Raw genomic sequence first — 52,002 nt, 5'->3', positions numbered from 1 at the left:
ACTGCATGTGACGCGTTTTGCATGCGGTTTTCGCGCGATTTGTTGCTAGGGGGAGTACATGTGTGTGTGTGAGTGTGCGTATGTGTGCTCATATGCTGTGCCAGGTACCGGTGCGTGTGTGGGTGTGTGTGGGAGTGTGTGTGGGAGTGTGGGTAGTTGGGTGGATGTTGGAGGTGTCGCAAATTAGTTAAAAAGCCAAGCCACACAATCAAAGATCAAAACTTTCTGATAGGCAAATGGTTTCTTGACTGTCGTACGACGTGTGTGTGTGTGTGTGAGTGTGTGTTGTTATTGTTTGACTTTAAGACCCGTTACTTGTTGTTGTTCCCATTGTTGTCAGAGAGTTTAATGGCAGCCTGTCTGTCAGTCGGCGTTTGATTTGCCCGACATTGATAAGCAACTCTTAAGTCGCTTAACAAAAACAGCAAAAGGAAGAAAAGAAGATGCATAAAAAAAATATAAATTGATAGGCTTATGTATGTGTATGTATGTGTGTGTGAGTGTTGGCAATAAAGCGTAGAGTGGGGGATGCTGTAATGACGGACTAAGGGTGTATTTTGATACTCATCCAATGAGTTAAACTGTGAGCTTAAGACAAACACAAAGCTAACAAAAGAGTTTGCTGCCGAATGAGCAAGGGAATTGGGAATTCAGAAACATTCTAAAGATGCTATAAAGAAGAGCGGGGAAAGCAGAAAAAGTGAGAGAGTTAAGCAAAAAAATAAAAAAGAGTATGGTAATGTTAAGCTATTTGTATGTATGTGTGGCTTATTTGAATCACAGCTATAGACATAAAAAAATATAGACAAAGGGTGAATTCTTAAATAGTTAAGATACAAATATATTGAATGTAGAATAGCTAATTTAGACACCGAAGACATTTATGTATTTTGAATTTGACATTCGTACAGTTCAAAAATATTATAAGATTATTCCTTAATTTTAGAAAAATACTTTTTTAAATTTATGAAAGAAATTTTTAGTTTTTAAACTTTAGTGACCTAAGGAATAACGTATTATATTATTTTTATTTTTTAGTTAACACAATGAAGTATTTTAAACTAATCGAATAATTATTAGAATAGAAAGATTTACTTCAAATTTGAATGTAAACAAGCCAAAGTTATTGAAAGCCATAAATGACTAAACTCAAATATTAAAGAATGGATTGAATTAAGTGTTTAAATATGTACCTTAATAATACTAATTAGTATTAGTGTAAAATAAAAAAATTGTGAATATATCTTGACATCATCAGCTTCTTTTTTCCACCCAATTGGATACTATTGCGTTATCAGCTTATCAGCTGCATCTATGTACCTGCGGTGGCTGCAATCAACTTTAACGTCTCCCACAAACAACAACAGCAATTACAATATGGCGCCGCCTTCCTCCCTCTCATCGTCTCTCACTCACACTCTCCCCTGCCCCTCCTCCCCCCCTCCTGCCCACGCCCCTAGCACTCGCCCAGCTCCATTGAAATGTCAAAAACTTTGATATATTGTCAACTATGTTTGCCCGACTCTTAAGCACCACTGCGGTCTGATCCACCTTCCGTCCGGTCCTGTGCTGTCCTGTCCACCTTGGAGCGAGTCGGCCAGACGTCGTCGCAACTTTGTCTTGCGCATGCCAACAATAATTTTTGATTAAAGATGAATTTTTAATTTAATGTATCTCACAGATACGCGGATACGCAGATAGAAACGCAGCCAGCGAAACGTAAAAAAAGGCAGCGGTCGCTCCTCGCCAAAAACATCAGGGAAACGAGGGAAAAAATGCACGAAAAATGTTTTTTAATCTCAACGGCAAACGGAAGCGGAAATCAAACGACCAGAACAGCGACTGCAGCGGCGACTGAGGCAGCGACTGCGACTGCGACAGCGACTGCGACTGCGACTGCAGCAGCGGCGACCAAAGTATCAAACAAAATTTTTAATGTCTTCGCCAGGAGCAAAGGGAAGGGGATGGGGATGGGAATGGGGAACCTGTGCCTTGTGCCTTATGCCTAGTCGTCTTGTTAAAAAGTCCGCGAAATTTTCAAACCCACCCAGCGTCCTTCGCTCCCTGGTCCACTCCCACTTCCACCCCCGCATCTCACCCTCCTTACCGGTCAGATGCGGCCTTTGATTTTTTCCGAAGTTTTTTAACATTTTTTGCTGCCAGATATTTTGGTGTTTTTTTTTTTTATTTTGCTTGCTTTTCGTTTGGCTCATTAGGAATTTTTCTTTGGGAGTTTTTGTTGGGAAAGCGATAAAAATTTGAAAGGCGGCAGCAGCGACCGCGACACCACCACCCCCAATTATTGACCCACCCACAAAGCACTCTCACAACGTACCGTCCATTGCCCAACGCATTGCCAAATGGTGTTTAATGATTTATGAATAATCGCCATTTTGCATTTGAGTGATGAGTGGAAGGGGAAAATTTCAGGGGTGGGGGAGTCGGTAAGTCAGTCAGTCAACGGCACCCAAAGTCCATTTACACGTTTCGTTTGGTTTGAGCTGTGTTTTTTTTTATCTGAGGGGATTCGTCTACAGATTGGATTTTCAACTCAGGGTTTGGGTCTTGTGCTTGGGTTTAGGTCTGTGTCTTGTCTGTCTTATCAATGGTCGCTCGGCTGGCTCTACAAATTTACTTTGATAATTTTTACAACTTTTTTTTTGGTGTTTTCCTCATCGAAACGTTGTTGTTTTTATGCTTTTTCACTTACGCGTTAAATTTTTTGACAAACAACACGCGCCGAGCATTGTGGAGAGGGGTGGTCCGAGAGGGGAAGGTAGCAGCGGGGGGCAGGGGAGTTTAGGTAGGCGTTTGCCATTTGACAGCTTTGACAGTTGCGCAACAGGAGCGTTAGTATGGATGAAAATAAGGGTCAGAGTCAGTAATTAATGGCAGTCATATAGTGTTATTGGATCACAACTGTATAATGATCTATATAGATAAAGGTTCGTATAAAGATACAGGTTATAGAAACACAAATATTGCCAAATTGACTTGCTTTTATCGTATATATGCTGTTAATGATGCTTTGGATAAACGCTGATTAAATTGATTTATATTATTTTATTTTGCATTTAACTCAAATTGTAGCTTAAGTGTAATTAAAAAAATTCTGACTTTTGTTTTGAAATTAGCATAATAAATATCGAAATTAAGGACTTTCAACTATTATTTTTCTAATATTTATTTATTATTTTTTTGAGATTTGATATTTGTAAACTAATGATTCTTCCTGCAACTCAGTACGAGTACGAGTTTTGTAAGTAAAACATCAATTTAATGCTCGTACTCACAGCTAAGACAACATTCAGTCAGAAAGGCAACTCTCATATGATTAACTCGAAAATCTTGGCATATAACTTGTTTCCCAACTAAGCTCATCTTTCAGTTTTTGCTTGAGATTTAACTTCGACTTCCTCCATTGCCACATTACCCCTCCTCCGTCACTTTGCCAACAATTTCAACTTAATTAAATGCGTCTTTAATACTTTTTGGCGTTCCTAGACAGACAGAGGGACAGAAAGACGAAAAGACGGAAAGACAGGGGAACAGAGGAATTGGAGGCAAAAAGCCTGATTGACAGAGAGACCGACAAAGTCCTGCCTTCCATAGGGGAAGATGGAACGACAGTTGGCCAGGCACACGTTGTCACACATTTACATACAGTTATGCTCATATTTGTTTGGCTATGAAAAAACAGAAGACTGCAAAGTTTACACGCACATACGAGACTTGAGGAGCCCTCGAGGATGGGATCTGGAGTCTCGATGTGTACCAGAGCAAACAGCAAAGCCCAAAAATAAAGTTGATTAAAATTTGAAAGATTTTTGACAGTTATGCCAGAGGCCCGAAAAGTTGCGCGATTTCCACGCAACGAGCCAATATTGACAGTCAAGCTTTGACTTGAGGCGTCAAGGGGAAAGAGGTGGGGGTGAGGCAGGGGGTGTGCTGGAAAGTGAATTGAACTAGAGATTGGATGTATCCATAGAGACATACACAATACATGCACCTGGCGTATACTCGGAGATAAATTAAGTGATGAATAACAAGTGAAGTCTGAATATCTACACGAATATTAAAATAAATGAATGCCGTTAAGTATCGATGTGAAAATTTATGAAATACAAAAAGTGTAATAAAATTGATTAAGTGAAATTATTATATAATTTAAAAGCTGAAAACAAAGTGAACACGTATATTCAGATGCCTAAAGAGGAGGATGAAAATAATACAAAAACTGTTTTCAAGTATTGTATTATAGATATTTTCTTGATCAATAAAGTTACTTATCATGGAATACCTGTAATCGACAAATTTCCCATATATTATTAATTTAATTCATAGTTTAATTTACTATATACAATTACATTATTGTAGTTATTACTAAAGTGGCTGTAAGCTAATAATTCTTCATTAATATTAATAATGCGACTATGAAGGATAAACAGTTGCAAGATTATTAACAAATAACATAAATAATTTGCAATTAATACACATAAATAAATAATGTGAGCTGCACATTAATCGAAAAACGCAAATGATAATTTAAATTGCAAGCAGCTCTTGTGAATATTAAAGGTACATTCTATCAGAGTTTGTGTCCTGCAGGACATTCAGTCACCGGACATTGGCAGGCAATAAAAACAATGCAGCACAACTAACAGCAGCTCGATATAAAATGGAATTTTATAGGGCCACAGAAGCTGACTGATATGGCAGTTGGGACAGTGGAGGTTAACCGGATGAAGGAGCAGCCGGAGCAGCCGGAGCAGACCAAAAGAGAGGACACATTGGAACTAATAAGCCAAAAGGCGGCGATGTTCGATTTAATGAGAAGCCGTCGCAACTTTCCGCAACGTTGAACGCGTTAAACTAATCAACGCACGGTCTCCAATTGCAGCAACCCCGTCTTCCCCCGTCTTCCCCTGTCTCCCCTTGGCCGCCACTTGCCACGTTACACATTCGACAGCTGCCTGGCCTGGTCTGGCTACCTTGCCCCCCTCCCTTCCCTTCTCGTTACTCCCTCCCCTCCGTCAACAGTTGTTTGTTTGTCTGCTCAATTGCTTGTTAACATTTTGCGCAATTTGGCGAACGACGGCAACGAGAATTGGGCGATGTTTGGGGGATGAGGGCGTGGCAGGGAAGCTTAAACTACCTGCAAACATGGAAAAAAGCAAAAACCAATTGAGCGTGTGTGTGTGTGTGTGTGTGTGTGTGTCCTGTAGAAACTCATAAAATTTTATAGTTTAGTTTGGTCTCCAGCGGATGGACATGGGGAAAGAGTGGGGAAGGCGGGGTAGACTTCTCTGAAATTTGGTGATAGGGAAAAGGGGGGGGGTGGGCTTTAACCGTGTGTTATGGCTGTGAACTAATCGCCGCATCGTTTTCGTTTCGACTGCGCCAGTTAATGAAATGGTCAGTCCGGCATGTTGTTGTCCTTCGGCATCTTGTTGGGGCTATTCAAGGGGAAGTGGGGCACCGAGGGTGGAGAGGGCAATTAAAAGCAAACGCGTATCGTGCCAAGAATGTCCCTCTCTCTCTCTCGGGCTTGACAGACACACACACACACACACACACACAATTGAAATAAAGACGTCTGCGTTCCTTTCCTTCGTTTAGATCATTAAAAGCGCCCCCTGTTGGCCCCGGTTGCAATTACTTGGTCCAATTTTGGATTCAGTTTGATTCAATCTTATAAAATTGCATAAAATTGACTTGAATAGACAAAACATCAACTATCTATCTATTTTATTTCATTCTTGATTGTTCACGTTTAGCTTAGCAGGTTGGGTATCGAACCCAGTTTTTCAAACTCCATAAATTCTATTTGTGGCAGGTAATATGTTTATAATTTTCATATTAAGGATTTTATAAGTTTAAAATATCATGGAAGTATTAATAAATGTACTCAATTCCTTCCTGATTCTATACATTACGAAGTAAACTTCCTTTCTTATCCTATACTCTCCAAAGTGCAGTTAAATCCTTTTGCAACACTTCCCAAGTGAATTCTTTATCAGCCTGAATGGTCCCCCTAATTGAACCCCGGTCAATCACATATTGCATTACACACAATCAAATCCAATCAAATCAAATCAAATGAAATCAAATCAAATCAAATGAAACCACACAAATCAGGCCAAATCGCTGTCACAATTTGCCTTTTAGCAACATCTAGCAATATCTATCTACATATGAGAATATATGCCAGAGTCATATGATATGCAAGGAGGGCAGCAACCCTATAACATAACTCACGCTTATGATTTTTAAGGCCACATCAAAAAGCATGCCGAACCCTTCGGATCGCCGAGACACAACTATAACCAATAAACATTGTAGCAAAATTGCTTGTTTTTGCAGCTAATAAAATCATAAAAGGAAAGAGGAAAAAGAGAAAAGAGAAAGAACTGCGTAAATAGCTGGGCATAAGTAGGCAGTGGGAGAAGGGGAATCGGGTTGGGTCAGGGGAGGGTTAAAATAAAATGACAAGTGACTTTTTTATCACTGGGCCGAACAGGACGCAAACGATATAGTCATGACCATGGATGTATGGATGAATAACTGTAGCTCAAGATGATGCTCAAGCTGGAGCTAAAGTTAAAGACGGAGCTGAAGCCAAGGGAGGGAGAGTATGTGGATAAATGGACCCCACCACAATGCATGCAAATTGTAACAAGGATAATGGCAAACTCGCAAAAGACCACCGCAAACAAGACGACTACAAGTATCACGCATCAACCCCAAGTAAGCCCAACAATCCAGCTGAAAAACGAGGGATGAGCTGGGCCCAGGGGGGGGTAAGCGGGAGCTGACGCACACGCTTAAGTGCCACTTGACAAATTGGTCAAGTGATTTGGCAAAAAAGCAAAGAATGAGAGCATGGGCAGCAATAGAAAAGCCATAGACAAAGCCCATAAGAAGTGAAAGATATTGAAAGTGAAGAAGAATGCCATAAAAAAAGACTGGTAATTTCTGAACTATCTTCTTGAAAAACTGAATATTACGATAGCTGAATTATTGTAACAAATTCATCATATAAGATCGTTTAAGGAATCACAAAGTAAAATACACGTAGATGCTTTCAAATTTTAGCAATTAAATAGATTTTCTATAGCTTCTATTGTAATTAATAACTTTGTTAATTTGTTGATAATAGATTTGTACAACAGACATTTTCCTAATCAAACGAAGATGACATTTCTTAACTATTATCAAAAATAGTATAATAATTGATAACCCGAATTTAAGCCACTCCTAATCCATTTTTTGTGTGTCCTTTTCCCATGTTGAAAAAATCCCAAAAATACCGAAAGTTTTATCGAAGATTTTATCACAAGAGCAAACCCATGAGTTATCGCTATCGATAACATTTAATTGCTCATCCTGCACATCATTTGACAACTCTTTTTTGTATCAGAGTATTCTTAAATAAATTGCAAATATGCTAAGCTCGTCAAATCGAGCGATTGACAAATTGCTTGTCTACGTGTGAGTTCCCTTAGTTCGATAAGGACACGAGTTGACTGACAACTTTATGAAATGCCCAAAAGTATTATCGGAGGGGTTGAAGTTGCACTTTTCTCTTTTTTGCCATAATCTCCGGGGTTCTCCTGCTATTTTCTTTTATTATCGCTGGCAGGATATTGGCAAAATGTATTGCTTGTAATTGTCTGTTTGATGGACCAAACAATTTTGATTGAATTCAATTACGTCGCTTGAGCCTTTCAGCGAATCCTTTTTTGGGACACAGAAGGACGCAGGAAGCGGTGGTTGTTCGCGGGTTTTTCTATCCTGCGGATTGTTGTTGGTTTTAGTGATTTGCAATAATTTTCGAGCGCTATAGACTTGGCTCATATGTGAAAAATGCCGTTGTCATGGTTTGTTGATTTGTGCGGATGTCCTGGACGAACCAAATACCTCCCCGTCCCCCTCTCAGCCAGGCGTGTGTGCTCTTTGGGGTTAACCGGACGCGCCCTTAAGTATGCCCATATAAAGAGATAGAGGAGAGGGAGTGTGGGGGGAAGAGAAAGAGTGAGCAGTCGAAAGGGTTTCAGTTTCAGTTTCGATTTCACTTCGTTTAGACTCGTATTTTCTTTGCATTGGCCTTGTTTTTGTTTGGTTTTCTCGCTGCTTTTTTCACAGCCCAAGTAGATTAAGTGATTTTCAAGTCATGTCCTTTTTTTGTTAGCTCTGGTAGCGTCTTTTTCTTCCCCTCTTTTCTGCCTTCTCCTTCTCCAGCAAGTGATGGACTGCTGCCAAGTGAAAGTCATGTCATATGTGGGTGGCTTTCTGTTTGTGTTTGGATCTCTCCATCTCCATCTCCATCTCCATTCAGGGTTTGGGTTCTGTTTATATTACAAGGGTTATTGAGCAAATCACCACGACAAAGCAGCGCACACATAAAACGAGCTATGAAATCCAGTTTGTTAGCATAATTTGTTTGATTTTTATTAGATAGACAATATGCCGGACCCCAACACACACACACACACACACACACACACACACACACACACACACACACACACACACACACACACACACACACACACACACACACACACACACACACACCAATATATATACACAGCTAACACGTTTCTATTTTTCTTTCTTTATTCCAACTCGTTTTTTTTTCTGCCTCGTCATATTAGTTTAGACCTTTGACTAACCCGACACGTTTTCGTTATTAATTTTTATTACGAGTCCAAATAAATTGCATTACCTTTCGCACACATTTTGTAAATTGAATTTACTCCCCAAAAAAGACAACTGAAACTGACCACAACAAGAAAAAAAACCCTTTTGCAGGCGGAAGTGCTGTTCCCCAATGAACTCAGCTACCCTGTAGCGGATCCTTCCATCCCCCTATTCTAACTTTTGTGTGGCTCTCAATAAAACAGTTTCTGCGAGTTACGAGCTCGTATGCAAATCAGACTATCTAAGAAGCACCTAGGGATATCTTTATGAGCACAGTTAGTCATTTAACATTGACATCTTATGGCATCCAATTCCATATCCATTCCTGCCAAAAGTTACACACAAATATTACAGGGCACATAAATTTCGACGAGTGCCATTAATTTCTCGACATTTTCGGATGCCAAAAAAATAAAGAAATACCCGAAGTATACATTGTTCAAAAAGAGCACAGGGGAAACCCCGAACCACACACCCTGTAGCAATGATTTACTTGAGCAAAGCTTCTTCCCTTCCCTACTCCTCCTCTTCTCACTTGTACATTTTTAATATCAAACAATTTGTAATAAATAAAAACATTTCTTATGAATGCCATAGACATAAATGTCAGACAGTACACGCACATAAAGCGACAGATCTCCAGCCCCACAGATAAATAAAATGCTGAAAAGTCTTCGATAAGTCTGGCCCATAGATTATCCGAAGATATGAGGTGCATGATAACACATAGAGTGGGGAATGAGCAGCATATTAATAATAGATTATAACAACTTTCATTAATAGAAGTAAACTTGGCAATGTTTTTTTGGTGACTAAAATGAACTTGAAAGTATGCTCTATTGATATTATTTGACAACTCGATTTTCGCGGAAGCGATAACATATCAAATACCAAGGCTGCAAACCGGTTCTGAACCGAACCTTGTAAAACCGGTTCGGTCGGGTTCTTAATCAGCATGATCCGAATCATGAGCCGAACCCTTCTAATTATTTACTTTGCGATTCGGAACCTAAACCGAACCGTTATCTAAAATAAAAGGTTCGGTTCGAAAAGAAAATAATTACGTAAATTGAATGGTTTTCTAATATTACGCAATTATTTGATACTTCGGATTAAAATATGTCATATTTAAATCTTCAAATTAATTAAAATTATCATCAAAATTTGATTTCTTAAAAAAAAAAAAAATTAATTAGTTTAAAATGTAGAGAAAAATGTATTAACAATAAAAATATTTTTTTGCATGAAATTGAACCAAGGTTCGAACCCAAACCTTGGGTTCAGGGGGTATATAAACCAATTCGCGAACCGAACCGTTGTCTTGCTTTATGGTTCGAACCGCCGAACCGAACCTTTAACAAAATTTTTTTGTCAAATACACGAAAATACAAATGCATATTAAGAGTACATATGTGTATCCATTAGATTCTTAGGAATTCTCTATCTATTTGGCACAGCTCGCTGGTACAGTTGTGCTTGGCTATGAGAGAGAAAAACACTGTCGTGTCGTACATATTGTTATTTTAATTTTGAAAATTGCAACAACAATAAAGACGCAACGCTAACAATAACAAATATGCACACACAGACATGCATATGCAAGATGTGACAGGCTTAACAGCAACAAAGAGAGTGAGCGAGAGGGAGAGAGAGAGAGAGAGAGAGAGAGAGAGAGGGAGAGAGAGAGCGGTCGTTGCATTTGTCTACATGACAAGTAGGCAATATTTGCATACTCAATTGCATTGTAAATTTTTCTATGCCAGGTAACAGCAACAACAACAACACGATGATGATAAAGATGAAGAAGAAGAAGAAGAAGAAAAAGAAAAAGGACGACTCGGCACGCATACAAATACATACGAGTGAAAAAGTCGCGCCTAAGTGTATGCAATGCAAAAATAAAAAAAAGATGCAGATGACAGAAAAATTGTTAGAAAAATGCTGAACAAAGCAATCAGAGCAGGTGTAAGCATGTGTGTGTGTGTGTGCGAGTGTATGTGTGCGAGTGTATGTGTGTGAGAGTGTGACGATGACGACGTACAGTTTTCATTTGAATGACAAAAAGTCAGGTGGGCACTCGAGTCCTTTGCGCCCGTGCAACGAGCACATTGTGTGGGCGTGGCTTTTGTGTTGCGCCCAACTTGACTGACTGACTGACTGTATATAAATATACAATATGCGGGCACATACACACACACACACACACACAGAAACACACACACACACAGACACACACACACACACAGATGTCGAGTGCCCCAAAACACTTAACATATTCTAATTATTCATGCTTATTTTATATTGTTTTGTCAGTGCAGCAGAACACTCTCTACGCTTCTCCTCCTCAGCGCCTCTTCTTCTGTCTTCCCAATCTCACCTGCTGCCCCTAGCATCCACTAAACCTAGGAAGGGGGGCAAGTGGGGAGGGGGGGGGTAAGGTGGCAAGTACTAGCTTGATATTGTTATTTGTTGTGAGTTTTGTCTTATTAAAAATTACAAATAGTCAACGCTTAATTATATGCATATGTGTAAGTGTGTGTGAGTGTGTGTGTGAGTGTGTGATGTCTTAACTATAGCCTACTTTTGGGGCGCTACCAATAAATCTGTAGCTGAGCTGCGTTGACAGAAGGCAGCGAAGGATGCGCTTCACTTGCAGCTGCAGACACACATACAAACATAAATGTACACACGCACACACACACACACACACACACACATGAGATATGCATCTTAAGCACACATGCTACATTGATGTGCAAGCATGCAAATGTGTGTGTGTGAGGAGGACAAGCAAAAAAATAGACAAGCAAAAAATAAACTGAAACTGAAGCATTTTGCACCAATTTTTGTGACGATGTCAACAACAACAACAACAACGACAACAACAACAGCAACAAACAAGCAAAGCAAAGCAAAACGCAACACACAGTTGTACACAGCAGCGCCATCTAGCGGCTGTGGCCATGCCACTCCCTCTACCCTCTTCTGCCTCCCCATTTGTCCCCCTCTTCTATTGCAAAAACTAATGTTGATGACAATGTTATGGGCGTCATGACAGCCATAAGCGCACTTGACAGCACACGGTCTAATGCGCGGGGAGGGCTAAGGATGCAGGGGGGGTAGGTAGGGGTAGTTGGGGGGTAGTTGGGCCCAGGTGTGGCGGAAGGGGCAGGGAAAGAGTGGGCTGACACCTGCACAAACGTTGTTGCAACCTACAAAATTATTATTATTATTAAAAGAAATGCAACAACAACCATAGTAACAACAAAAGGAAAGCCAAAAAAATTGTAAAGCGCAATAGGCAATTAAGATGCAGAACAAAATGAAAGGAAAATGGATAAAAATACATAAAAAAAGACATAAGTGAAGCTTTGTAGAATAGTGCTTGATAGTTATTTAAGGAATACCTTAGGAGTAAATGGAGATCAAAAATAGTACTCTCATTATACTATGTAACAACCAAAATTATCGGGTTGCAAGCCAACATTTTTTTATACCAATATTTTTATTGAAAATTGAAAAATTAATGTTAACTGCCAAAAAATGGATTCTTATCATAATACAAGAAAAGATTTTGAACCACTTGTAAGCCAGTTGTTTATTTTTTACGGTGTAGCTGAGGGATAATACAGTTAAGAGTAATAAGTGTAGTCAGAGATATGAATTTTTCATTAGCATAGTGGAAGGAAATTTTTCTTAGAAAAATTACTTAAGTAAGCATAGTTGAAGAACTAGAAGAATCAATTCTGAGAATCATAACAAGCGCATTTTCAAACTAAATTTAATATTTAAAAAAAATTACAGAAAGCATTTGAAAGTGCACTTTCTTAGAAATATGTTATTTTATTTTAGCGGGCTGTCTGCTCGATTTGTTGAAGCTCTTATCAGTATGAGAGTTTCTTAATATCAATCAATTTTTTTATTAGATTAGCTATCTTAACAATACTGCTTCTGTTTTCAAAGTTATTTAAAAGGACTTCTTATGAACTCATATATTAAAATCATTCATACTTATTAGGTGCTAACAACAATATTATCATTCGATAATAATAATATTGTTTTTTTTTGGTTATAATACTTTTTTTAAAATCGTATTTTGAGGACATTATCGACTGTCAGACTTGGATTTAGTTTGATCAATTACATATAATCATTTTAGAGGTTATGTCTGGTATGAGCAGCACAAAAGTATGCAAAGATTTCATGATAAAGTTTAGCTAAGGTTATTGATTGGGTTGGGATTGTGTAGGGTTAGCTGGATAGCTGGTAAAGGCTACCGAGCTATCAAGCATTGAAGTACCGCTGCCATCGAATCCAATTGCGTCGACTGCGACTGCGACAGCGACTGCAACAGCGACTGCGACTGCGATGCTGACGTCGCTCGTTGACATTTGTTGTATGTTAACGAGTAGTATATGTGTATGTGTGTGTTTTGTTGTACGTCGCTATGCTTCATGAGAGGGGCCACATTTTGTGCCATGTGTTGTCGTTGTTGTCGTTGTGTGTGTGCAAGAGATTTGCAAACTAAAGCCTCATCACAATGTCCTCAAAATTCAAATAGCAACTGAAGCAACAACAAAACCAGCAACAACAACAACAACAACAATAACAACAACAACAAGTGTAGTTGGGCACGCAAAACAGCGAGACGTTGACTCAAAACTGTAGACTGAGCTCTGTTTCGGTGTGTCGAGGGGATGGGTGGGGGGTGGAGGGGTAAGAGGGGCCACAGCAATTGTCACACGACGCTACTTTTGCAAATTATTATTATTTTTTTTTACAACTCACGTGTGTGTGTGTGTGTGTGTGTGTGTGTGACGTCTGCTGTATATGAATTGCAAATATGGCTAGGCTGTCCGCCTTTTAGCCCCTCTGTGCCTGTTTCTTAACAAGCGGCACCTGTGAGTTGGCACCTAGCCCCGCAACCCCCACCCCACCCTACGCCCCTGCGCCGTTCCTTCTCCCAGCTCTAGTCAAGACTCAGAAGACAGAACCAATGCTAGACCCGCAGTCCCAGTGCCTGGGCTCTAAGTGGAATATGTTTTATTTAGCATTTTTAAGTGTTTGCTGGCTCTACCAACCCTCCCAAGCACCCAACCCCCTCAGCCCCCTTAACCCCTGAACACCTCAGCAGGCAGAGATGCTCTGATTGTTGTGTTGCTGCTTGAAGCAAGAAATAATAATTATTGTTATAGAAAGGACAAAGTATAATTTCAGATATGTAGCAGCGCTCAAGGGGCCAAGGTGGTAGTTGAAGGGTTGAGGATTGAGGAGGCTTCTGGGTAGGGATGGCAAAGAAGAGAGCGAACTGGGTGCAAGCTCGTTGCACTCATGCCCAAGACAAACAGAAATAGAAATTAATGAGTTGATATAAGGCGCAAAAATAAAAAGTAAAACATAAAGCAAAGAAGAAAAACATAAAAAAGCATGAAGGTGACAATGTGTGTGGCAGACTGTCAGCAGGGCTTAAACACATTCAGCCAGAGAGAGAGAGGGACAGAAAAATAGAGGGAGAGAGGGGGAAAAAGTGGGGTCAACGGGTGAACAGCCTGCAAGGCCTGTCAATTAGTTGCAAGCTTGCTGAGAGCGTTGGGTTACATGATGCTCAGTGATTCAGCACAGTTGGTTAGCCCAGTAAACTATGCACCTTTTCCTTACTTGTCCTTCTTAGCGGCCTATGAATTTGGCTTAAACAACTTTGTATAGAATTTTTCATGTACCTATTTTTTTCTTAGTCGAACCATAAATTTGATAAGCTGTTAAAATAATTGTTGATTTCGAACAATAATTCGATTCAAAACGAAGTTTTTCGGGGAAGCAATTTAATTTTTTAAACTTAAAATTTTAAAAATTTCATTATTTGTAACAGAAAACCTTAAAATAGTATTTATACTTGTTAAAAAATAGTTTTTGTTTATTTTTTCTTATAACAAATCTAATCAAAAGTTTAAATATGATTTTTTTCAATCACTTAAGATAAATTTGTATAAAAAATATATACAAATTTTTAAAAATTTTCTATTTCAATGATACGACACCAAAAAAATAGTACCTATTTATATCTGAAACTTTCTTATTCACATAGATAATTTGGAAATGCTTGTTTTTTTTTTTAATGCTTATGATGATCCCCGTTGAACTATCTTTTCTAAAATAATTCTTTCCTTCCAGTCCATCAACAATTTTCATCCCATAACTTTTAATTGCTTATTGAATCAGTCTTTTCTTCTACTCTCTCCCCTCTCCTATCTCTATGTCTCAATATTTTTATTTTCACTTTTTCCGCCAATGACTTCATATCTTCTGCTGCATTCGAACTCAATTTGCTTCTCCTTTCAGCGATTTCGTTTCGATTCGTTAAGATATTTGCACCCTTTGCGTGTTCTCCCCTTCTCTCCAAAATCTCCCCTGCTCTTGTGCTCAAAGTGTGGCAATTAAAGCGTGTGGAGGAACGCTTAGAACCTTGCCAAGCCACCAATGACAAATTGTTGAGCTGTCAAATGTGACGTTTAGCTGTCAAAATAGCAGTGACGTCAGCGGCGCCAACGTGGATAATGAGAAGAGGTTGCAAGACAGGAGAAAGTAGAATGAGGGAGATGAAATGGGGCAGCAAATTATGCTCCGAGTCTGAAGATGAACCAATCTTGCAACAAGAATTTCACACAGGCAAAACTGTGCCAAATGAGAGAGACGAGGAGGTAGAAGAAGACAGGGGGGGAATCAAATTGGAGGGTAAGCAAACATTTTTATTATACATTATTATTATTATGTGTAGGGGCAACGTTTAAATTAAAATATATTCCCGAAGCCAACTGCATATGTGAGCTGTTTAAGGGGCAAGGAACAATTTCTTGGGGATCTGAATCTGGATTTGGACTGGGATTGGATGTGGGGTCGGTTAGGCTGTGGCTTGGCCTGGCAATGCTGAAGTGTCAAGCTGTCAAACTTGCCATTTTTCACACACAAAAAGAAACGTTAACACACACACACTCGCACACATACACACATGCAGAGCTTTAGTCTGTTGTCAAATATTGAAAAATGCTTTCGCCTTTTCCACTGTCTCGTCGGGCTTAGACCAGCCGTGTGTGCCGCCACATGTGCGCCAAAAGGACCTAGGACCAAGGACCAAGGACCAAGTCTCGCTCTCTGTGTATGTCACTTAAGCCTTCACGGGCTTTCATTTCATCATTTCGGCTAAATAATAAAAATGATGACGAGTATGAGGCTGAGGCTGAGGTTGAGGATGAGGACGCTGATGAGTTTTAGTTATCAAATAGTGCGACAGCAGCTACGTCAGTCGTCAACCCTTGAGCAGTGAGGAAGGAGAGGAACAGGGACGGGACGGCAAGAGAAAAAGAGAGAACTAAGAACTAATAAGCGTGTACCTGCCCCAGTTGCCCACACAATCGCACACACACACAGCTGCAGCTACTTTAAATTCCATGTGTGACACTTGATCATTTGTCATTGGACCTGAGCCGCCCCGCCTCGACTCTTGGGCTTTTTGCGGTTACCGTTGCGAGCTGGCTATGAGGATAGGTTGCGAAACAGGAACATAGACAGGGGTTATGGTCATGGGAGATAGGGTTCGGTGGTAGTTTCCTCATTACTAATGATGATGATGACCAACGCTCTCGATTGGAACAAAACACAACTGATGTATCACTTAGCATTGCATACAGCTGTGACAACAAATTTCATATCTATCAATCTATCTATCTAACATACATGTATCCATCTATATATGTCGTGCTTTCTTTGAGAGGTCTCTACAGCTTATAAAGCACATATTTTAATAAGTAAGTGCTAATTATAACCTCTGCTGAGAGTTAGATATTATACTAAAATATTCTCAAGCCATGTAATACACAACAGAAGTCTTTCCAGACCGGATAAAGTATATATATATATTAAAGCTGCAAACCGGTTCTGAACCGAACCTTTAAGAACCGGTTCGGTTTGGGTTTTTAAGCAGCTTGAACCGAATCATGAGCTGAACTCTTAAGATTATTTACTTTGCGAACCCGAACCTAAGCCGAACCGTTTTCTAAAATAAAAGGTTCGGTTCGAAAAAAAAATAACTACGTAAATTTAATGGTTTTCTAATATTACGCAATTATTTGAGACTTCGGATATATGTCATATTTAAATCTTCAAATTAATTTAAATTATCATCAAAATTTGAATTCTTAAAAAAAAAAATTTAATTAGTTGAAAATGTAGAAAAAAATGTATTAACAATAAACAATTTTTTTTGTCATGAAATTGAACCAAGGTTCGAACCCAAACCTTGGGTCCAGGGGGTATATAAACCAATTCTCGAACCGAACCGATGTCTTGCTCTATGGTTCGAACCGCCAAACCGAACCTTTAACAAAATTTTGGAGGTATGTATATTCTCGATCAGTATCGACTGCTAGCTCAATTGAGCCAATTATATACTATATGCAGGCAGATCAAATGAAATCGAAAAGTAAAGTCATCGCAATCTGGTAATTTGTCTTCGTTGACAGCTGAGGTAGTTAAACTTTCATAGGTACCTCAACGAAAGCACCTGTGATGTACACGTCACTTTAAATAAATGCACTTGGGTATATCGTAGTCAAGAACTTTAAACTTAAACCTTCTCACTTGTCAGTTATTTCCTAGGGCTTTCTATGAAGAGATCTAATTGCTTTTAAAGTTTTCCGATTCTTAGAAGCATTTGTTCAGAATGCAGTCTTTCAAATACTTCCAAGAAGCATAAAATTAAATTGCAATGATAACTAGAATCGTCGCATAATGTAATCTTATCTCTTTGCCAAGTTATTCGAGCGAAAGTCAAGCTTAATATTCTTTTAACATTGTGCGTATATCCCACATTTAAAGGTCTGACTAAATATTCCTAATTACAATTTAAATACATCGAAGCATATTAAAAGTGACACTTTTTTCATGTTGTTAAATACCGAATTTGCAGTATTGTTTAGTCCTTTGATGGGTTACCCTCATTTTTCTCCCACTCCTGCCGTAGAAAGTACATTTACAGTTATAAATTAAATTTCCAACTCAAACAAATCAGCCAAAATACCTTTCAATATCTGTGCCCCGGGCACACTTGCCTTCATCGTCATCGTCGTCGTCGTCATTTTCTTCTTGGTTCCCATTCTAGCGGAAGGTGCGCTTGCCCCGCGGGCCACAAAACGTGGCAATCGGTGGGGGGGGGGGAATGCTGCACGAATTGAGCGACAAGCGACTGGGGTAACATTTTTTAAGCTCGGTAATAAATTTTTAATAAGCTTGCTTGTTGTTTTGCCTCGATGCCGTGCCAAAGATATTTTTAATAAATCGTTTTCGAGTACATTGAGAAATGCAAAGACGCGACATTCACATTCACATTGACATTGGCATAAGGGCATAAGGGCATATGAAATATACATACGACAGATAGACGACTGAATGCCTGAATGGCTAGATGGATGAATGGATAGGTGGATGGATGGTTGTCGGTAATGGTAACCTCCCTTCCCCCGTCATCCGCCTTCCGAGTGACTCGCTAACTTGGCGTATCTGAGGGTGTCTTGCGATTTGTCCTCAATGTCCTTGCTGTCACTGTGCCCTCCTCTTCCAATTTAACCTCTGCCCTTGTCCCGCTCATTATGCTCTTAGAAATACCCTTGAAACTTTCTTTGACTATGTATTTAAATATATAGATTAATACTATAAATGAATAAAATAATAAATTAACTTCCAAGTTATTCTTTAGATTCCCTGGTAACAGTTTCAATCAGACCCCTTTAAAACGGAATATGCTAGAAACATGTGCTTAATATTATAGAAAGAGTATGCCCAATTCGACATTATGAATGTAAAAGTTTTCTATTTGTATTTTTGGTTTTCATTGACTCGCGTTTTTTTGTGTTTTTTCTGGTTGCTCTGTGTCGGAGCACATTAACGGAGCACGAAACATTTTTACATCAATGATATTGAAATGATATGAAATACTCCTGTAACTGAGGGTCGGGGTAAGGCGTATTTTTCAATTTTAAATATTGACAAGCTCGTCGAAAGAGCAGGGGACGGGGACGGGGTGAGTATTGTCTACCCGAGGGCTTGCTTAAGGTAATTTGACAAGTTGTCGAAGCTTTAGCAATGTCACAACTGGGGCGCAAGTCAACAAGGCATTAGATTTGGAATGAGTTGGCAGTGCCGTGATGTCTCACTTAGGTTCGGTCCTTGGACCTCTCTCTGTCCGGATCTGGATCTCTGGTCTGTTTCACAGCCGGCGGCAACGTGTTGTTGGGCGTTAGGACTTGGCTAATAGATGCACTTGGATTTATATGTCCCATGTAGCCATTCCAGAGCAAATGACAGGCGAAATGAAAGCAGTTGACAGCGAGAGAGTGAGGCTGTAGACTGGAGAGTGAGATAGAAGGTAGTAGCCGGGGTGGCACCTCTGTCGGAGGTGCTTTTCGCCCAGCAAGTGAGTGAAAAATACGAATGTCAACATTGCAATTACGCAAACATTTTCCGCACACCAATAATATGCCATGACAGCCAGAGAAAGAGAACGACAGAGACTGAGAGAGATGTGTTAGACAGAGATAGACAAAGAAAGAGACAGAGACAGAGATGGAGGGTAGAGAAATACAACAATGGGCTAACTGGCAAAGGTGAGCTGATGATGCCAAGCCCAACAATGGCAGTCCTAGACGAGCTCGACCCGGGGCCGGACAGAAGATGCCAACAACGACGATGACGTTGATAATAGCGTAAAATGGCTGAAGCCAACAATGCGTTAGCAGCAGAGCCGACGAGGGTGATACCTGAACCTTGTAAAGTTATTTATTTATAAAAATATAAATAAAAATTGAAATTCAAATTAAAACTAAAGCTAAAACTAAAATTTTAAATTTCGATTTTATAAATAAAAATAAATATAGAGATGCAGATATATTGACAGATACAGGTACAGTATCTTTAGGTGCAGAGCATTCCTCGAATGCGAGTATACAAAATACAAGTCAAAGTAGTAGAAATGTTTGTACTTATATAGGGCCAAGTTGGATTTTGGACTCAGCTGGTTCGTTGGGTGAATGGTTCGAGGGGGCAGCACCTGATGACTGCTACTGCTCCTGCTTCTGCTTCTGCTGCTGTTGCTGGTACATGAGAGTGGAATAAAAAACGGCAGGACAGCAGCAGGTAGGAGCATTGCTGGAGCGGACAAACAAATTGGATGCGAATGCAAATAAACGAAAATTATAAATAACAGCAAGCGAGCAACTCAGGCAACGAGTAAAGAGAGAAACGAGAAACGAAAGCTAAAGGAAAATAGAATGGGAATACGAATATGAGAATACGAATACGAATGGCATTGGCAATGCCAGGGGGTTACCAAAGCAGGCGATGAGGAATAGGGGGAAGGGGGCAGTTGTCGGCCGAAAGATGATGAGCCGCAATAACAACTGCAACCCAAAACGAGAGGGAAAGATGACTCTTTACAGGTCTAAAGGACTAGTGTGTGTGTGTGTGTGTGAGAGATTGCAACGAAAAAGAAAGCAAGCAGGAAAGTGCAATATGAAGAAGAAGATGATGCTGCGAGGACAAAACTGATGAGTTGCAATGAATAGAAATTGCCAAAGCAAATAGCAAGCACAATGCAACATGACCAGGACCAGGTGAATGTGTATAAATGGCATGGAATGGCGCCACAAGGAGCGACAAATGAAAAACCACCCAGCCACCATCTCAAGCATACTTCATTGCCAGCTCTTCGCTGACAGCCCAAAGCAGATGAGTTGAAGATTGGACCGGAGCAAAAAAAAATTGGAGGCAGTCGGTAGGCCTGTCAACGACTGACAGTCCCATCAACGCAGCAGATAAAATTAAGGCTCAGTTATTGGAACAATGCAGAATTTTCACTTTCAATTAGTGTGATGTGTCTTCAGGAAAAGAGATGTTTAGTTGCAAACAAAACAAATTAAGAATAATTAATAATTTCAACAACATTTCTAATAAATGCCTTTTATGCAATTGAAAGCTACCAGGCCTTTAAGGCGATTAAAAAAAAGGGTTTTGCCGAAACAATTGGCCAACTTTAAATCCCCCTAATTGCAAGACCTCATGCACCTAGCTTTAGGTTTAGTCCTATTATAAATTACTATAATTGTGTTGTTATGTTACTATTTTTTGTATTGTATGGATTCAACGCTTAATAAAAAAAAAATAAATAAAAAAAAAAATTGATAGCTGCCTTTTATCTAGTTAAATAAATTTGAAGTCCATTAAAGCTTTTAACAAATATTTCCATCAACAAATCAAACAAAAAATTGTAGGACATATATTTCTCGAATAGCTGTTCGCAACTTTGAAGTCTCAGATATTAAAAAATATCAAACGCACGCCGATAAGTATGCAACAATTATTTGACAAATTGAATATTCGTAAAGTTCCTATTGGACAAGATTCAACAGTAGTTAAATATATTTCCATATGAAATCCAGCTAGTCAAGCAGCTATTCTTTGAGATTAAACAATTTCATGGGGTCGCAAGAAAATGGGGCAAATATTTTGAGCTGGCGCCGCAAAGTATGCAACAATAAATTGGTTGCTTGAGAGAATCGCCGGCTGTGCGGGTCAGCGAATAAAATAATCAAGCTGAGGTCAGAGGAATCAAGCTGGAATTGGAGATGCAAGCTGAGAAGTGAGAAGTGAGAAGTTAGAGCTGTTCACGTGTGCGTACTTCCCGTGGATTGCGGATGTGGATGTAGATCTGTGGTTGAAATGCCGCATCGTTGGCCAGAAACAAAGCAAAGAGCCGAAATGCAAATGAAACTGGCGAAGCGTTTGGCGTTTGGCGTTTTGCCTTGCGCGAATTGATTAAAATTCGATTGTTTCTTTTATTTCCTTGGCGCTTTTGGGGGTTGTGACCAAAAATATAAAAAAAAAAGGGTTGCTAATGTTATGCTTGTTTAACTTGTTGTTGTTGTTGTATGTTGTCTTGCTATTGTATTTGTTATTGTGCTGTTGTTGTTGTTGTTATTGCTATTTATTGGCCGTGCCTGCCTTGGCATTTATTACGCGGCGTTGGGAGTTTTAATTATGCCGACGTTGTTGTCGTTTGCCCCCACTCCATCCCACCAACTCTAACCCCGGGGCGCTGCCTAATCAGCGGCAGCACATCAGCCAGTCAAGCCCTTCAGCTCCCCTCGCCATCGTCATTGCCACAACCCCTAAACATTTTCTTAACAGACCCGCTAACCATCCACACGCCTAATCATGTTTCAGCCCTTTCGCATTTTTACCTTTTGTCGTCGTCTCCTTGTTGTCCTTGCAGTTGTTGTTGTTGTTGCTGTCTTTGTCGTTGCTTTTCGATTTTTAATTTTTTAATTCGTTATCCTTGCGCCTGCTCTTTCAGCTTTCAGCTCTTAGCTTTTTTTTTTTCTCCATTTTCTCCATGCGCCTGCTTAATGGCAACGCGTGTGTCGACGGCGTATCCTGTATCTAGGCGGGACTGGGGGCGGGGGGTTTGGCGGACTGGCAAGGGTTAAGTATTAAACGCTAAATCAGATAATGTTAGACAATTGAGCAGCGACGCCGCCCGCGCCGTGCTGACATTAAAACAAAAGGCACGACGCGGGCATCGAAGAGTCCTCGCTCCCTGCATCTCTTCCTCCCTCCCTTTCGTCCTGCTCGGTGTCGTCATGCAAATGCAAAGCCACCCGAAGCATAAAAAAAGGGTTAGCTTTTCATAAAATACTGCATATATTGACTCAAGTCATGTACACCAGCAACAGCAGGCGGCTGGCAGCCAGGACAACTACAAGGACTCGACTAACTTCGATTACAAAAATTCGTATTATCCGATTAAGCGCCAGCCAAAGGAAACTCCACAACAACAACAACAACAACAGCAAATAACGAAAGAAAAATAAAATTAAAATTTTAAATTATTGCCTCGGTTGGGTTGCTGCTTTCTGTTCGTTTGGGAGTGCCACGCCCCCTACGACCACGCCATTTGCCCGCTAAAGTATGCAACATTAAATAGAATCCAATGTATACAAGCTGGCATGAGGCAATGGGGTATGCAGCACTATTAAATACCCAGCAGGCTTTGAGTTGAGCTTAAGAAAAGAAGTGAAAAAATAGATAGATCACCAGAAACGACGGGGTATGCCCGACTCATAAATACCTAGCAAAAATACATTTATAGCAAAGAAGAGAGAAATGAGCGAAATTAAGGTAATAGATGATATCTGAAGCTAAGAATTGAGGAAAGAAACAAAATACCCAGCTGGGTTAGTGTTAAAGTAAAGAAACTAAGAAGGAGAAGGAGAAGAGAATGTATAATACAGGGTAGCAGGTACAGCAGGTGGCACAAAATGCCATGGGAAGCTAAAGGCAGCAAAAAATTTCCTAAGCAAGCAGTTGAGAAACTTTGCCACTTTAACAATATACCCTTCCACAGCTAACAATTCCAGGGTAGTAAAAAGGAGTAAAACCTCAAGCAATCTGACCAAAGTAATGGAAAAAAATGCGTTAAGTAAATAAAATAAAAACGCGTGAGAGAAAACCGGAAGCACCAATGCCAACCGCTGATGACGACAGCGACCTTTTTGGCGATTCACTTGTTCAGTTATCCAGTTCTCCACTTCTCTAGTTGCTCAGTTTCTCAGCTTTTCAGACTTTCAGCTGCTCGGCACTTGTTGTTATACGTTGGAAATTAACACAAGTAACTGCGCGGAAAATATGCCATGTCCGTGTCCGTGTCCGTGTCCGTCTCCATATCTGTCTTTGTGTCCGCGCCTTCATGGACAGACGACACAACCATGTCCGTTGGCCTCACTAAAGAGTTAACCAACTGTCGCCGGTTTGGCTCAGACCTCGATGGTTACGTTTGATTAGATGGCAACTTAAAGGGTTTCCATAAAGCTGCTTCGAATTAATTTAAGTCTCTGCTGAATATCCTGAGATGAATTTTCAAGAGCTCACATATAGTATCCATAGTGCAAAAGGATTTCTTACTCCATTCACATGAACTGGTCTGTTGAATTTCTTTCAACTTTTGCTGAGAATTCCTAACGAATTTATTAATACTTTTCCAGAAAATTGTTCCTAGGGCTCAAGTAAAGATTTCGCCAATGTAATACTGTTATTCTTCCAATTACATTAATTTCTGTAGAATTTCATGAGATGCTCTTCTTAGACTTGATAGAATTTAAATCTTTCTTTTTTATGAAAATTTATTTCTAACTTGACAAATATTTCTTTATTTCCTATTAATGGTGCATAGATGATTTCTTTAAGCCTTATCTTATTTAACATATCATATATTTCACCATTTTTCCCTTGAAGAGGTTTTTCTAGAGTCACATAGATTTTTAAACTATTGCTTGTCTATCTCAGTCGGCTATTTCTATACTTGTCTGTTTAAATAAATCTTTCTCATCTTAATGATTTCTTTTGCACTCTTTCCTAATATAATCACATCAAAACTAACATAGGTATTCTTCTTTTTAATTTACTTTGAAGCTGTTGATGGCTTTAGTATTAGCTCTGAAGTTTAGTCGCTTCTTTCCCTTCAATTCCTTCTGCCTCCTTCACTTACTCTAGAGTTCTATTAGCCAATGTGCTGACCCTCATCTTAACTCACAAGCTTGACTCTGAGTGTGTTCTCCGTTGTGTGAGGAGAGAAGGGAAAGGGAGAGAGAGAGAGGGAAATTCGGGAAGCAGTTTGAGCTACGGTGTTCACTTTGGTTTTGTGCATTTTTAATTATTGGCTTTTTTCTTAGACGCTTTAATTATATTTGCTCAACATTTGGGCAAAGTGCACACTACGCCAAGTCTCTATCATAAACAGAGAGACTGGGAATGGAATGGAAAGAGTGTGAATGAGGGAGGGAGGGAGGGGAATAGATGCTTGGCTTTTGACCCGCAAACACGCCCTTGCCATTGGCCAGTTGCTCGCATTTAAATTGCATGGAATTTGCAAACTGAAATTAAAATAGTTAATGATTTTTTGGTCAGGCGACTTAAGTGCGGCTCAATGGGGGCGTGGCTGCAGTTGAAACTGAGAGTTGCCACCAGACGAACGGTGAAGAGGAAGTGGGTGGGAAAAGGGAGAAATGTAGAGAGGAGATGAAGAGATGAGGAGACAGGCTGAGAAACTGAGGAGCTGAGGAGCGAGCATAGTTGGGTAATTGAAAAAGCAGTAAATGCTGCTGCTTCAAAGACAAATAAAGAGCACAACTGTGGTGCAAACTTTTGTGGCGACAACCCTGACGCATGGCGCTGAGCAACCCTGCAGAACTAACGTTACTTCTCCTACTCGTTCTTCCCTCCATTCCATGTAAATGCTGTAAAAGTTTTTACGATTTGCCAAAACTATAAAATGGGGGGGCAGTCAACGTAATGGGGCGGGGCAAGGGGCGGGAGACGACCGACCGCTCACTGGTGCGTGCCTGTAGACTGCAGAGGGATGGCATGGGAATGGAGGGGAGGGAAGAGGCGACTTCAACTCGGACCGTTGATACTCGCACTTACAATATAATAAACTAAGTAATTACATAAGTGTGTACATACGTATGTATGTATGCGTGTGAGCTGGTAGGCGGTTAGGCATCTAGGCGTGGCTAGCACACACACACACACACACACAGTATTTTAATTCACTCATAAAACGAGGCGGGCACAAAAAGTGCGCCCAAATTACCTTGACATGTGAAGGAAAATCGTGGGTCGGGGGTCGGGAGTCAGACTCGGACTCGGACTCGGAATCTGTTGCTGGTCGCATTTCCAGTTTCACATTCCCCAGTTGCCTTTCACTTTTTATGACAATTTCACTTTCACCAAAAGGCAATGATTGTGGGTGGCCACCCTGCAAAAGGGGGCAACTCTAGACAAGGGGAGGTGCGATGAAGTAGCCGGGGAATGCGTGTGTTGCGTGTGTGACCAGTTTGCAGGGCATTTGTCATTAGATCGCCCCGTCCCTCATCTTCCCCTACCCACCTCCCCCGCTTCCTCCTTTCTTCTCTTGTCAAACAGCCGTCAAACAGTCGCGTTTACAGCCGAGCGCTGAATGACACTTAAATGTCGAAGGCGCATCATAAACTTCCATAATCGTAAATATAGATTTGTGCAGCACGTAGCATCACACAGCTTCAGCACCACCCCACCACACCACCACCCTACCATTCCATCCTCCACCTCCTGCCATTTCCCCCCCGGCCTACCAAATTATTTTGTGTCTATGGTTAACAAGCTGCTGACTATCTTTTAACATACACGCAATGTCACTAATTTTTTTGTATCCGGGACCAGACTTCATCTTGGACTCTATCAGAATGAAGCATGAAGATGACTCAAAAAATTTTTACAAGGGTCCCCCCTTTGAAATTTTAAAAATTTTAAATTTTAAATCTCAAGTTTTTACTTTAAATCAACTCCTTATATCGTAATTAGTATAAAACAACACTTTAAACTTGATTCTGAGGACTTTTATTTTTTTGTAAAAAATCATATGAAATTGAACAAAAATTTTGACTTGTAAAGTGGCTAAATCCGCAGTCTGACCAACTTCAAACTGTCATAACTTGATCAAAACTGAACCGATTTTCAAGCGGAATGTCATTTTGACCATGATTTGGCCTCTTAATTCATTCTGCATTTAAATTTTCTTCATTTAGAAAATTTAATTATTTTTGACCAAGATTCAATATCGATGCTAAGGGTCCCCCCTTTGAAATTTCGAAAATTCAAAATTTTAAATCTGAAGTTTTCACTTTTAATCAACTCCTTATATTGTAATTAGTATAAAACAACACTTTAAACTTGATTCTGAGGACTTTCATTTTTTTGTAAAAAATCATGTGAAATTGAACAAAAATTTTGACTTGTAAAGTGGCTAAGTCCGCAGTCTGACCAAATTCGAACTGTCATAACTTGATCAAAACTGAACCGATTTTTAAGCGGAATGTCATTTTAATCATGGTTTGGCCTCTTAATTAATTCTGCGTTTAAAGTTAATTATTTTCGTAAAAAAAAAAAATTACGTCTAGATATGGATTTAGATTTTAATACCATAGGGTCCCCCCTTTGAAATTTTGAAAATTCAAAATTTTAAATCTCAAGTTTTCACTTTTAATCAACTCCTTATATCGTAATTAGTATAAAACAACACTTTAAACTTGATTCTGAGGACTTTCATTTTTTTGTAAAAAATCATGTGAAATTGAACAAAAATTTGGACTTGTAAAGTTGCTAAGTCAAAGATTTGACTAACTTCAAACTTTCATAACTTTGTAAAAACTAAACTGATTTTGAAGCGGAATGTCATTTTGATCTTGTTTTGGCCTCTTTATCTATTCTGCATTTAAAGTTAATTAATTTCGAAAAAAAAAAAATACCTCTAAAAATGGACTAAGATTTTAATACCATAAGGTCCCTATGATAATAACTACGAAAGATATGGGAATCTTTGCCGAAGGCAGAGACTTTTAATGTAAAACAACTCGACACTTTGGCTTCTCTTCAGTTGTCGAATAAATCTTTCGCCTTTTACTAAAGATTTCCGTGGAGAGGAGCACTCTAATGAGTCTAAAATATTTTTTGCTAGGCTTTTGTAAAATCTATAAGTAGATATACATAAGTATATGCAAATTTTTTGTGCGAAAACGGATTAGTTGATGTTTTTGTCAAACAAAACTATGTAAATATTTGTATATATTTTTGATTTTTCAATCGATTCTTTAACATCAATAGCAAAGACATAGATAGAGACAGATGATGAGATAGAGACTGAGATAGAGGTAGAGGTAGATGAAGAGACAAAGGTACAGACTAAGGCTAAGCATAAAAACTGGGCATATTTTCTTTAATGACACTTTTAACAGCTGTTATATTTCTCTAAGGCGTTCTTTGTTGTTGTTGTTGCCCCGAGAGACACACACAGAATGAGAATGATAGCGAGAGAGAGAGAGAGAGAGAGAGAGAGAGAGAGAGATATTGAGAGCGTCGCACATATTTGAAGACATAAATAAATGTCAAAAAATGCAGATTACTTATTAACCCCTGTGGCGTGCCACAACTCCAGCTCCCTTCCGCCCTTCCTTCCTTCCGCCTCTCTTTCACCCCCCCTCTCCAACCACTGTTGATGCTGTTAGCAAAGCCGTTGCCAATGCCGAATCCAAAGCCGAAGCCGAAACCGATGCCTTAGCCGCGATATTATTCATTAATAGAAGCCCAGGACGGGCTCAAGGCTCAGCCAGAGCGCAGTTAACGTTCAGCTGCCGCCCCCACTTCGCGCTTCCCACTTCTCCCTCTCTCCCTCCTTCCCCTCTGTTCACCACTCTTACCCGCAAAGCTACAAAAAAAAGAAAGAACTCGTCTCACGCGGCGCTTTTGCCACCTTGAAAGGCAAAACGCGAGGCCGGAGAAAATTATTAGCTCGTTGGTAATATTTTCTTGCATAAATTTTTGAATATTTTTTTTTGTTTCTATCTACCACGCACTCTCTCTCTTTTAGTCTCGCTCTGAGTCTGTCTCATTCTAGCTTATGCTGTGGAATCTTTATAATTTCATATTTGGCAGAGTCGTCGCTTTATTTTCAATTTAACCCTCGTTGTTGTTGTTGGTGTTTGGGCTGCTTTTTTTTCCACAGCTTTCGCGTGTGGCATAAAAATTGAATCCTAATCCATGAATATAGATGATTATTATATGCCGCCGCCTCCGCCTCCTCCACCTCCACCTCCCCATTTACTTTGGAAGCAGCGGGATGACTGCCATTAGAATATTTTGTCTGTGCTCCGTTTCGTCTGGTAATTTTCCTTTGTTTTGCATTTTGCAGCTCACCTAACCGACAATGGGCAATCCACCGTCTCCGTCTCCCTCTTCCTCTTCCTCTTCCTGGCCTCTATCACTCTCAATCTTCATCAGCAACTCTGGCCAAGAGCTGAGCCCAAACCCAACTAAATATATACACATCGGCTCCAAATGAAAACGCCGCCAAAGTTGTCGTAAAATTTTGTTATGACTTTTTCTTATTGCCATTCGCAATTCGCTATTCGCTGTTCGTCGTGTTCTCGAACGCATTCGAAATGTTGTCTGTTGCAAGTTGGTGGAATGAATTCTGAAACGGGGGCATGCAGATGTAGATGAGGCAGCGAGGTCGTTTTTAAGTTACTTCCTGCTGGTATTTAAAGTTGTAAAAATTGATGGGCCCTCTGCTGCGCTGTTGCTGCTTCGACTCCTGCTGTTGCCACACTGCTTTTCCAATTCAACCGCGTCCTTATTCGGGTTGCAGTTCGGTTCTTCCCTCTTATTTTTTGGTATGGATCATTCGGACTTAGCTAGGACAACGTCTCATCATCTATTGAGCCATGAATTGTGAGCGGACGAGTAACAAATGAAAGCTACAATATGTTTTGATTTATTATGAAATATGAAATATATTTAGTTTAAATCATGCAACAGCATGGTCTTACAGTTTATTGATATAATTCTGCATATAGTTAGATATATGATAAAGTTTCCAGTGCTTGCCAGGTAATCAAACTGTTCCTGTCCCGTCTACTCCCTCAATGCAGCTCTAAACATATCGCAAAACTAAATAAATAAATTATTAGAAAATTAACAATTTTCGCAATTAAAACTACAACTAAATTACAAATGCATTAAATTTGGCCACACACTCACACACACTTGCACATATGCATATACAGGCACGCTTAACGAGCAAATAATAATGGCCGCGGCATTTGTAATAACAATAATGAAAAGCCATTTGGCCATTTGGTCATTTGGGCATTTTACTGGCCGGCCAACGGCTATAACAATTAATTAACAAATAAAATGTCAATTAATTTTACAAACACTGCGTGAAAACACAAGAAAAAAATAACAATAAAATTTACAGTATACACACAAACACATACACACACACACACACACACTATACTATGTAAACTCACATGGTCAGACGTTACGCATACGCCGCGTGTGTTGCGCATCCGAATGCAAATAAACCCGTCGAAACATTCGCACACTGTTACAAAAAAGCATCGCAAATTTACTCATTTATTTATGATTTCAATTTCAATATTAAAGGTGTGCGTTTGTGTGTGTGTGTGTGTGTGCGTGTCGGCAATACTTTAAATAAGTTGCATGGTGGTGAAAGCATTTTTTGGACTTTAAATATTTAATTGAAAGATAAATAAGTTTAACGAATGCAAAAGAGACAAGCAGTGCAAAAGATAAAGACGAGCAACATCAGAGAGACAGAGTGAGAGCGAGTAATAATACTGTAAATTGTCCGGAGAATCGTTTGGTTTTGGCCTTTTGTAACAGGCAGAAAGAAGAAAAAAAATGAAAAAAAAAAAAACGAAAGAGCCAAAACCAATGACCGTGCAGCGGTCACATAAATATTTTTACAATACACACACACACAAACACGCAATTGCCGCCATTTTGTTTGGAGGACAACGGCCGCAGACACAAATGCAATTTAATTATTACATTTGCCCCCTTTTTATACCCTTGTTTGCACTTTTTTTTCCCAAACTTATTTACTTATTTATTTAAACATTTATTTATCTTTATATTTAAAATTCTTTGTGTTGACTAACTGACTGATTGGCAATCCAGGCAATGGAAAATAAAAATAGCTGGGAATGTAAATATTTCATGAAAATGTTCTTTTACTTTACGATTTTGAAAAATCCGATTAAATCAAATTGTGTTTGAATACGTTCAATTTTTTCATCAATTTACCTGTTATTACTTATCCAACTTGTATGGTTTTTATTTAATATTTACTGTATAGCATTTTAATTCTGTATCTTTTTATTCTCTTGTTTTTCTTAAATCAAAGCATTATTTTTATTTATATCAAAGTATTGACCAGTGCAACAGAATGTGGTTCAATATTTTTATTTTGGCTGCCATTAAAAGTATTGGCCAGGGATTAGTCTAGATGACGGAATAAGGAGTCGAAGGAGTCGCTGAGACGAGGGGAAAATTGTTGAACTTAAAAATTACCTGGCTCCTTAGCTAGCTAGGAGTTTCCTTTCATTCGAATTGGGTTCAAAATGAAAGTACGTGTGGCCAAGTGCTGTCTGTTTGTAAATCTGCGTTTGGCCTGTTTTATGATCGCCATCTTTGACACCTGCGTTCATATAGTGAATCTCCAGATGTGCAACCGTAAGGATTCTGATCTAATATATTTGACTGCAATGATACAACTGCTTCTATAGATCCTGTATTTGACATTTTGGCTACATTTGTTTACATAACTCACGCCTTGGGATGTTTCATGCTCGTTCTAAGCGTCATTATCGTAAGCTCCATTAAATATTGTTAGTAGACGGACTCCTCAACCTGATCCTTTCGCAGGAAATGTCTCACTTGGTGATAGTCTATCTGATAACGAATATCATGCAGGCTTTGGTCCTCACAGTCAGTAGCTATTACTGGGTAACATGTCAGGAGAATTCCAAATTCGACATTTCCGTTGCCATATTTAGCATATGCAAGTATCGATATTTAGTTTATTAATCGTCGACTGTGATATTTCTCTTTGTACTTGCAGGCATCAGTATCTATTTTTGGATTGTCGCCTACTCTTATCTCAGATTGTGCAAGGAACGTGTATCAGATGAATATTTTGCTAGTTTCAGTAAATCTTTCTTGCGATAAAAGTATATTATTTAAAGCCCATTTTTCTTTAAACAATTTTATCAAAATTCAATAAAATAAATGCAATTAAATTGGAAAATTCATTGTGGAGTCATGCCAAAATATAGATTTTAAGCTTTAGTGGAAATAAAAATAAAACTATTTCAAGCTTGCATGTTCACTTAATCAGCTAAATTACATTGTGAGTTATGCAAACTTTGAAAGCTCATAAAAGTAAGAAAAAATACAACGGAATATGTTGATTTAGGGTTATAAAAACTCTTATTTGACTGCTACTTTTACTGTTCCAACATGTGTGTGAAATAATATCAAATCCGCTACTTTTATTCACAGCGCTTCACATCTTAGATCAAAGTGCAGGCAGCCAACTATAATGTGATGACTTTGACATCTTGAATTCCTTCGGTGCAACTCTTCCGAATCGTAAGGAGGAAAGCAGCAGCTTTTTACTCCTATTTTAAGGAAATCTTTTGGCATTGACTTCAACTGGAATTACCTTCATGGCCTTGAATAAGATTCTCCAAAATGTTCACACATACAAAGTAAACGTAGATATATTTAAAGCAATGCATGCTGAATTTCAAGAATGCCAAAAAGTCATCAGACATTCTAAAACAGTTATACGAACAAATTTAGAAAAAAAAATAATAAAACAAACTAAATAATATGTAAAAACATAGCATTGTTTGTCATATTGCTGACGAGCTGATTGATTGATTGACAAACTAATTGACTGACTGATTAACAGGCTTTGTTTTTTTGGGATTTTCGGACAAGTTTCCCTCAAAAAGCCCTGCAGAGTAAGAGAGAGAGCTGTCAGCCGGCGAAAGGTGTTCCATATTTTGCTGACGAAAGGCAGAGAGACAGTGTTTTCAATGAAACATAATAAAATAAAGTGTTGAGAAAGAGAAGAGCATGAGCAATGTGAAATGTCGAAAATGAAAGTGCAAGTGCAAGAAGAAGGACAATGCAAGCCCATATTTGTGTGAAAGTTTTTATTTTCCGTTGTTGCTTATATTCCATTAATATTTCTGTTATTATTGACCGAAAGTAAACTGAGCAGTGTTGTCTGAGTAAAAGTTTGTTTCAAGCTATACTATTATTTATCAAATAATAATTGTTAAAGTGCTGTTGAAAAATCTAAAATGTAACGCATTTTGTTGAACTTCAGATTGGGTCTAAAAACTTTTACATATATCAAACTCAATTAAACAACGTAATTTTTAAAATTTCATCAATGAGTTTTTAATTAAATGATAAAATTGAATATTGGACATTTCTTTATACTCGCACTTCAAAAAAAGAATCTGTTACCATTAAGAATATTTTTTTTACCAGCTTATTTAAAGCACTTTAGAGACCTCTCCATAAAAAAGGACTTCCAGTGTCAATTCAATATAAATTTTTTTTTTGCAAAGTTACGTATATTTGTTAGTGGTTAACAAGCTTAGTCGAATGATAAAAAAAACACAATCTTTGTAGTCAAGTGGGCGATCTGGCTTGATATATTGAATCTGTTTAGCCCGTTGCGGCGGTTGTTGATTGCGGTGGTGCACAGCGACCGCCTGGTGGAGGACCCGACGGTGGTGGCCCACTTGGTGGAGGTCCGTTAGGTGGTGGTCCACATGGACCCTGCGGTCTGGCGCTCTGCAAGAGAAAAGAGAAATGTAGAAGTTTAAAAAAAATTGATATTTAAAAACTGAGACTAGACGTACCACAAGAGCATTTCCGCAGAGAAGGACGAGAAGAAGGCTCAGGAAGTAGCTCAGACTTAGACGCATCTTTTCAGCTGTATTTCCAGTTGACAAATAATGATCCATAATAGAAACTATGTGGCTTTTATACTTCTCTCGAGATGGCTTTTGTGTGTGTTTGGCCTTGCGTGTCAAATTGCTATCATCAAATTGCTGTTGGGTGATCGGAGGGGACAGAGGAGAAAAAATTAATTTAGATTGACTTTTTATTTCTGGTGTGAAATTTTAAATCGATGCACGAATTGTGTATTCTGTCATATTCTGTAATTTTAGAATAAACAGAATATAATTATATTATTATTCATTATCGGCTTCAACTACATTTTAATTGCATTATCTTCATCTATTATTATGGCTTCACGTTTTCAATTGGCAAGTTATCTGGTTATCCGTCAAGCTACACTGACCAAACAGTTTTCAAGTAAAGATTTAAATTACGTGAAGCTCATTAGTAGTTTATTTCATTAAGGTTTTTTATTTTTGAATATAATTTATTTTAATTTTGATAATATTATTTAATTTAGATTTAATAATTGATTTACTAAATTTATTTTGACTGCCGAAAAAGAATAATGAAATAAAAAGCAAGTTAAGATTAAATATAGCTTCAGCTTCGATTAAACTTAAGCTGTGGTGAGCTTTTTTAACACAATTTAACTACAGTAAGTTTAGTCTTCTTATTTGAAATTACCTGTAAGCTGTGAGCTTTAATGTGCTTACAGTGCGCACAATATTACAGAAAGCTGAATGATATTCATGTTCCCACTTTTCATATCAGTTTTAAAACTAGTTTTGGTGAATATTCTACCAGGGTAAACTATAATTTAACTAGTTGTTGGATCAAAAATGGGAAATACAATTTAAGAAACCCATTTAAGTATGTTATTGCAAGTGTTTAATTTTGATTTTGATCTAAGAATCCGCTTATCGCATATCTTATGGCGACTACAATCAATTATAGTATATTCAATTGGATTCACTCCGATACGGTTGCCCTAGAGTCAGCCTCATCCTCTCGAGAAGAGCAACAGCTGCTCTGACTTCAATCTGCGCCCACAAGCTGCCGTATTTGCGGCCTCAGTTTCGATGCTAGCAACAGCTCCATGCAGTTCATTAAACAATTATAATTATATGGCAACAGAAGTCGCCGCCAGCAGCTGGCAGATGAGAAGATGAGACATGAGAAGGAAGGAGGATGGAGGAACGAGGAAGAGGGGAAATGGGAGATGGGAACTTGTCCTTGTGCTAGGCTAGAGCTTGGGTTGCTTTTGGGCTGCATGGCGTATGAGTAATAATATTAATAAGCCGCCTTATTTGGCCGCCGCACGTAGACAATGTAAAACAACACGGCGTATGCGTAATTTTCTTGTCGTTATTATTTTACGGCCCAGCGAACGAACACGACGAGAGCCAACTTTTTAGCCTTATCAACTGGCTCAAGGCGTTCCAACCAAGAGTCGCAGTCACCGTAAGAGTCAGAGTTGGAGTCTGAAACGAACTCGGCAACTGGTAAAAAGTTTTTGGGCCGTCTTCTTGGATTTATGCGCTTGAATTTCACACCTTATTGCATTGCCGGCATCGCGATGTTGTTGTCGGCCTTAAAACAATTAGCGACGTGTTCGTCTTCTATTTTTTTTTTTTTTTTATATTTGTTTTCAAGCAACCCAATGCCAATCTTAAGCCCGAACTCGACTCAGCCAAGTTTGTGTTGTGCATTGTTGTTGGCTTAATTGGTTGCGCTTGCTCAATGGCTTGTGTCCTGTGTTAGTGCATTTTGGCTCAGGTTCAGCACTTTCCTCTTTCCTCTTTCCTCTCACTACACGCTTTCGTCTCGACCCAAGTTCAAATTCCAACCGCCATGTTGTTGGCCGTTAACTTGGCCCGGCTTAAGCCCACCTGGCTGACTGCTTGCTTGTTGGCTTCTTCACTGCCCATAAAACTAAAATAATAGCCGCATAACATTTTATCTACCGCAGTAATAAATACTCAGTTAATTATAGCAACCAGCAACAATAAGACAGGGACAGCGAGAGAGAGAGAGAGAGAGACAGAGGGAAGAGTAAAAAGAGAGCAAGCATCTTGTATGCAAATGTTATGGCAAAAATATGTAATAAAATACCAATAAAGTGCATAAGAACAAGAAGCTGAGCATCGCTCGACAATGTCATAGAGAGAACCGCAATTGAGTGAGAGAGAGAGAGAGAGAGAGAAAGAGAAACAAAAGCTATGAGAACTAAACTTGGGCTAGGAAAATATTATTGCTGAGAAATCCAAAGAAAGAAGTAAAATAAAATCAAGTGAAAGTGAAAACCAAACACAAAACAATAAAGAGACCGTGAAGAATTACCAAAAGGGAACAAGAGTATAGCTGAAAAAAAAAGAGCTAAGAATTGCATCACAAAGTTTAATGAAGAAGAAAATCAAGGTGAAGAAACCAAACGAGAGCAAGAGATCTCAAGACTTCCCTTAAGTATCAAATATGAAGGAAAAAGTTTTAAAATACAAAAGAAGATTGCAAATCAAAAAAGATGGAAAGAAATGCATCAGCTGAGAAAATAAGTACAACTGAGACAGATAGAAGATGATCAGCAAAGAACTGGCTTAAAATCTACAAAGAAATTTACTAACAAGTAGAGGACAACAGAGCCGAATAAGATCAGAGAGAATATCAGACAAAAGGACATGTCAAAGTGAATATAACAGCAGAAAAAAATTGAAAGATTGTGTGATTCGTAGATAAAAGAGATATGAGATATGATATTGCTTAAAGGAGAATTTTAGCCAAAGAGAATCTCAATAGAGTGTTCACTTCTCTACATACCTGACAGTGGAAAATCACTTGCCCGCCTGCACAATCTGTAAGACGACCAAGGTTATGATAGTTATAATGACGAGAACTAAGATTATGTAGAAATAGACGCACATTATGTAAGCAAACTATTTTATAAGTTGAACAAGAAAATATATTGAAAGCTAAAAACATGTAAGAATGATTGACAGAGAGAAACAGGAATGGATAAAGTAAGAGGGTACAAAAGACTATCAAGATGAGAGACTGTAAGGAACTCTCTCTGCCTATAACAATTGGCAAGACAACATTGGTTTGGGCTTGAAACATCTTAGCCATAATGGGGAAATACAACAACAACAACAACAATGAATTCGATGGCATTTTAGGCACCTTGAAGCAAAAACAACAATGGACAATGCCTCGAATCGAGAGAAACCATTGCGATTCTCATTCTCATTTCCATTCTCCCATTCAAATACCCTACCCACTCTCTGTTGCCCGCTGAACGACCCTCTGTTGGCCATAACCGTTAAAATTTGTGAGCTTTTGCGGCAGCCTTTCCCCCTATACCCCCATTCCCCCATCCCCTCTCGCTAACCCCTCAGTCATCGTCTCCATCAGACCAAGAGCACATCATGAAGTTTGTCATCATTGTGTGTGTGTTTGTGTGTGTGTGTGTGTGTGCCATTGTTGTTGCTGCCTGTACTTAGCGGTTATAATAATTAAAATGAGCAAAATAATTTCAGCCAAAAGCATCGATGAAAGGCTAAAATGCTCAATAAATGGCAGAAACGCGCTCGGTGACAGGCCATAAAAGAGAAGTGGGGGGCAAGAAGGTAACAGTAACTCAATGCTTGTTGGCAGCGCCACTTTACCTACCACCCCCCCCCCCTCACCCCTTCCTCTTTCCTTCCCCCCTGGAGACCAATTAAAGCACACAAAAAACGCAAGCCAAGAAAAAGTTGGCCAAAACTTTTGCCATCGATGACTTGGCTGCCTTTTGTTGGAGTTGGAGAAGTTGGGTAGAGAATGTGAGAGAGAGAGATGTGTTCTGAGTGCCATGTGATATCGATGTCATCCACACCCCCAACACCCCCAACACCCCCGACAACCCCACTCCACCCGCTCCACACGCGCAGAATGTGCCAAGTGGGCGCCCAAAGCAGTTGGCAATGCGTAAAAGTGTTAACCAAAAGCAGTTAAAATTACAAAAGGCAGCAGACGCCATGGCAATAGGCCAAGGGAAGGGGAAGGGGAAGGAGGTGGAGGTGGAGGCACTTTGAAAAATTAACACCTAATATCCGCAAAATCGCATCAAAGTATTGTTGTTGAGTAGCGACCTCCATCTTCTCTCTCCTCTCTCTACTCTCTCTGCTCTTTCAACTCGTTCGTTGCTCTCCTTTTGTTCGACTGGAAAACTTTGCAATTTCTTAAAAGTGTCGCCCCTTAACCCCCCACTGCCCCCCTCTGGCAGCTGTTTTACTTAGTTGTAGGCGTTATTAGCAACACTTAAGACGGTCCACAAATGTAGAAGGAGCTTGAGGATTTGCTTCAACTGGAACTTGGTTTTTTCAACACCTACGCAACCAAATATTGTAGACAATAACGAAATGAAGATGGAGGGGGAGGTAGGTGGAACAGGCAGGCAATCTGTTGGTTGGGTGTTTCAACTTGGCGACCAAATTTAGCTATTGTTTTACTTGAGTTGCTGTTGTTATTTTTGGCGTTTGTTGTATTGTTGTAAGTTGACACCACAGCAATGAGTTAATAAGGCGATAAAAATGTTACCACCATCAACTGAAAGTGTAGCTGGAGCAGTGGCTAGGGGAGGGGGAGGGTAATGTGGTACTACTATTGGGGATATTTGAGTCTTTGAGTCTGAGTTCGAAATCAGAGTGAATATTAAACAAGTTCTTCAGTTGACAAACGACTTTTAGTTGCATACACAAAAGAGAAGGGGTTGAGTGTAAGCTGTTACTCCCACCCCAATTGGCATACCCCTAACTGCACACACACACACACACACACACACGCAAAATCAAACTGATCTGCAAGAAAAAGCAAAACTGGTCTCCGAGAGCAATAAAGCCTGTTTATCGTGTATGTGTATGTGTGTGTGTGTGTGTGTGAGTTATATATTCATATTTATCTGTATAAATAAGTGAAAGCGTGTGAGCGAAAGAGATACGCATGTATGTATATTTTAATATATATTTTTAATTATTTTCATTTCATGTCTTTTAATTAACATGCCTAATAAAACACATGCCGATGGGGGTAAGGCCGGGGGGTTGGTTCCATCGCAGTAGGGCATGGCGAGGGCAGTTTAGGCAGTTTTCAGCTGCAGGTGTGAGAGGGGGATGCTACGCCTTGAAAGCATTTACACACACACACACAGAGGGCATAAAAAGATATTGTCGGCAGTCGACAGGCGAGCATCACAGTCTGATGTGTACTTATATGCAAATAACACCCCCCTGTGCACACACACACACACACACACTCACACACACACACACACGTATAGTCGTGTATGTAAAGAAAAACTTGGAAAGCCTTTGAATCGTGCGCTGCCTGCTAAAAATCCCAAAATATAAATAATTAAAAAGAAAATGTTCCTGGCAAATCAAGCGAGAACCAGAAAACAGAAAGACTTCACAAGCGTACAAGGGGTACATCAAAAACGGGGGTACAGCTATGGGAACGGGTGAGGGTGTCAGATTGAGTGGAAGGGGCTACCGCTGCGATATGAGACATTTCTTGTAATTATGAAGCCTGCCCCCGCAATCGTTCAAGCCTAACCAAAATTCAGGCACAACCAGACAAGGTTGTGTCCTTGCTCTCTCACTTTTCGGCTATGATGTACCCGAAGTACCGCCGCACCACTGAAGTACCGTAACAGCGCTTTACTCTTTGCGGTTTTTACAAATGCATAATGCTGATTACGGGCAATAATTTTATGAATTTATGAAAACGTTGCCAGTCGAGGCGAAGGTGTGCCTCCTTCTGATAAGCGGAAGGATAACTCTGAGTGTGTGTGTGTGTGTGTGTATATGTCAGTGTGTGTATGCCCATAAACTCTTTAAATGTTCTCCTATCTGCAACGAGTCTATGCCTCCCACAAGTGCCATAAATTCTCAAAGAAATTGTCAAATTTTATATCATGTATTTGCATTTTTTTTGTTTTTACTTTTTTTACCAAGTTCTTTATAGTTCTTAAAACTATAAACTTTGTCAATTTCATAGACTCTGAGCTAAAAAGAATCTACTTGAAGCTAAAGAATATTCAAAAGCAGAACTGGAAAATTAACTGGTTAAAACAGTGTTTGTTTCAATTTATATTTGAGTTCTTCAGCTTAGGTATTATCTGTGAATGCGTATGTGTATGTCTGCGTGAGAGTAAAATTTGTCCACCAATTTGAACACCTTGCAGTACGAATTTCACAAAACGCCCTCTTGTTGCTCGATAAATTTGTCTCATCTATGTTGTGCCAAAATTTCAGCCTCCTATTTCTAACCGTTTGTGCTGCACAAAGATCAGTCAGTCGGGACAAATATTTTTGTAGCCATTTACTTATTTTGTATAAAAAACTCTTGCAGTTCCATTTCGGTATATTTTTGTAAGCTTGCATAGATTGATAAATACAAGTACGAACTTTGGCCGGTAATTATGAATGCAAAGTCTAATATTGAAGTTCGTTACATAAAATTGTTGGGGCCACAGTAGAGATGAAGTGAATAGATTTTGCTTGGTTATGAGAGAGAGAGAGGGAGAGAGAGAGAGAGAGAGAGAGAGACAAACTCGGGGAAAGTTCCGGTTATGCCCTGTCCAGTTGAGTGCTCATTTAATTTGCCGTTCAATTCCACATTCGTTTCGGGTGTTGAATTTTTAATCACGCACACGCCTGACCCCAAAAGAAGGAGTAGCAACAACAACAACAAGAACAACAACAACAGCAGGAATTCGAATCTGAGTTGGGTTTGAGTTTGGTCAGCCTTCAGTTTCAATTGAATATGCAAGCCAAGCGAGACTCTGACTGCGGATGGAGTGTGGAGTCTGAGTCTGGACCGAGACCGAGACCAAGCCACCAAAAACTATGCACCACACACGCACACACACACACACACATACAGAAACAGAGGGAGAAGCAGGTCAACTCAATTTGGTCAGTCCCCAACCCACAAACCGATCCACTGGAGCGCCCAATGCTTTAAGTTTAGCTCATTAAATAATATCCTTTTTGGCGACGAACAAGGACGCAGGCGACAGGCAGAGAGAGGGCCCGAAGGGGCAGAGGGACAAGGGCAGGAGCACTCTGACCAGACGACGCGTCGGACGACGCTTATCAAAATGTTGCCGCTGTCCTGTCGAACGGGTTTTTTGGGTGGTGCGCAATTGCTGCCTGTGTTAGATACAGAGGCTGGGGTAGCGAGTAAGGGAAGGGGGGGTCAAGGGTGTGGGTAGAGGGTTTCTTTTGGGACATGGTTCATGGCGTAGTCGATGCGTTTGGCCTCTGAACTGTGGCACTTTTTGGTCAGCCCACGTTCTGGTCAAAAGTCTCTTTGGTTCATTCGCTTCCAACTCTCTCTCTCTCGCTCTCTCTCGCTCTGCCTCTCTCTTTTAGTTGCTGGGACAGTTTCTGAGAACGCTTTTAAATATTAAAATCCATGACGATTTCCAACAGAACATTTTCGCCATATAATTTTGTAGTTGTTGCCCGTTTCGAGTTGCTCACTTGGGTGGTGGTGGCAGTGGGGGTTGGGGGATGGGAGCTGGGGGCTGGGGGCTGGTGGTTTGACTTGGTTGGGGGGCAGCCGCCCGTTGCGCATATTGAATTTATTTAATTAAGGGTTCCATGTGCCACATACACACTTGTGCCCCTTTCTCCCGTCTGGCTGTCGTGTCTCTCAGCGCCTCGATGACTTCATTTTCAAAAGTATGCAACGTTTCTCGTTGTGTTCCCTTTTTTTTTTCGTTTTACTTTTCCTATTTTATTCTCATTTGTTGTTGTTGTTGTGCTTTTTGCTGTATATTTCACAATAATTTGCACAAGTGGACAGCCCCAAGCTCCCCGAGCTGTCCACTCCCGAGTACGTGTCCATAACTGTGCATAGTTTCGTCGTCCTGCTGAAAAATTGGAACTGGGAACACAGCAATGTACTATTTGCAGCTTCCGCTATGAGTCGACTCGAGTCCCTCTTCTTCTCTATCTCCCTTTGACCCCTACCCCGTCCCCCCTCACCCCTCAACCTTACCATAGCTACGCCTCTGTTTGTCTGCTCTGTTTGGCATGTCACATTTCGAGTGACTTTTTGTTGTAATTATGAAATGAAATAAAATAAAAGTGCTTCAGCTCGCAGTCTCCATCTCAGCCTCAGAGTCTGAAGTCTGCACTCGGATAATTGATAGTCATTCAGGCTAAAAAGGGGCAAGTGGCAACTGATGGGGCAGGAGGCACCCAAATCAAATGGGCTTCCAAATAATCGGCCACGAAAACCGCTAATATGGCGACATTGGCGTTGCCGCAAAAAACGCGACCAAAAGTCAACACACAAAATACACAACAACAACAGCAACAACAACAACATCAGCAGCATCAGCAACGTGGATAACTGTGGCATGAGGCATGTTCGTGTGGCATGCGCCATGTGGCATTGCTGCCAGTCCGAGCAAAGTCTGTCAACGTGGCGCGAAAATTTGTGTGTGTGTGTGTGTGTGGGAGAAAGTGCATATGCGTGTGTGATTGCGTGTGTGTGTAATATTGATCAATCCAAGCTGAATGCCAGTTAAGTGCAAAATCTTCTTTTGGATAATTATTGAGAGAAAATGATCATAATGAGCAAATTGCTCTAAAGTGAAGAATAAAGTGGGAGAAAGAAAATAAAGGCAAATAAATTAACAGAAAGAGCTACAAGAGAGGGGAGAGTTGAGTAGAGAGAGTGAGAGAGTTAGACCAAGATAAATGTGTACAGCTTTATATAGAAAATATTCCAAAATTATGGTTAAGAATTTGCATTTCCTTTCTGTGACGATTCAAAAGAGCTACGTCATTTAAAAAAAAAAGGTAAGGCAAAATATTAGATTGTGTATGTGGGATCCGATAGACATCGACATAACTGTCACCCCAAAATACACAATATACACGTAACACTAAATACAATTCAGTCTGAAACAAGCTCCGTAGGAGTAAACAACACATTATAAAATGCTTCTTGTTACAATCAAAATTAACACTTTCAAATAATTTCAATAATTTGTAAAGTATCAAAAAAAAAAAATTGTAAAATAATTGGAAAATTCAAAAGTTAGAAATGTATTGTGCAAGTGTGGACTGAGAAGTGTATCAAAAAAATATAATTTGTATTTAAACCTAATGGACTCAATCATACGTGTAAGTCAAACATGGAGACACAAGATGCTGTGCGAAAAACTAAAAAACTCTATTTAAATTTTCAGTGCAATAATACACAATATACACGTAACACTAAATACAATTCAGTCTGAATCAAGCTCCGTAAGAATAAACAACAAACACCCTTCGTGATGCTTTCGTCACTAACTGACTGCCGTCCGCAGTCATTATAAAATGCTTCTTGTTACAATCAAAATTAACACTTTAAAATAATTTCAATAAATTGTAAAGAATCCAAAAAAGAATTGTAAAACAATTAGAAAATCTAAGAGCTAGATTTACTAGAAATGTGTTGTGCAAGTAATAGAAGTATTAGAAGTGTGGACTGAGAGAACAGCTGAGGAGAGTATCAGGAAAATATAATTTGTATTTAATCCTGCTGGACTCAATTATACGTGTAAGTCAAACATGGAGACCCAAACTAAGAAACACTCGGATAATATATCTGTTAAAAGCGGGAAGGTGTTGCTGTTGAACTGAATAAAGAAGGTAAGATACATGTTAATGTGCTTAAAATAATTTCAAAATTAAATGATAATCATGCATTGCAGCGAGTGAATGTAAAAGCGCATGGACATCGGTCTGCGATATCCATCCCACCTCTTAGTGACGACAATTCAATGGCTGCTAGCATGGAATACCCTAACTGTGTCCTTACAGAAGATAAGGTAGATGCAAGCACGTCGTCGGTTTACTCCTATGTAACTACTCTTTACCTATCATTATTATAACAGTAATGAATCAAAACTCCCTTAGCAAGCAGTCAAAGGCTTCAAAAAGACGGATATTACGGATTGGTAGACAGGAGATGATGGCATCGCTGGTTTGCTGGTCGATTATTTACAAAACAAGCAGCAGTCCAGATCGGTCTTCCCGTTGTGGAACGAGTTGCTTATAACAAACTTATTATTTTCGAAGGTTCAGCAGTAAAGAAAGCAATATTATAAGTAAATTCAAATATATATTAAAAAATTCAAAAATATATTAAATAAAAACATTTTATATAAATTATTATTGAACTAATTTATCGTATATCGTTTCGTAAATATCGCCAATCTTTACAAAGAATATATTTTGCTAGTTTTCAACTGTTTCAAAATTCAAATGAAAATTCCCAGTGCCCTTATAGGAAATGAAAACATTTTATATAAATAATTATTGAACTGATTTATCGTATATCGTTACGTAAATATCGTAATATATTTTCCCCAGTTTTCAACTGTTTTTCTAAATTAATGCGGTAATAAAATAAGTCAACGAGTTACAAGAGCTTTTAGTTTAATCCGGAGTTTGGTTTTAAGCTTACAGGTTAGTTTTATAGTTTTTGCCTCTGATTGAAGACTATAATCAGATACTATAATTAAAGACTATAATCAGAGGCAGCAACTAAACTATACACTGAAATAAAATGCAGCTTATAATGTTCCTAGAAGAGAGTTGGAATTGTTAACAAGTTGGTTAACTTTGTGGCAAGTGTATAAAAACAACAGCAAAAATTAACTGAGTTGATGGGGGAAAGGGGGGCCTGAGGTAGATGCCGAGTGCGAGGACAAAGACGAGGACGATTTTGGCTGTTGGCTGGACGCGAGTCGCGATAATAATGATAAACATCATACTAAGCAGGCGTGAGGCATGTGGCATATGGCAAGAGCAAGGGGCATGTGGCATGTGGCATGAGACGTAAGGCGGCCATGCATGAGGCATCAGTTTGTTGTTGTTTGGACTTAGCTCACACACTGAGAGAGATAGACACGTAAGCGGAGGAGTCAAGCAAACTGTTGGGAAGGAGCAGAGGGGAAAGAGAGAGTATGGAAAGGGGATAGGGGAAAGGGGGAAAGAGGGGATTGGGGGCCAGCCACGCACTTTCGCTGCGACGCGACTACGTCAAAAAGTTTGTTTTGACAAATGATGTCGCTGACATTTTGTGTCGCGTTCTCTGTTGTCCTGCTGTCTTGTCCGCCTCCGCACTCGCCTCTCCTCTGTCCTGACCCTCGTGATCCTGCACTGTTTGTGTCCTTGGCACCGCAATCGTTGTTGTCGTCGCAGTTGCAGTTGCAGTTGCAGCACATGACCGGTGGCATGCATACGAGTATGTGTGCCACGGACGCCACTTTGACCGTTGCCTAATGAACTTTTGTTTGCCTCGGCGACAATTGACAACAAAATTATGACCTGCAATGGGCCCATGATGCCCTCAGAGCTGCCCTGTGAACTGCGCGTAATCATTTTGCAATCATTCTCAAAGTGGACACAGCTCAACAAGTCGCAAGTTCCACATCAGCTGCAACACGAGGCAGACAACAGGCACAACTCTTTGATGAATCGAATTGATGCGACTGCAACAGAGTGATAGTGCTTCACAAGCAGACACCCTGTATTCAAGTTCTGAAAGGCTATCTTTATAAAATTAGACACTTTTTTCCCTCGCTTTCATTTTTTGAGTTCATTGCAAGCTATCTTTAACGCTTACATTTTTGATTTATTTATTTATTTCATATATGTATAATTATTTCAATATTTCCAGTTACTGTAGTTCTTCAACAATCAATATTAGAAAATGAAACGAATAATTAAGTATTGCGATATATTATAGAATTTTAATTCATAAATCCATTGACTTTTTAACATTTTATGGTAGTAATATAAAATTACTTTATCTGTTAAACCTAAGAAATGATATTGTCAAGTACATAGAAAATTAATAATTTTCTATATAAAATAAATAATCTGGATATGTTAAGTTTACAAAGTCTCCTTTCAATGTCTCCTTAAATTTTATAAAATAGATAAATTCAAATTTGACATTAATTTCTATACATTTTACGTCAAAATATGTGTTGTATAGTTACCAAACCCCGTAAATAGACATTGAACAACAGGCCCTAAGTATTTCTCAACTAATAGAAATAATTTAAGACTATTTAAACCAAAATAAGTTAAATTCTCAATATATCGAAATTACAGCCATCGAATCAATGGGGGCATTCAGCAGGTTTTGCAATCAGTTATCGCTCCTTTACTTGTGATGGATCAGTAATCAGTACCTGCTGAATGACATGGTACCATTTTATTAAATCAGCCTACTATGTTTGTGAAAAATCTCCTTTCATCGGTCGTAATAAACAATCAGTATCACACTTATTATACGATACATTTTTGTGATACCGATACCAACATTTGACATATTTGATTGTTGAAAATTTCTTGCTGAATGTAAAAAGTAGTAATCATGATTGGTGTTCCAAATTACTTGCCGAATGCCCCCAATAACTACTTGAGATTGATTGCCGATAACCGATATCACATTTCTAACATTATGTTAAGCATTTACACATATCTAGTTTAAGCGTTGCCAGATATAACGAGAATCAATATGTAATTGAGAATAAAAGAGAACAGACTTTACTTATTTAAATCGCACAATAAAATCATAAAAAACTATGTCAACTTATCCTATAAAGTTCTCTTATAAACATTAATACATAGTAAACTATAGTTCCCAATTTAAATTGATTTGAATTCAATTTCAAGGATTTTATTAGTATAAAAATAAATAAAATTACTAAAAGAGTATACATTATTATCTTCACAATGAATTTTTATTTCCAATAAAAAAAATACATAAGAAAATATGTATATTTAATAAAAATACTAGTGGAACAAATTCATTCCAATCGTATCAGTATCGTATAAGTTGAAGCAAAGATGTTGCACACACTCACACTCGGAGAGGGGGAAGAACGTGCCACAAGTGACTCAAAAGAAAACCTGTCGTTGAGTTAGTTGCCTCTGTCTCACAACAATGGAAATGGGCTCAAGAGCAACGTGATTTCACTCAACTTCTCCGCTCGAAAGCAACGATTTTCGAAAAGGGGAAACAATTCGAAATTGAGCATGCCGAAATGTTCACAGGGCTGACACTCAAAGCGCACTCAATGAGGGGCAATTTGGCTCAGCGAGTGAATGAGGGAGGCAGAGACTGAGTAATTGAATGAGTGAGTGTGTGAGTGAGTGTGTGCGCGAGTGAGTGAATGAGACAGCAGCGCAGCAGTTACTCATAGCTGGGGGTACGACAAATGCTATACAGAGAACAAGGGGGCAGGGCCTTATTCATCCGAATTCTTGCGCCGATTGATCGAAATACAAATGGCGCCCAAATAGATTTATTAATCGATTTCAGATCACAGTAATTTAAATATTATTTTATTTCTATATAATAATAATTATTATTTCGTTTTTAAGTATTTTGGCGACAGGTTCATCAATTTTTCTGCTCAATTTGAGCATAGGATTTTTGCAAGTTTTTAATTTAATTTTATTTTTTTTATTATGGCTTGTTGACCCTTTGGGTCTTTTGGTCTTATCGTTGGCCTGGCATTATGATCAAAATTTAGCGACAAGTGCGTGGTTGCATTGTATGCAAATGAGGCAGCAGCCCGGCAAAGGAGACAAGTACTTTTGGTGCGTGCCCCAAACATGCTGCAACTGGTAAACTGGTAAACTGGCAACTTGCAACTGGCAACTTGCAAGTGGAAACTGGCAACTTGTAAACGATTATCAATTTGTCATAAATGGACGGGCTGCCGTTTAGTCGCTGCCTGATAGATGTTGGCCTGGCCAGGCAACTGGCCAAAAATGTGCATCTACGATAGGCATAACATAGGAACAGAGCGAGAGACAGGGAGAAAGAAGAAGTTTGAGAGTATGAGGGAGAGAGATAGGCCAAGCCAAAAATGGGTCAAATACACAGCTGACGTCAGCTTGGATGGGGAAGGGAAAGGGGAAGGGGAAGGTAGAGGGAGGCTTATTTCTGTAAGCCACTTGTAGATGTTAATCGCATTTGATTTAAATACAACTTTGGTTAATTTATGTTGTCGACTGTCAACGCGCTGTTTACTTCCTGCCACGCAGCGGGGCAAGCCTTTAGTTTTATTGTGCCTGCAACTTGCTATTTGCCGCATTTGGCAACTCTGGCACACGATTCAAGGATTCCAAACTGAAGAAGAGAGAAGGTTGAATTTAGCAGAGAAAGGTCAGCTTTTGCCTACCATGATCTTAAATGCTTTGCAATAAATGACACTAGAAAATCCTAGCAAATCATTTAGAAAATAGCATACTTACAAATACTTAAAGAAAAAATCATCTTGAAATTTATTTCAAATAAGTCCACGAAATATTTTTATAAAAGTGGCTAGAGCTGAGATCAACAAATTTTTATAGAAAATTACTTAAGTGCATTTTAATGCATTATGAAATTAAGTTTTTACTTCTAAATTTTTATTAAAAAAATTATGTATATCTAAAATTGAGTTTAGAAAATTAAAAAAATAACTATATTGTAACTAAATAAAATTTAGCAGCTTAATATAATTTATGTCAGTTAATTTAGTTAGTTTGTCCACATTTAATTGAGTTTTTCTTAACTGAATTGCTGATGGTATGCACCGTTTCTTAATATTACTCAGAATTAAAATATCGAATTCTAGGTTATGTCGAGGCGTTTTTGAATGAAACTTTTGGTATATTTTTAAATTTAACCCAAGCTCAAAAATATAATCCATATTTGACTGTTTGATTTATAGTTTATTCCAAAACAAACTGAAATATTTTACTCTCAAATAGCCACAGTAATAACTCTGCCTAATAATTGAAATTCCTTCGGGCAAAGTTTGTTATTTCTAGCTGTACTTCTAATTTGTTGTCTAAAATAAACTTTTGATTGAGGTAAAGCCCGAATACACATGTTTGCTGCACTATTCCAGACCCAATAGGCTAAAGTAATTGAAAAGCGGGAAGACTCGTTAAATTAATTTAAAGCAAAAGTGAGGTTACTTAGCGCCACAATGGAGTTAGGTTGAGTGCGCGCCAAATAAACAACCGCAAATATGTCGAAAACAATAAATTGCAAAGGACTCCACACATACATACATACATCAATGCATACACACAGACAAGATGGAGACTTTCAATGGCATTGCATGAAATTCACGCATACTTTTGGGCGCGTCAAATGAAAGGATCCGTCTGATCTAAGGAGTTTGGTTGAAAGGGTTCGCTATGATGCTTTGGCCAAGTCGGCATCTAAATATTTGCCGCGTCGCGCACTTTATTATTATCCTTTTATTATCAATGAAAACACACATCAACACACAGTCACACACACACAGACATACATACACACAGTTACAGTGAGACCGCACTAAAACAAACAAAAAACTAACCGTATGCGTTGGAGCGAGCTGATTATTATTATCCGGCGAAATGCCGTCCAAAAAAGGGACTTACATACACATATGCAAATTCACACACACACACACACACATACACACACATCAACACTCACACATGAATTCGGTTATTGAATTAACACGTTGCACAAGTGGCGTCTCCGAGTCGCATTCGTCTGTCGACAACGTTGCCAGCTCTTCAATTAATCGCACCTTTTCAGCACACACACACAAATAAAATCTGGGAAAACTACTAGTGAAATCAACTTTTGTTTTTCAAAGCCAACTCCATCTAGTATTGGCTCATTCTCCCTTTTTGTTCCCCCCAATTTCTCCTTTCGTTCCATTTCAAACACTTGGTATATTTTCGACGCATACGCAAATTTATTTATTGAAGCATAATTTTCTATTTGTTGTTCGTGTCGTGGGGTGTATTGGGTTTGAGTAACGGTCTTTGCCATTGGGCTAGAAACTATCAAATGCATTTGACAGCTGCTTTTAATTTCGATGCTGTTTTCATTGTAGTTGTTTCTATTGTTGTTGTTGTTGTCTGTTTTTCATTTTGGCGAATTGACATGAGAGTAATGAAGATTCTCGACTGTTTATTAGTAGAATTGGAAATGAGAAAAGGGTTTGTGCTTAGGGAAAGAGTCAGCCGGAAGATTGAAATCATTGCTAGGAGAAATAAATCAAAACAAAAATATTATCAAAGAAAGTCAAACAAAACTACATATATGTAATAAATGGGAAGTCGCTGTCCATATTTAGTTTGATTGCGTGGACTAAAGTCAGCTAAAACAGGAGAAGCTATAAAATAGATTAAGTAATAAATATTGTAATATCGATTCTTAGCTAACTTTTCATCTGAATTTTATGAATTTTGATGGAATTTTATATAAATATTACCAAGAGTCGGTTTTCAGTATCTCCTTAAATTTTATCAAAGAGATATTTTCAAATTTAGCATTAATTTCTATACATTTTATGTAAAAATATCTCTGATATAGTTGGAAAGTTGGAAAGATATTACTTATATATATTCTTTTTATATCCTTGTATTTGAAATTAACAATTCTGTAAAATATTCTTCAAGCTAACTAAGAAAATGTAAATTACTTTAACGAAAATATAAAAAAAATAAAGTGTTACCATTCTTCTATAATTTCCTCTAGTAAAGAGAGAGCTCGGGAGAGTGAGCTCGGGGGCCTAAGCCAATGTAAGTTCAAAGTAGCTATTCGAGATTTGTGCATTACATTTGAGGTTACAGCTTCACTTTGGGCAGCAAATGCAACTGTGAAAAAAAAGGAGGAGAGGATTTGTAATAGCGCTGCCTAAAAGCACTCGTAGGTACACGTTTGACAGACAGACAAATAGAAACGTTTGACAAAAAAGCGCAGCAGAGAGGTGGGATGGGAAGGAAAGGGTAAAGGCGCAGGTGGGTTACAGTGGGCCACCGCAAAAATGCACACGTAAAACGCAGCTCATTGTCGCATGCCTGACCGAAAGTACTCGGGAAAAAAGAGCGAGAGAAGAAGGAAATAATAGGAAACGCAAAAGGTGTCCTGTGCAAGGACATGCTAATGTTATTTTTATATTACTCGCAACGGAGCAGCGTCAGCTACTTAAAAGGGCCGCCTTTTGTTTTTGACCATGCATGTGTTTAATTTTAATGAAATTAACGCGTGTAATAGCAACCACGCCCCCAAAAAAAAAGCCAACAATGATGATGACGATGATGATGATGATGATAATGATGGGTACCTGCCTGTATTCGTGTTGTCCTTTTTTTTTTGCTGCTAATCTCCTGTCTGTCGGTCTGCGTGTCCAGTTGTCTATGCTGCTTTTGATGTATGTCATGCATGGGTCGTCATCGGACATGGAGTGGGTGACAAACGTGTTAAATGTAAATTAAAAAGCAGCCGTGTAAGTGTAACTGTAACTGTAACTGTAGCTTGTAACTGTTACAATTGTGGACAATGCGTTACAGAGTACGGGAAAAAAAGAATCAGCGGCAAGATGCGGCTTAGTGCAGCTTGCACAGAGCGTCCCGAGAGCAACACATAAACACGCCTAATTAAGGGCGAGTTCGCCTTTAACTTCGGTCCCGGGCTGAGGCTAATTGGCCGGCGTTCTTTTTGCCCTGGCTCGAGACAATGGTAAACAGACAACACAGGGTGGTAAACAAACAAACGAACAGGTTAACAAGACTCAAACACTCACATTCCCACAAAGTGAGACAGGGGAGACAGTTTAGTAGCTCGCACGCAACTGGCAACCACAGAATGGACCAAAATCGGATGCCTGGCTAAATAAAATGTCATCTTAAATATAATTTTCGCGTATTTTTCTTTGCTACGTGTTGTTTGTTTGCCGCTTTTCCTTTGTCTCTTGTTCCTCTCTGCAGCCGTGTTGGCTTTTCAGAGCCACAAGAAAAGATTTGCAAGCGGTGGCACATGTGAGCCAACGTTGTCCTATCTACAGGCGCAGCTGATGGCCTTACATGGGTCGACACTCCGCACTTTCCTCCTCCCGCCACTTACAGTTGCATAATTTTAGGCGCAATCCAAATTTCAGTTGCACAAGTTAAGCCCTTGGGTCTTTGGAACTGCTCAGTGCGCTACAGCTGCTCGGAAATTGACTTGGCGCCCAACGTGCGGATGAAAATTTGGCATTTTTAATGCTCAATTGACATCAAATAAAAGTCTTAGAGTCTAAAATGAGTTTTATTACAAAATTCAATTGATTGGGCTAATAACATATGTATGTAAATGAACCGTAATTAATTTTATTGCTCATTTAAAGTCAAAGTATCTATTAAAATAGCTCAACCTACTTAAATGCCGCATTGTGCACACTACTTAAAAACACACTCGCACACTTTTGCAGCAAATTTTCGCGGCGGTTTAAGGAGAAAAAAACACACACACACACACACAGAAAACAGAAAAATAAAATAGAGCTGTTGGCAGGGGAATAGAAAACTTGCCACGGCGTTGTTGGTGGTCGGAGATAAACGCATAAATGACGAGCTGAAATCTTTTTGCTGGAGCATTTCTTGAACCGCCCAAAACTGTGTGCCGTACCACTGCATCCCAGCATTAACCTTCCACTTCTCACTTTCCTCATACGCCACCTAGCGATGTTAAAAAGCATTTTTTTGTTAAGCCTTTCAGAAAAAACGTCGCTTACCGCGGCACAGGACAGCTACAGTCACAGAAATGGGCAGGAATGGAGAAAAAGTTAAGGGAAAGAGAAGAGGGGGAAGGGAAGAAGGGGGCACAGGTTCATGTGTAAAAATTATAAGAATTTTGCTCTCAAGTTCTTTAGTCGCCGTGTGGTTTTTCCTCATCTTTTATTTTTGTAGCATTTGCGAAATATGCATGATGTTATTTTTTTTTTTGATCCTTTTCATTTTTCTCCTTTTGCTGCCACTGTATTTATTT

At 39.1% G+C, this 52,002-nt stretch overlaps 3 protein-coding genes, 1 long non-coding RNA gene and 1 other non-coding gene across 7 annotated transcripts; 3 read left to right on the top strand and 2 right to left on the bottom strand.

Moving 5' to 3' along the window:
• The first annotated feature begins 27,197 nt into the window (after positions 1–27,197).
• Positions 27,198–27,314, top strand: LOC117794381. The gene has a single exon (XR_004618420.1). It is a non-coding gene; the product is annotated as a U5 spliceosomal RNA (small nuclear RNA).
• A 3,276-nt stretch (positions 27,315–30,590) lies between these two features.
• On the top strand, positions 30,591–31,389 carry LOC117793496. The gene is made up of 4 exons (XM_034633816.1): positions 30,591–30,879; positions 30,933–31,015; positions 31,072–31,207; positions 31,268–31,389. The coding sequence occupies exons 1-4, from the start codon at positions 30,768–30,770 to the stop codon at positions 31,372–31,374; spliced, it is 438 nt and encodes a 145-aa protein (XP_034489707.1). The 5' UTR covers positions 30,591–30,767; the 3' UTR covers positions 31,375–31,389.
• Positions 31,390–31,612: 223 nt separating this feature from the next.
• Positions 31,613–32,003, bottom strand: LOC117793363. The gene has a single exon (XM_034633672.1). It carries the CDS (start codon positions 31,980–31,982, stop codon positions 31,857–31,859), a length of 126 nt encoding a protein of 41 aa, XP_034489563.1. The 5' UTR covers positions 31,983–32,003; the 3' UTR covers positions 31,613–31,856.
• Positions 32,004–32,784: 781 nt separating this feature from the next.
• Positions 32,785–33,238, bottom strand: LOC117789622 (mulatexin). The gene is made up of 2 exons (XM_034628676.1): positions 33,090–33,238; positions 32,785–33,021 (listed from the first exon to the last, which is right to left on the bottom strand). The coding sequence occupies exons 1-2, from the start codon at positions 33,192–33,194 to the stop codon at positions 32,893–32,895; spliced, it is 234 nt and encodes a 77-aa protein (XP_034484567.1). The 5' UTR covers positions 33,195–33,238; the 3' UTR covers positions 32,785–32,892.
• An 8,891-nt stretch (positions 33,239–42,129) lies between these two features.
• Positions 42,130–43,284, top strand: LOC117791480. Of its 3 annotated transcripts, XR_004618053.1 has the most exons (5): positions 42,132–42,311; positions 42,377–42,729; positions 42,788–42,821; positions 42,884–43,033; positions 43,089–43,284. It is a non-coding gene; the product is annotated as an uncharacterized LOC117791480 (long non-coding RNA). The 3 variants fall into 3 exon arrangements; XR_004618054.1 differs by having other exon boundaries at positions 42,130–42,311; positions 42,377–42,821; positions 42,884–43,000; positions 43,067–43,284; XR_004618052.1 differs by having other exon boundaries at positions 42,133–42,311; positions 42,377–42,821.
• Positions 43,285–52,002: the final 8,718 nt, after the last annotated feature.

This window comes from Drosophila innubila, chromosome X (genome assembly GCF_004354385.1).
Source record: "Drosophila innubila isolate TH190305 chromosome X, UK_Dinn_1.0, whole genome shotgun sequence".
In the NCBI taxonomy this organism is placed as follows: domain Eukaryota; kingdom Metazoa; phylum Arthropoda; class Insecta; order Diptera; family Drosophilidae; genus Drosophila; species Drosophila innubila.
This window is presented reverse-complemented; position numbering and strand designations above follow the sequence as displayed.

Excerpts from the sequence above, each read along its gene's own strand:
- LOC117793496 (XM_034633816.1), top strand. The coding sequence starts at position 30,768 with ATGAAAGTACGTGTGGCCAAGTGCTGTCTGTTTGTAAATCTGCGTTTG. Across the intron at positions 30,880-30,932 it reads GAATCTCCAGATGTGCAACC|ATCCTGTATTTGACATTTTG; the intron begins GTAAGGATTCTG and ends CTGCTTCTATAG. Across the intron at positions 31,208-31,267 it reads CGTTGCCATATTTAGCATAT|GCATCAGTATCTATTTTTGG; the intron begins GCAAGTATCGAT and ends TTGTACTTGCAG.
- LOC117793363 (XM_034633672.1), bottom strand. The coding sequence starts at position 31,982 with ATGTCTGATGACTTTTTGGCATTCTTGAAATTCAGCATGCATTGCTTT.
- LOC117789622 (XM_034628676.1), bottom strand. The coding sequence starts at position 33,194 with ATGGATCATTATTTGTCAACTGGAAATACAGCTGAAAAGATGCGTCTA. Across the intron at positions 33,022-33,089 it reads TCTGCGGAAATGCTCTTGTG|AGCGCCAGACCGCAGGGTCC; the intron begins GTACGTCTAGTC and ends TTTCTCTTGCAG.